The sequence below is a fragment of the Octopus sinensis genome, unplaced genomic scaffold (assembly GCF_006345805.1).
Source record: "Octopus sinensis unplaced genomic scaffold, ASM634580v1 Contig09616, whole genome shotgun sequence".
NCBI classification, from domain to species: domain Eukaryota; kingdom Metazoa; phylum Mollusca; class Cephalopoda; order Octopoda; family Octopodidae; genus Octopus; species Octopus sinensis.
The window spans coordinates 188,847-260,935 of record NW_021831849.1 but is presented as its reverse complement, the minus strand read 5'-3'; the positions used below and the strand labels follow the sequence as shown (position 1 = coordinate 260,935).

General features: G+C 33.6%; 5 protein-coding genes and 3 pseudogenes across 5 annotated transcripts; 3 read left to right on the top strand and 5 right to left on the bottom strand.

Moving 5' to 3' along the window:
* Positions 1-21,571: 21,571 nt before the first annotated feature.
* On the bottom strand, positions 21,572-21,982 carry LOC115228158 (3-hydroxyacyl-CoA dehydrogenase type-2-like). Its single transcript, XM_029798804.1, has one exon. It carries the CDS (start codon positions 21,980-21,982, stop codon positions 21,572-21,574), a length of 411 nt encoding a protein of 136 aa, XP_029654664.1.
* A 286-nt stretch (positions 21,983-22,268) lies between these two features.
* On the top strand, positions 22,269-23,348 carry LOC115228156 (annotated as a pseudogene).
* A 1,251-nt stretch (positions 23,349-24,599) lies between these two features.
* LOC115228155 (tigger transposable element-derived protein 6-like) lies at positions 24,600-25,858 on the bottom strand. Its single transcript, XM_029798803.1, has 3 exons — positions 25,549-25,858; positions 24,856-25,092; positions 24,600-24,646 (listed from the first exon to the last, which is right to left on the bottom strand). Exons 1-3 carry the CDS (start codon positions 25,856-25,858, stop codon positions 24,600-24,602), a joined length of 594 nt encoding a protein of 197 aa, XP_029654663.1.
* Positions 25,859-28,458: 2,600 nt separating this feature from the next.
* LOC115228154 (replication protein A 70 kDa DNA-binding subunit-like) lies at positions 28,459-30,336 on the top strand. Its single transcript, XM_036498852.1, has 3 exons — positions 28,459-28,521; positions 28,555-29,281; positions 29,533-30,336. The coding sequence occupies exons 2-3, from the start codon at positions 29,120-29,122 to the stop codon at positions 30,334-30,336; spliced, it is 966 nt and encodes a 321-aa protein (XP_036354745.1). The 5' UTR covers positions 28,459-28,521; positions 28,555-29,119.
* A 5,253-nt stretch (positions 30,337-35,589) lies between these two features.
* Positions 35,590-36,397, bottom strand: LOC118761144 (probable ATP-dependent RNA helicase DDX49). The gene is made up of 2 exons (XM_036498851.1): positions 36,082-36,397; positions 35,590-36,035 (listed from the first exon to the last, which is right to left on the bottom strand). The coding sequence occupies exons 1-2, from the start codon at positions 36,395-36,397 to the stop codon at positions 35,590-35,592; spliced, it is 762 nt and encodes a 253-aa protein (XP_036354744.1).
* Positions 36,398-39,028: 2,631 nt separating this feature from the next.
* LOC115228136 lies at positions 39,029-40,316 on the bottom strand (annotated as a pseudogene).
* A 4,339-nt stretch (positions 40,317-44,655) lies between these two features.
* LOC115228153 lies at positions 44,656-64,893 on the top strand (annotated as a pseudogene).
* Positions 64,894-70,204: 5,311 nt separating this feature from the next.
* On the bottom strand, positions 70,205-71,184 carry LOC118761143 (threonine aspartase 1-like). Its single transcript, XM_036498850.1, has 2 exons — positions 71,014-71,184; positions 70,205-70,696 (listed from the first exon to the last, which is right to left on the bottom strand). The coding sequence occupies exons 1-2, from the start codon at positions 71,182-71,184 to the stop codon at positions 70,205-70,207; spliced, it is 663 nt and encodes a 220-aa protein (XP_036354743.1).
* Positions 71,185-72,089: the final 905 nt, after the last annotated feature.

Sequence of the window (72,089 nt, the reverse complement as noted above, 5' to 3'; positions counted from 1 at the left end):
CTCATGAAAACCGCCCATCAAAAAATCGTGCTCTGTACTATTGACTTAAAAAAGTTTTTAGTATAAGGAAAATATCTCATTTTAAAGATATTCATAACAAAAATTCCTCCTAATCTCAAGTTGTGGCTATCAGACTTTTTCAATGGTCGAAGAGGACGTATTTCTATAAGACAATCCACTACAAGGTCACGCTGTTTAACCTTGTTATTGCTGATCTCCATCTATTGGATAATGAAAAAGACATCCTGATTTCTTAAGCAAAGAAAATCGTTATTGCTTACAAAGATCGAGACATCTCGGCGCTTCATTAAGACTACAACGATATTTGAATATATTAAACAAATAGATCACTGGTAAGCACCTATCAACTTTTCCAGAAGAGTCGGACACCTCCCTCTTCACCTCGGAAAAAATGCAATGTCTTAATAAATTGTGAGAAGTAGAATAACTTCTCTTAGTCGATCTGGATTTGTTAAAGATTTACATTCATTTTATTGAAATGATGTTTTCACTTTGTAATATTTCATATGATTTTCACACTGCAAACTTGTTTTTTTGTTTATATTGAGACACAGGCTGTTACGATTTACGTTGGAAAGTCGCAACTTTTCGGAAAAATTTAAAAAAGATTTGTGTTATCCTTAAGCTAATTTTTTCTCGAGTTACATCAAAGATGCTGAAAGGATGTCATATCCAAAGATTTTTTATGAAAAAAGTCAGTCACTGTATTTATAAAAGGTTTGTATTATATTTATTGATAGAAAACCCGATCTTTCAAAAATAGCTACAATTAGAAAGCCAATGTAGACGTATCAATTTTATGCGAGCAAATAATCTACCCATTCCCAACATCACCATATTTCTTGCGCTTCTCCCCTTAAGTTACTTTGGATTTGCTCAAGGGGGTTTTTAAATGTTTCACAAAAATTCTGGTTGAAAAAGGAATTCACGCAGAAAACTTCTCAATTGAACGTGGAATCCAGACTAATTGGGGGTTCTATAATGACTGGAGAATAATCTTGTCTAGTTCGCTATTGTGCTACGCGCGTCCAATTTCGTTGCGACATGCGCTTTGGTCTTGTTGGTCTATACCAGTTTAGAGTAGAATCGAGCATTTCCAGAGTGACTGGAGGATAATCAGGTCTAGTTTACTATTGTAGTAGAAGATTTTAATTTCGTTAAGACATGCGAATTTGGTAAGCTCGTATCCCCATAAGTGTCTTATCAATAAGGGTAGATAGACAATAAAGAAAAAAATTATACGAGACTTTTTATAAAATTAAAAACTAAACAACGAAATTTATATTTGTCAATAAATTAAAAATTAATATTTTTAAAAACTTCTACAATCTTAAAATTCTGTTAGAGATTTTTTCAATTGTCTATTGGAGATAAGGTCATTAATTCCAAAGTAGGAAAATAAGTATTTTATGATTAAATGTGGAAAAAATCATTAGGCAAAAAGGATTTCAAATTATATCTAAGTAAAATTGATTCGACTGATCAGAAAATTAATTAATAGGACTGGACACGTATCTCGTAAAGATTCCAATGGAATCTTTTGCTGCTTTCGAATGTTTTGTCTTAAAATTATATAGTAAAGTAAATACAATTTCACGTTAAAAAAAATATTATCATTCTCACGAACTATATTTGTTATTTTATCAATATGTGTCAAATCGATTTCAAAACACTGAAATATAACATAAAATGGAATCTTACATTTGTAGAAGATAAACGCTTTTGATGATTGCTATCCAATTTTTTGATTTTAGAAGTATTTAAATTTAATTTATTTCGGGAATTGAAATTTTGTTTTTTAGTATTATGATTTTTATTTTCAAAATCTCCAATAAGTTCAGAACAGTTCAAATTTGTTACGGGTTCCCATGTATTATCATCACTAAATTTATATAAACAAATTATCAAAAAACATTGAATAATTCTTCCATTTTATAAGATATTCTTTTTGCTTCTTTCTATTTATTCTCACTCCATGAATCGCTTCAACCTCGAATTCACTATTTGTATTTTTTCGATTGATAGCGTGTACCATCAGCGAGTATTTAACGACAAATAAATTTGAATCAATTGTTATTTATAAAAAGAAAAAAATTAAATCAAAAAATATATTAAAACAGAACTTGTTTTTAACTGATCGTAATTTTTTTAATATTTTTAACATATTTTGCAAAAGTTTCAGTTAAACGTGGAATGTAGCTAGTTTTTTACCGGCGACCCGTGTGAGGACCGGTATTTAACCGAACAAATATCTATAGCCATAGTCAGTGGCAATACTCTGTCAATCTGCCAATGACAATTTTTTCCAGTCCTTTCATTAATAAAACTAATTTTAATTAAAAAAAAAGTGTTAAAAGATTAATCGAAAAGGAGGCCATCAGTCTGACGGATCGCCAAACTGTTCCTCCGGATAACGGCAATCGAGAACCGCTGAAAAATTCAATCCACCTCCCGAAGATCATGATTGCGCACTTAGATTTTGACCCTGGGCTTGCGCGTGAAAAACTTCAATTATTAAATGCTAAATTTTAACGGTATTTTTTGGCATATATTGTTCATGCACAAAGCAGATAGAAAAGATAAAGTGCAGCTTTTTGATCGTTCCTTTATAGTTTGGTTTGAATTCTTTTTTTAGTTTTTTTCTGTTTTTGGACAGGGTCAGTATCAAGAGCAAATGGTCATTTTTTAACATTCCGTTTAAAAAGTCGGCAATATGTACATGTAAGTTTTCAATACCGTAATTAAGTAGTTCTGGTCCGATCTTTCGAAAAAACTATAATTGGAGGTCACGGTATTCCAGAGGTATAGACTTCATGGGGACAAATACTCTGCCATTCATGAAATTCCCACATTTCTCACATTTCTTTCACTAGGTTGGTTTGGATGGGCTCAGGGTATTGAATGATTTACTCATATTTAGGTATAATAGGAAATTTCATGCAGGCAACTTCTCAACCCAGATACTTTCCCTATTGAGAAGTAAATGTCGTCATTTATCGGGCCGTCTGACATTTCCAGCAAATATCCCACTCGGTTCCAGTTGAGAATAGAATCAAGCATTTCCAATGTGACTGGCGAATAATCTGGTCTAGTTTGGTATTGTGGTAGGAGCTTCTAATTTCGTTAAGACATGCGAATGTGTAGCAGGCATTTTGCTTCTACAATTTTTAACATCTGTCAAAGATTGTGTCAATCGTCTATTCGAGATTGATCTGGTTGATTAAGTCGACGTTAGAAAGATGAGTATTTTATGATTAAATGTGAAAAAATTATTCATTAGGGAAAAGGATTTCAAATTACATCTAATTAAGATTAATTCGACAAATCAAAAAATTAATCAATAGGACTGGAAATGTGTCTCGTAAAGACTCCAATGTAATCTTTCGTCACTTTCGAATGTTTTGTCTTAAAATTATGTTATAAAGTTAATACAATTTTACATAAACAAATATATTATCATTTTTACGAGTAATATTTTTTTATCAATTTTTGTCAAATTGATTTCAGAACTCTGAAATATAACATGAATTGGAATCTTACATTAGTAAAAGATAAAAGGTTTTGATGATTGTTATCCAATTTGTTGATTTTAGAAGTATTTAATTTTAATTTATTTTGGTAATTCAGATGTTGTTTTTTAGTATCATGATTTTTATTATTTTTTATTTTTTTAAGAGCCTTTTCTGAATTGACTTGGCAATGTTACCATTACCAGGTTTCTCCAATAAGCCGGAAACGCACTTTATTTAGAAAGAGAAAGAGAGTTAACAAATCAAGTGGATCCATCTGTGCAAGTTTTTATTTTCAAAATTTCCAATATGTTCATAACAGTTCAAATTTGTTATGGGTTCTCATATATTTTCCTCACTAAATTTATATAAACAAATTATCAGATAACAGTGAATAATTCTTCCATTTTATAAGATATTCTTTTTGCTTCTATCTATTTTTCTCAATAAATGAATCGTTTCAACCTCGAATTCACTATTTGTATTTTTTCGTTTGATAGGTTGTACCATTTAATTTATTTATTTATTATTAAACACCAAGACCACAGTTAAGACCGAACTAATTAGCGTGTGATCCGACGCATCGACGGAGATCCTCCGAAAGGTTCAATCCTATGCAAAGTGCATCGTCCTGCGACGACGATGTCCAGGGGTAGGAGAGCTATTGGTCCTTTTTCGGTGAGCATTAGGTGCCCCCTCGGCGTTTCTAAATCCAGTCGAAATCTCCAAGTGAAATTGGTGGACCACGAACGCCTTTCTAAGGCCGGATAGGAAGGAGATCCCTTTTTGACATACTGTGTCGTGCCAGATGTACTCGTCACCCACGGGCAAAAGGAACTCGACGACGAGATTAACCCGACTCCAAAGTAGCCTCTTCTGGATTCGAACCACGACGGCTGAATCCAGTATCCAGGGCATACTCTTCAGCAAGACCATCAGAAAGTATCTAACAACATGATAAATGAATCAATTGTTATTAAAATAGAAAAAAATTAAATCTATAATATATTAAAACAGAACTCATTTTTAACTGAACGTAAGTTATTAAAATGCTAAATTTGAACGGTATTTTTAGTTATATCATGCTTCATGTACAGTTTTTCCAAAATATCTGTTACGTCATAGAGATTTATTTTATAATTATTCAAATTAATTTTAATTAAATGTAATTTAAAATTTTTTGCACAAAACTCGTTCGGCCAGATATCTCTCTCTGATAAATCTGCGATCCCTCTTTCCATAAAAACCCGATCTTTCGGAACTGGCTACAATTTGAAGGCCACTACTGTATTTCAGAAATATCAAATTCATGCGAACAAATTCTCTGCCCATTCCCGACATCACCATATTTCTCGCGCTTCTCCGGTTAAGTTTGTTTGGATGTCCTCAAGGAGGTTTTGAATAATTCACAGATATTCTGGTCGAAAAAAGAATTCACGCAGAAAACTTCTCAACCCTGACACTTTCCTTTTTGGTGGGTAAATGTCATCATTTTTTTCGGGTCTTCTGCCATCTCCAGCAAATATCCTCCTAGGTTCCAGTTGAACGTGGAATCCAGACTAACTGGGGGTTCCAAAGTGACAGAAGAATAATCTGGTTTAGTTTGCTATTGTGTTAGTAGCGTCTAATTTCGTTACGACATGCGACTGATTGGCAGGCGAGATCGTCGGTTTGTACCGCGCATCAAAATTAGTGTTTTGTCAATAGGGGTAGTACGGACAATAAAGAAAGCAACTATACGAGGTTTTGACAAAATTGGAAACTAAACAACGAAATTTATATTCGTGCAATAAATTAAGAATTAATATTTTGAACACAGTGATTTTTCTTCTAAATCTTTTAAATACGTGAGAGATTGTGTCAATTCTTATTCAAGATGGGGTCATGTAAACATCTGGTTGATTAATTCAAAGGTAGAAAAATAAGTATTTTATAATTAAATGTGAAAAAGAGAAAATAATTCATTAGCCCAAAAGTTTCAAATTATATCTAATTAAAATTGATTTGACTTATCAGAAAATTAATCAATAGGACCCGATACGTTTCTCGTAGAGAATCTAATGGAATCTTTTTATGGTTTCAAATGTTTTTCTTAAGGTTATATAAAAATATATTTTCATTTTTACAAATAAAATGTATTTTTTTATCAAATTGGTCAAATTGATTTACTAAATATATTTATACAGAATTTATTTCTATCAGTGCTTAATATATGAATATGTAAAATTTGAATGAGATTTTCAGGACCATCTAGCCTCACTACAGTCATCGTTTTACTTTTACAGTGGTTGGACTGTTTTTATTTGCAATTAATAAATTATATTCCCTTCCCTTCTAATCGGGGATAGTTATTCCCGATATGAAGCTAAACCTTCTAATCAGAGAGAGTTATTCCTATACTTCACCTACGTTGATGGAGTCGATACGTCAATCTGCGGGTTGTCTATCCGCCAAAAAGATTTCTATAAAGGACTTTAGAGTTGATCATAATTATGATTCCCTTTGATGTTTGATCAACTTTTCTATATTATCCTGGGAGTCCACAAAAGTTCTAAAATCAAATCTAATTAAAATTGATTTGGAAACGAATCACCAGGTCTAGACAACTTTTTTGGGAGAATATAATAAGATCTTTTGTTGCTTCCAACTATTTTTTCTTTAGGTTTAACATTTTTCGAAGTACAATTTTACAATGAAAAATATTTTCTCATTATCACAAATACTATTCTTCATTTTATCAATATGTGTCAATTTGATTACAGAAAACTAAATATTAACAGAGAATAGCATCTCACATTTGGAAGATAATACTTTTTCACGTTTGTTAGCCATTTTAGCATTTTTAGAAGTTTTTTATTTTAATTTATTTTTTGATTTTTGCTTTTGTTTTTTCTCTGGATTTTTATATTCAAAATATTGGATTACTTCACTGCAGTTCAATTTTGGCTTCCTAGCGAATTTGTGGAATTCTAAATTAATTCCTTATATTTTAAGAAGTTGTTAACCTCTTAAATAAATAAAATTTTAGGTTTTGAATTTGTTACTCCTTTAAATAAAAATTATCTGAATATCCGAAATTTAATCGATAGAACTAGAAAATGGTCGGGTAATCCCCTTGGAATCTGCTGTTGTTTCAGACTATCTATCCATAATTTTTAACTAAAAATAATATCCGTTTGAGAAATATATTTCATTTTAAAATTTCGGATAAATTCTTTCACTTTAAATTCTTTACTGGCTCTTATCATCACTACATTTATATATAACAAATTAATTAATAACATTAAATAATTTTTTCATTTTATGAAACATTCTGTCACGTTTGACGCTAGCCACGACCATAGAATGAGGGGTGTTTAAAATCACTGACATCGAGGACCAATAACTGTTTTTACATCTAAAGGATGAAATAACCGAAGAAAAATAAAGTGTGGAATTAACAGAAAATTCTTTAGCAAAAAGAAAGCGACATGTGACTTTAATTTGTATAGACACGCAGAAAGAATTTAAAGTCTTTCGATTTAGTTTCAAGATCAAAGGCCATACACTTGTATGAGATCGGCGATCCAAGAATAGCCAGATCATCAGAAGGATTGTTTCCGAATTCGACAATCTCTACACACCAAGGACGAAGATTTCTAAGTAGTCTCGGTCAGCAGATAAGCGAATAATCTCGGACTCAGACCTATATTCTTTCCTCCTAGAGTCAATTTGTTTTGCTCTCTTGCCTTTGAGACCAGACGTGGCATTGGGAAGCATACACATGCGCTTCAGTCGGAGATCAAACACAGATCTCCTCCAGGATTAATTAACTTTCACATTTCCAGGAGATAATACAGAAAAGATAATGCTCGATGCCATGAACGTATTCGTCCAAGTAACATCCCAAACAAACTACCGGGCTTGTCGAAATAAGAAGATTGTCGTTCCCTCTGGTCGTTTGCCGTCACCATTGTCGAGTTCGAGTGTTTCGAGAATAAAAGAAAAGTATTATTATGATTTAAAACTTATCAGAATCAATGATATGGTATAAGATAAATTTTTTAAAAAATTCTTCAGATTTTGTTCACGGTAAAAAATATCTTTTTATTTAAAAGTAATAATTTTCATTAAAAATTAATTAATTTAATACTTAAATTAAAATAGGAATAATTAATTTAATTATTAATGCGAAATAAAATTCGAATAAATTAATAATCAAATTCAAAGATTCAGTGATACGGGCTTCGATTGATTGCAGAATTCCAGTAAAATCTGCAACAAACTAAGATGAATGAAAACTTAATACTTTCGGTCAGAATTTTAAAATTAAATTAGGTGGGACCTTTAAAAATAGCCCCCGTCTCTTTTGACGAGGAAATAAAAGAATTATTTTCTTTTGCATTAAAACAATATTACTTAATCTATAAAAAACCAACTTGGCACGAGCCCGTTTCTTCTGAGTTTGAAACATGCGATACTTTATTTTTCCCAAAGTTAAATTAAAAAAAGATGTTATAGAGATGGATCAAACCACACACCACCACACGAATTCAGAGTGTTTAAGTTTATAGCTATCACACCACATGTTTATCGCTTTCTGCGTGGACAATGTCTGATTCCGATAAACCAATATATTGTAACTTTGGCAGGTCTTTAGATTATAGGAGAGTTTAACAGAATATCCACTCAAGACGCTATCTAGTTCAGGGGCCTCCGGGAGTCTTTTCTTTATGTCATACGACGGAAAATTTTTGATAAAAACTGTCACGCCGTCCGAATCACGTTTTATGATGAGTATTCTTCCTCATTATACAAAAGTATTATTTTTATTTAAAATTTGTAGAAATTCGGTGAAAATAGCTGCTCACTGCTGCCCCAATTTTACGGGTTTTACCATTTCATGGTTGACTGTCTCTCGGTTTTTTTTAGAGATTTTCCAATAAAACACGGTTTATAGTCATGAAAAATATTCTTCCTGTCGATGTCGAAATGCATCAGGTTTTTGATTTAAAAGGAAGCAAGTACCTTCGAAAATCCAAAAACCCACAAAAAACTCTTAAAGATCTCGATTTTTACGAACTGCACCCACGGGGGTTTTTTCTTAGCGAAAGAGACCACTCTCGTTTAATCGAAATACTTTCTGAAGATAGTCTGGTTATTTTAATTTACTGATTGAACCAAGTTTCTGGAAAGTCTAGATGTAATCGACTACAGCCTTCTTTTAGGAATCCATTATGTCGACCAAGTTGTTTTCATTCATTATTTTTACTAGGTCAATCATTCTTATTCCGAAAATGATATGTATTTTGATATTTTTAGCTTTTAGATCGACTTCTGCTGAATTGTCCAAATACGGTGTTAAGGCGTACACAGCTACTTTACGACCAGTCATACTATATATGGGTATCATTGACATTCTACAAACATACGGATTAAAGAAAAAATTTGAAAAAACGATTAAGTCTGTTTTAGTTGATTCAGTTTTTATATTTTTATCATGTAGATTTATCTATCTGTTAACTCTCCAAATGATTATCGTGAAAGATTTCTAAATTTCATAAAATCTGCATTTAAAGTAATTCCTGATAAAAGTTCCGATTTTGATTGTATCTACTTACAAACATTATTTCTAGGTCAAAAAATTGATTTGTTTAATTCGCCGAAAATTCAATTTTTCTCTGATTCATCATTTTGTAGAAGGTTTATTTATTTAATTATTTTTAGCTCACTTAACGATATTCCTTCTAGTATTTTTGTCATTAAATTGTAGCATCAATGACACTTAATCGAAATACCCATAGCTATTGTCAAGAAAATTTACAAAATAAATTTGAATCCATTTCGTCTCGTGCGACACTGACTTGTTAATATGATTATTTATTTTTCTGTAGCTCTGGGTCTAAAGATAAGTACGTTTGACGAGGCGGGAAACGTTTCTACCAAAAATTTGTTCACTAACTAATTCTAACGTTTTTATTTCAATAAAAAATATTACAATAACTTGTATAAATGTTTATCAATTCTAATTAAGCATTTCGATAATTTTAAATGTTGGGCGGCCAATTATTTAATATCATTTTGCAACATTGGAAGTTTCTGTTTATTTTTACAATTAATTAAATAACTGGAAATGCAATAATCTCAACTCCTGACGTGTAGTTTTACCGTAGAAAACAATATGAATTTTAAAAATAAAAGATTATGAATTTAATAAATTAACATATCTTATCATTAGATTATCCAAATGATTTTACTTTTGGATTTTGATAAATGATAAAAATCAAAAGCATCCCTCAGACTTCTCTAGACAGAATAATCACTTAATTCAACAGTTATATCATGGAGGCTCGTGCTATGTCACTTCCTAAACATCACAACAACTTCACGAGGGGAGTTGACAAGACACGCTTAGAAAAAAAGGATTCAAAAAGTCGGCCCATCTAAATATGAAGACTGAGCTCCTTCTTAAAGTGTTGAACCAAGAAATAAGAAACAGTGACCTCAAAGGTCAAAGATCCAGATGGTCCCGAATGCTCTTTCCATGAATAAAAATAGTTCGACGGAGTAAATTTGCAAGGCCATTTGGGAGACGGCCTGTGGTGAGAAAAGTCTATTGGAGGGTGACTACACCAAAAAGGAGCTTAACAATTTTAGGAAGTTCTAAGTAAAAATCTCACCCAATGACAATCAAAGGTCTGCTCTCCCCGTATCAGTGTGCAAAAAACCAAAACAAGAACCGAAAACCACAGCCTTTAGGGATAAGGATTTGATAATGACATTAATAACTAGGGCAACATAAGTCAATAAAGTCAACTTCAATCCAGAGTTAGACTTAAGTCTAAAAAAATGATTAAATTAAAATAAAGTCAAAAAAAAGTTTATATAAAAAGTTCTTTAGGTCAATTTGGTCAACTTTTTAGATTTCCAGGTCAATTTTGTTAATTAGGTCAATTTTTAAATAAAAATTTAAATAATATTATTTAAAGCAGTGGTTCTCAACGGTGGGCGATTCGCCCCCTAGGGGCGATTTTTTCTGCCAGGGGGGCGATGGCTGATTGCTAATATTTGAAAAATTAAAATCTTATGTTAGAAGTCGATAATCTTTGAAAAGATATTTTTATTATATTTATTTAAATTTCTAAGCGTGATTTCTAGTTATCTTTATGGGTCGTTTCAAAAAAAAGTCAGAATGTATAAAGATGAATATATTTCTCTTGGATTTTTTAAAGATCCTCAAGATCCTAATAAACCACTTTGTCTTCAATGTGGTACAATTTTTTCGAATGAGGCAATGAAACCGTTCCGTTTGATTGAACATTTAAAGCGAAAACATCATAATTTAATTGGAAAAAAGCCAACTTTTTTCTAGAATTAAAAAAGAATTTTGAAAATAAAAACACCTTACCGTCAATTTTAATAAAAATATATCTCAAAATGTCTCTGGATTATCTTATTCATATAAAGTTGCAGAGATATAAAGTTGAAAATTTGAAGATTTAATAATTTAAACTTTTCTGATTGTGATTAATCCTTGGTTGCCCATTCATTATGATTCTGATGATGAATGTCAAGAAGAATTAATAGAACTAAAAAACGACGAAGAACTGAAAATAAAATTTAAAAATGAAAACCTGACACAATTCTGGGGAATTGTCTTTCAATCCTGCGAGCCAGTTCATAATAGCTAGTTTTTTTTTGTTGTTTTCGTTATTTAAAAAAAAAATTCTGGGGAGAAAAATCTATAAAAATGAAATTCCCGAAATTATGGGAAAAAATGATGCCAATAATATTATGTTTTCCTACGTCATACTGCGTAGAGAGAGATTCAGCCACTCTGAATAGTATGATCGGAAAAAAAGAAACAAACTAAATATGAGAAGAAAGAGGCGACATTAGAATTACACTTCGAAAAGAAGTACAAATTTTGAAAAACTTGTCAACCACAAGGATCTCATTAAAACTCTATTTTTAAATAAAATTTTTTACTATGAAATAAGGGGCGATATAAAAATTGGAGGGGCGAAAAAAATTCCAAGGGGGCGATACAAAATAAAAGGTTGAGAACCACTGATTTAAGCATCAAAATAATTAAAATAGTCGCAGTGACATTTGTCTCTTATTGTAACAATTTTAAACTAAATTATAGTGTACTTATGCCTAAAAATAAACCTTCGGATTTTAAAAAAGCTAAAATATTGTGAAAAATATCCTAAAGAATTTACTTTTACACCAAATGGAATGCTTTTTTGTAAATTATGTGAGTTACATGTGACATGCAAGAAGCATTTTTTGTGAACAAACACAGGGAAACACAGAAACACTCTTCCCGAACAAATAATATATCCACAATAAAAAAAAAACAATGAATATTGTTCCTCCAAATTATGTCTTCAGAAATTTTGCAACAGACGTAACAGAAGCATTTGTATCCGCAAACATTCGCTCTATAAATTGAGAAATCGAGCAATTATCAACTTATTTGGAAGTATCGGGCATCCACTTCCTTCAGAGTTACTTTCCGCAATATGGTAGAAATTTTAGCACACACAAAAGATATCCAAAATAACCAAGGATAGGAATTTAAAGTGGATAATGTAAAATATTACTTAATTGTAAATAACTCGATAAAAACGATGATAAAATACTTTAAATTTTCATAAACGTAGTTTATATATGAAAATAAAGTAGTATTTTTACGGTCAATTATTTGGTCAATTTTAAAATTTTAAGGTCAATTACATTGACTTTTTAAGGGCAATTTTTATTTTTTTAAGTCAATAAATGTTGCTCTATTTAACTAATCAAATCATACTTTCAAACTGACATGACAAAATCTCAATGATTCTACTAAAGAATCTGAAAGATCAAGGGCCATCTCCTCGAAAAGTCCTTCCAACACGGTTTAAAGAAAATAGGTTTACTCTGAAGAAAATAGATTTATTCTGAAACAATTACTCACTTTGACTAACTTTATCAACTTGGATTCTCATGAAAACCGGCCATCAAAAAATCATACTCTGTACTATTGACTTAAAAAATTTTTAGTATCAGGAAAACTCCTCATTTAAAAAATATTCATATCAAAAATTCCTTCCAATCTCAAGTTGTGGCTATCAGACTTTCTCAGTGGTCGAAGAGGACGTGTTTGTATAAGACAATCCACTACAAGGTCAAGCTTTCTCCCAAACGGAGTTCCGCAAGGTTCCCCTCTCTCGCCCGCACTGTTTAACCTCTTCATTGCTGATCTCCATCTACTGAATAATGAAAAAGACATCCTGATTTCCTACGCCAAGATAATCGTTATTGCTTACTAAGATCGAGACATCCTGGCTCCTTCATCAAAGCTACAACGATATTTGAATATATTAAACAACTAGATCACTGCTAACCACCTATCAACTTGTCCAGAAAAGTTGGAGACCTCTCTCTTCACCTCGGAAAAAAGATTTTGGAAAAGTCAGTGAATCCCAAACTGGACAACAACGAATTTTTATTTTGCCGGACTCAGAAAATCTTAGGAATTACGTTTGATACTTACATGTGCTTCTCTTCCCACTTGAACAATGTCTTAACGAAATGTGAGAAGTAGACTAAAGTCTTTCCGGCCTTTAGAAGTTTGAAAAACACCCAGTTCTTTGGTGTTTATACAACCTGCACACCGTGCTTGTTGTTCGTATGAGATAAATCAAATTTTTGACCAACAAAATGAAGATCGAGATGAGCCTGAAAAAAGCCTTCACACTCACGAAGCGCTAAGAAAAGTTCTCAGCTCCTACCAACATGGAAACTCTCTTGCACTTATATACAAAAAGATAGAATGCAATCACGGAGACCAGGCTACACGTCCAAGACCCACTTGCATGGGTTCACGTGAGGAAAATCGGGAAAAGATGAGGACCCTCTTGAAGCTTGTCGGAATCAGTGTTTTTATTTGTTCCTTTTATTGTGTTCCATTTGGGGAATAAGAAACAATAAAGATGCCAAACTGTACTTAGCCAGAAATTTTGGAATCAAAAAAATCAAAAGGCTCAAAGCTTATTCAGGTCAATCTGTTTTGGCTAATGAGTTCGCCAAAATAAGAGCAAATACAACGATCAGATTTATTAGTTTGTTTCAAAATAATTCTGACGCAGATTGTTTGAATGACGATTCCTTTTATAATCAATATCAAAATAAACAATAATTTAACGAACTAGAACCAATTTAATAACTTGAATAACATAACCATAATTAAAAACTTATTTAGTTCATCACTATATGAAATAATTTCATTTTTAATTGATAATTTCAATGACCACGTCATTTTAAATATTTGTCCTCTAAAATAAATTGTTGACTTTATTGATATTTTTGCACTACAGTGGCTTGCGCAAAATATAAAGATTGTTTTTGACTAATAGCGTAATATGTTTTCAGAAGCTGATCTCATGGCCATAAAATTAAAAAATTTGAGAAGAAAAAACGACAAATTAAAACAAATCACAAAATACGTTTTACTTTAAAAGATTATATTTCAGGAAATGGGCCACCATATAATGCCAAGTGAAGATCCATATTTTCCATATCATCGTATATGTAAAGCGGATAATCAAAATTTTGACAACCGACATCTTTTAGAGATTATAGATGACCAAGACAAAATGATTGATGCACTAAAACAATCTTTGGTCCAGTGCCGTGGTAAAAAAAGTATATTAAAATAATCGAAAATATACTAGAACGTGTCTTATATGAAAATTTATGTTTGAAAAATAAGGTTTAAATAAAAAACAATTAATTTAAGACCGAAGAAGATGAGCGATCTTTTAATTTTCAAACACAATTAGATCTTTTAAACCGTTTGAGCATAGCCGAGTCAAAAATATCTCAGTTGTGCAATGAAGTATGGTTTATATTAAAATATTTACAGGTAAAGTGTTATTCATGGAAACTTAACAACCACTTACATTAAAATAAAAAATTACTTATCTAAAACTTGTCTATTAAAATTTTACTGCAAAAACGTCTTTAAAGTAGAAAAATTACTTTATTTCTTATTAAAAATATTGTTTAAGTGCATCTCAATTCGTTGGACTGAGTTTATTGTTATCTAAAAAATTGAATCTCTTTTTTTGGTTATTTATATTTCGAAATATTTTTAATCATTGATTATCAAAGTTTCTTTCAGGCAATAGTAACTAGTCTCTATTGTGGAATTTTTTTAATATTTATTTTTGTATTGACTAATTTAAAATAAATAATAAATTTTATTATTGGTTGATTACAACACAAGTTGATATTTTGTAGTTCATTCTAACTAAAAGATAAAATTACCTATCAATGGACGAATCCTTCATAAATGTTATTGACGACGAACTTGAGTGTAAGTTTTGTGGAAGATTTAGTCAAATATTTTATTGTAAAAAATGTTTTTCCACTGGAAATTTTTGTAATTCTAATAACCAATCGTCAAGGTAGCATATCGTTCATATTTTAGTTTTTCCGATTCTTTTAAGTCTTATTTTTATAACCGAATGAAAAGAAATGCGATATTAACAGAGTTGCATATATAATCATATTTAAATAGATTAGAAAATAACTTTAACAACAAAAATTCACAAAAAATAAAAGAAAGTTTTAAATGTCAAAACAAAATTAATATTCTCAAAAATCGGATCAGTTTAAACCGAGAATTATTGAAAAATGGTTTTCTTGTTATACCATCCAAGATCTAACAACATTGAAAGTTCTGGTCGACACGTTTGATAAGAAAACGTCTCATTTGGTTGAATTAAAAACAAAGTATAAAATTTCTCGACAAATTTTTAAATTGTCATTTAAAAATAATCTCACGAAACAAAATCTGCATGAAACCGAGTTAAATAAATTGCTCTTCCTAAGAAGGGAAATTCTCCATTGCTGGATTCGAGATGTTTTTAACATATACGAAGAAAATCCAAGGTTTTCATTAATAAGATATCCCTTGCAGTTCCCGTTATTGCATCCTGAATAGAATAACATGCAGTTTTCTATTTTTTAAAATTATTTAGGCGAACTGGATTTGTTGAAGATTTACATTCATTTCATTGAAGTGATGTTTTCGCTTTGTAATATTTCAAATGATTTTCATACTCCAAACTTGTTTTTTGTTAATATTAAGAAACAGGCAGTTACGATTTACGTTGGAAAGTCGCAACTTTTCTGCAAAATTTTTAAAAAATTTGTGTTGTCCTTTAGCTAAATCTTTCTCGAGTTACATCACAGATGCTGAAAGCATGTCATATCCAAAGATTTTTATGAAAATTGTCAGTCACTGTCTTTATAAAGGGTCTGTATTTAATTTATTGATAGAATTTTTCCAGTTGATTCTCAGGAACAGATTCAATCTCCTCGGCTGAAAAGCATAATTGAAAGTATTCATGACGAACAATAAAATATATTTTTTCTATTTTATCTTATTAATTAACGAATTTTTTCTTTAAAGCTTCTCCCCCAAAATTCTGGGGGTCACTTTTGACACCCACATGTGTTTTACTGCCCATTTAGAGAAGGCCATCGGATCCAGTCAGAGAAAGATTGGACTAATCAAAACGACATTTAGCGGACTAAAGAAACCGTTCTCTACAAACAATTCATCGAACCGACAATTGGCTATGCCAGCGCTGCATGGGGAATTAATCTCTCATGGTCGAACCGTCTTAAAATTGACTACACTATACCGAGCTGCGGCTAGCATAATGCAAATTTCCAATTTGAACAATATTATTCCAAGTCCGCTTGACCACCTAATTAAGAAAGATGAAAAGGGCTTCTTAGCCATTCAATAAGACCAACTGTCAAAAAATCATCATATGTCAATTAGCAACCAGAAAAACATCACCCCGATTCAATTCCTTACGTTCCTCGTCTGTTCCACAATTTTTTAAACAAAAATTCAATTCCCATTTGTTTTTTTAGAATCACCCAGATTCAATTCCTCACAAAAACTGTTCCCCACCCGTCCCGCACTTGCGTTAGTTTTAGAGTCCAACATCGGGAAAAGCTGAAAAAGCTCTTCAGGATTGTTGAAATCACCTAATTAAGTACTCTAATTAACTGTTGGTGATTCTTGGGTTAAATAATAAAAAAAGAATTCTTAACTCTAAGCAAAAAAATTTCAAAAGCGGGTTAGATTGGGATCCGACATGTTTGACGATATTGAACATAAAAAGGAAAGCAAGACTTAAATAATTAATTTTTAAAAGAGAATTCAATTTTTATACTGAGGATTAAGATTTAAAGTAAATGATTATTTATAAAATCGTCATAAAATTTTATAAAATTAAAAAGATATTATTCTCTCAATGAAAGCGGTAGGATTCCATAAACTTGGTATATTTCTGTATGACCGCAGCCTAAAATTGGAGATAAATCAAAAATAAATCGATATACATATCTTCTACCTATGCATATTTAGGTATATTGTATTTACCGTATGTCTTCACCAAGATATTTTTGTCATAGTAATACCTTAATCCCCTGCTTAATTTTCCGTAATTCATTTTTGGTTTATTTTTCCGAATTCCCCAAAATTTGGCAACTCGATTTGGTTCTAACATTTTGAATTCCCACTCAACTCCGGTCCAGGAAATATAATTATGATAATTATTATCCACCAACAACTCCAGAATAAACTGCCACAGTTGAATTGGTCCACAGCCTATAAAATATCTCATAAAATTGTTAAAAAACATATCAATAAAATAAAAGAGCAGATTAAAGCGCATCGGTCACTTTAAATACTCTTTAATTGAGTTTTACTCTCAAGTCGATTGATATGTCATGCATTACATATATAATTTATGTAATGATGTTTTATTATGTCAATAAACCAACCATTCCAAGACGAATTGATGTCTGGAATCTTGACGGATTTGATGCTTGAATTTGAGTTGAAAACTGGTCATACTAGACATATACTTATTGAGGAATACTTACATTTTTTAGTTTATTCGTTTTTGTGTGAAACTGTTGGTAGTATGAGCTGTTGGTTTCGGAGTCGACTGTTGAAAATAAATTCAGTTTCTCAGAATACAAACTCGAAGAATTGGGGTCAATATAATTGTATTTTTCGGAAGGATCACTACTATTTGTAGAATAATCTAAGTATTTTAAATATGACACACAACAATGGACAACGGGAGAACCCATTTTGGGAATAAATTTAGAAGGATTGATTTGAATAACAACTAAATGAGTGACAAAAACGGATACTGCTTTTTAGCAGTCTAAAATATTCCCAGATTGCTTCGATTCCTTGGTAATTGACCATCAAATTAAGTTGTTCTTTGCTAAGTCTGATCAGAGTTTTCCCGTCAAATTTGAAATTTTCGAAATCTATATTTTCTATTCCTAGTTCTTGGCAAATCCACGATAACCAACATACTACATCTCTAGAATTCCAATTGAGAGGATCTAAGCAGTTATATTCAGCGAGAAACCATATGAAATGTCATAAAAACGAATAAAACTATAAAAAGAGTTGAGGATGTTGTCAGGAATGTAATAATTTTGTTCGTATTCTAAACTTGTCAGACAAGTTGATACCCTGACAATAGAATCCACTGTCATATTGAGAAGCAGCGTTTATTCTTGAATTCATATTTGATTTGAAGTAAATAGTCGTTAGATTCTTAAAACGTATTTTCAACTCGCGCACATTAAGCGCAGAATAATGTCAAGATTCAAGTTAGATTAGTTCTCAAGGATCCATAATGGCAGTTATATTGTTTTCCGAGACATTTCCTTTGTAGTCCCCCCACTTCACTGCAAACTAATAATCTTTATTGCTGACTTTGACAATTTTAATTACCATTCTGTTTTCAAATAATTATTGTTTTGGTTAATGTCTCAGATGGAATTTATGAAAATTCCATCTCCAACATTCGGGTCATCTTTTTTTGATTTATGGGGACATTCTCGAAATTAATAGGCCACATGACCTACTGGTGATTGTCAAATTTACGATAATTTATTTTTGAGTGTTTCAACTCAACTTATATGTGTTGACTATCAAGTAATTGACGATTACTAGTTGAAAGGAATAATGGTAATGGTCTTTAGATATAATCCACTTGCTGTAGATTTCAGGAAGTAATTAAACTGGACAATTATCCAAACGATTTTAGGAAATTTGTTTAGGTTATTTAATTGAAATGTATTTTAAATATCAAGTATTCGACAGAATTATGAGCTTATGAAATAAAACATGTAGAAAAATGATAAATGTTGTTATTTATTGATAAGTTTATTATTCTATTAAAAATAGATTTTAAATATTAACCTAAAATGAGGAAACTTCCAACTTCTCCAATAGAAATATAGAGCCTGAATTTAAACTTGTATACTAAAAAAGATAATGTTCTTTTATAATTCCCTGAATTTTAGCTAAATAATTTATACATTGATTTTTTAGTTGGTTTAATATAAACAATTTTTTGAATCTACAGACCGGGTCGCTTAAAAAATTAAAATTTTGATTGAATAGTGCTGCCAAAGCAATTTTGGTTAAAATTTTACAAAAGACATTAAATAGAAAACACAAATAATTTCAATCCTAAAAATTGATGTTTGATTTTCCGTTAGGGCAAATTACTTGATTGGATCTTTTATCCAGTAATTGGACAGCCCGACTTAGTGGTGATTATGAAAGGGAACTATTTGGCTATGAAAGGGTTTAGAGAAATTAACTTTTCAATGTTAAAGATTGTGTTTCTTTAAGTAATAAAAATTATTTAATAAATTTATTAACTGAATTCTTAGGTTAAAAATCAATTTTTAATTTTGGCTATGTTTATCAAGAAAATTTTCATAATTAAAAATAGAATAAAAATTTTTCTTTAGTGAGCAAATTTTATGATAAATTTCTCTAATTAGATTTTTATACTGATTGTAACCATTATAACTTTCGATTGTTGATAGATACATTATAAAAAACCCGCACTTTCCGCAGAGCCGTAGTATTTTATGACTCCACACAGGCAGGGACACACATTTTATTTTAAATAAAGATTTTTTATTTTTGGCTAATCGTAGGTAGGGCCAGAGGAGGTTCTTTAGTTGTTATTCTTTTTCTTGTTTGTGTGTCCGGAATGGACAATCTAGTTCCGCATGACGGCATAAAAATATGGAAATTTAGGTCAGAAAAATTTATGGTTGCAAGTATTGAATTTCAAAAATGTTTTGCAATTAAAACAAGAAGGTTCAATGTTTTTTCCAAAAATGAGAAAGCAGCGATATTTTTTAAAGATCAATAAATTAAGCGTAGGATTAAAATTAATTAAAGTTCAAGGTTAACAAATGAATTTTAAATACAATTAAATTCACTTAAGTTTATAAGATATCACAGTTTTAGGGCATTGATGAGTAAAAAATTAAGACTAATAATCCATATAAATATATAATGATTCGAAGATGGTATCGAATTTCGATCAATTCTGATATGCTTGGACAATCAATTTAATAATCAAGTGAAACAAAAAGTACCATTAAGAAATAACCCTAGAAAATAGATTATTAAAACCAATTTTAAAATATTTATATATTTGAAATAAATATTATTTTTTAAATTTTTTAAATCAAATATGATTCAATTAATATATTCATAATAATCTACAAATATTAAATGGGTTTTTATTGCATGCGCAGTTAAAATTTTAGAAGCCTTTGTTACCCTCGCCACCAATGATTCATATGCGAAGGGATGCATAGCCCTCGCTCAATCTCTCAGAAACGTTCAGACTCAGAAACAAATAGTCGCAATGATTTCTAACAACGTAACTGAAAATATGACGTAATCCCTAAAGTATTAAAAAATAGTAACAAACTCAAAATACTGTTTGATAAAATTGTCATAATCGAAGAATTCAATAGCGGAGATGAGCAAAACCTGGGATTACTTAATAGACCTGAACTCGGAGTCACATTTTCAAAAATATTTTGTTGGAAATTGACCGAATTCAAAAAATGTGTGTTCATGGATGCAGATACTTTGGTTTTTACACGTTATAAACCGCAAAAATAGATTTTGAAAAATATTGACGATTTATTCGAATATGACGAACTCAGTGCGTGTCCAGATGTGGGGTGGCCTGATTACTTCAACAGCGGAGTCTTTGTTTTTCAACCCTCTTTGGAAACATTTCACAATCTTGTGTCTTTTGCTAACGAATTTGGAAGCTTTGACGGTTTTTTATCAAAAATTAATTTTAGGAGCCGACCAAGGATTACTCAACGCGTTTTTCGCAGATTGGTCCCTTTCAAATAGTCGAAGGATCCCCTTCGTCTACAATACTCCCGCTCTTTCTATTTACAGCTATTCACCCGCTCTCAGACAGTCGAATCAAAATATCTCAAATATTAGAAATCGGAGTTTGGTGAGAGTCGTCCACTTTATTGGTCCTTCCAAGCCTTGGGACATGCATCCCCAGTTTGGCCGGAATGAGGAATTTTTTAAACTATGGGACGATGCTTACTCAGAGGGTCTACGAAAAGGACTCAGTGAGTTTCCCGTATAAGAAATTTATTTAAATTTATTAGGAGCAGTCAAATTTGGACAGTCGTGTGTATTCTTCAGATTTGAGTGGTTGTAATAAGTTCTTTATATTTATAGAAAATGAAACTTGTCGAGAAATGGAATCATCGGATAAAATACTCCAACATTTACAAGAAGGGATTAAAAAAACCAAAATATCTAAAAAGAAAAATAACAGGGATTAACAAGATTAATTAAGGATTTAATTTTTCATTTAAAATGTTAATTTTGGTTCTGTTTCAATTAATATTTTTATATAGCGAAATATTCATCTGAAAAATCCAAAAAAAGACGATAAAACATTTTTCAACTAAATGAAAAACCGAGTTTATAGTTTAAAATAAAAAACTGATTTCCGCATTCAAAAAACCGCAAAAGTCAAAATAAAGTCACACCCTTATCCAAAAATTGTACATTCATTTTCATTTTATAAGTTTGAAACTAAAACTTATTCACAAAAATCGCTAATAAATTCTACAAACACCATTGGAATATCAAAAACGTTTATTTAAGCATTATTAACATTTTCAAGTGTAATTTCAGTAGCATTAATCATACTGTTAGTCAAGATAGAATTAATGCAATTAGCAACATCTTCGTAGTGCACTTTGTTCTGTAGAAAAGACACATTAGACACGACAGAATCGACTGCTCTTAACAGATAATCAGTCTCAGAATCCGTCACTAAATCCCCTACAGAATATTTGACGACTAAACCCAACACAACAGTGACAACTCGGATAGCCATTGGTGCCATTTCCCTAGCCAATGTCAAAGTCATTCCTCTCACAGCACTGCTAAGGCACTGGAAGGAAAGACTGTCCTTCATTCCAAACTTGGACACTCCATTGACAATTACTCCATGTTCCCCGTCGTAGTCTGCCTCTGAATCCTTGGCAGACCGAGCAAAGGAGGACATGAATGAATAAGAACTAGTTATGTTGTTCTGTATGATTATTACGTAATACTATATAGTCTGCGGTAAAATCGATCGGACTTTGATTCTGTTGGATAGTTTTGATGATTTTTACATTTGAATAATTTATTAAATAATTCAAAGGGCCGATATCGTTTTTTATTTTTTCAAATAAATTATCAATTTGTTGTGGACAGGAAATCTACATTTAAGTGAAATAAAACACGTTTAGTGGGTGGTATAGGCAATTTGGGAGACGATACTGGTCAGGTAGGGAAGAAATTTTTTCATGAGAATCTGCAAGAATTACACGGCATTCATTGTTGAGCATTAATTGAGCAGTTGTCAGTCCAATAGTTGCTACATCTCCTACAATTAGGGCTTTTTTACCCTAATATCGAGATTACACAATGTTACCACTAAAGATTTGAAAAAAGACATTAAATATTTTATAATAATTGTTTATAATTTATTAACATTTATTTTTTAACATAATTTAAAACTATTTGATGGAATTTTTTTAAAAGGTAATCCTAAGTATTCTACATTCCCTAACATTCTATTCATGAAACATGACTTTCTGATGAAATAATAGATTTAAATTTTTTGAAATTAAATTTAATTAATGATTTTACAATTAATTTTTAAATAAAATTTTAAAAAATAATAAAGGACCAACAATGGCTGTCGAGGTGGAGTCTACCGAGTGAGTACTTTTTTCATAGAGAAATAGTGTGATCAGATTGATAGAACAATATTTGAAGGAAAATAACTTACTAAAATCTCTCGAAACCCTCAGAGTAATCACATAATGGCATTTTAGGAAGAGTCAGGAGTCTATTTAAACACTGTAGACTCCATAGAGTCCTTCACCTCAGATGTTATAAACGGACACTGGGACAAAGTACTCATGACTGTCCAAACTCTTAAACTACCCGAAAACAAACTTATGGACCTCTACGAACAAATCACCATCGAGCTTATCGAACAGAGAGAATTTGGGGCTGTTCGATCTCTCCTTCGACAGTCCGATCCTCTACTACTCCTAAAAGAAAGAGCAATCGAGAGGTACATTCGCCTGGAAGAAATGTTGGCCCATCCTAAATTCGATCCCCGAGTATACGGAGAGAGTAAGGATAAAAAAAGGACTTTAATCGCTCATTCTTTATCCAAGGAAGTAGAAATTGTCCCCTCTTCTCGTTTGCTGTCTCTGATTGGGCAAGCTTTGAAATGGCAGAGACAGACGGGACTGCTCCCCCCTGGCAATAATATTGATATCTTCAGAGCTAAGGCTGTGGTCTACGCTCAGGGGGAGGACATTATTCCCACACAGAGCGGGAAAACTATCAAAGTGATGATTTTGCTGTAATTTCTAGTTCGGACAGAAAGCACATGTAAAAACTGCTGTTTTCTCACCAAATGGAGAATATTTGGTGACGGGGACAGTCGATGGGTTTGTGGAGGTGTGGAATTTCACTACTGGGAAGCTGAGGAAGGATTTGCCCTACCAAGACAAAGAGGAGTTCATAATGATGAAAGACGCTGTTATATCTCTTTCATTTTCCCGAGATTCTCATTTTCTGGCCACCGGAAGTTTGACGGGGCAAATCGGGATTTGGCGGGTTTCTACAGGGCAGTGTATTCGACGGTTGGAAAATGCCCACAGTCAATCAGTCACGTCCATGGAATTTTCTAAGGATGGGGGACATTTGCTGAGTAGTTCTAACGATAAATCAATCCGAATCCACGGTCTCAAGTCAGGGACATTGCTAAAGGAAATGTTGGGTCACTCTTCCTATGTGAACTGTGCAATGTACTTCTCGGACTGCATAGTCAGTGCATCCTCGGACAGTACTGTCAAAATATGGAATATCCACAGTTGTGAATGTTTAAAGACGTTTTGTTTGTCTGGGGATTCACCTGTGCTGTCGTTATGTCCTCTTTCAGGAGGGCAGTTTGGGGTGTGTAATCATTCCTGTACATTGTTTGTGATGGATATGAGTGGACAAGTCGTCAAAACGTTCAATTCTGGGAAGAAGGGAGTCTTGCTTGTGTCTGCTGTTGTGTCCCCTCGCAGTGAGTTTATATACGCGGTGGGGGAGGACAAGATGCTTTACTGTTTTGTAATGAAGACGGGCAAGTTGGAGAGGACGATAGCGGTTGATTTCATATCTGAGTTGTAGATTCACGATGGAGAAGTACTTGGTTTGTGTCATCACCCTCTTCTTAACATAATTGCCACATATTGTACATTTGGACTTGTTAGGTTGTGGAATGCATGAATTTGTCTATTTTTGAGTAATGTACACACCAGTAGGGAACTGTTGTCAGTAATACAGCTTATAATGTCATTAGTCAGTTATAAAACAGTCTAAATATACTTCAGAGACGAGTACATGGTTTAAATGTTAAACCAGTGTGTTTACTAATTGGTTCCTTAGTACATTAGTGGGCTATTTTAAGCTGAATAAGTAAATAAAACATTTTTGTTCTGGAATATACTTACTTGCCTATCTAGGAAGATATGGTAATTATTTTCACTCCGAAGGCACGAGTTTTTTAATAGTAAGTTGTATACACTAAGGCCTAAATTAGTGAAATATAATACAGTCAACCCTCTCTATAATGAACAAAATGTCCACGTCAAAACATCATGTTCACTATTGTCTATAGTGAACAAAAGGAATCAAAATAACAATAAACAATATTAAAGTATAATTACAAAGATTATTTAGAGATTTTAATCATGTAATCGGTGATTTTTTGAGAATGATTAGTTTGATAATTTCTTAAAATTTTTTGTATTTCGTATACTTTTCCTCTTTGTTCATAATCATTCTCAAGAAACCATAATTCAAGCGCCTTCGCATATTCACTAGCTTCATATAGTGTCGGAACATAAATTTTTTCATCTTCCTCTTCAACTTGGTCTTGCTGTTTTAGTTTTCTCGCAAAGTTTTGTATAAAGTTTTCGTCGTCAATTTGATCATTTTCATAAATCAACAAATTTTCATCATCTATTTCTTCTATTTCTGTCAGGTTCTGTATTAACGCATTTTCAAATGCTTTCTTGAAACAATTTGTAATTGTTAATTCCGACACTTCTAACCAAGCTTGATTTATGAATATCAAACAATTCAATAGAGTGAATTTCTTCAACTTTTCCGTAACTTTTTCGTGATCTACATTGTCATCATTAGTATAAAATTCAATCAAGTGTGCACATAGGAGTTGTCTATACCTGTCTTGATTTTATTATTCCTTGATCAAGGGGTTGTAACTTCGATGTTGTATTTGGAGGGAAAAAAAGAGTTCGATGTTACTGAACTCTAAATCACGTGAGTGTACAGTCGCATTATCAAGTAGAATTAGAATTTTTCTTTTTTGCAAAATCATTTTTTTGTTCAATTCTATGAGCCATTCTGAGAAATAACCATATGTCATCCATGCTTTTTTATTTGATTTGTATTCCACTTGTAAATTATTAATTAAATTTCTTCTTCCTTTAAAGCAGCGTGGATTTTTGGCTTTTCCAATAACAAATGGGTCAAGTTTTTCTCCCATCATACTAACGCAAAACATAACAGTTACTCTTTCTTTTATCGGTTTATTAGACAGATTTTTGTCCGAGTCAACAGCTAATGTTCTGTTCGACAAAAGTTTAAAAAACAATCCAGTTTCGTCCAAATTAAAAATATTTTTTGAACAATATTGTTCTAATTTTCTATTGAGGCTTTCTGTAAAATTTTCAATCACAGAGGTTTCAACAAATTGATTTTCTCCACATAAAGCACGGAAAGCAATGCAATATCGATTTTTTACATTTCCAAGCCATCCATTTGCTGCTTGAAATTCTTGAATATTACAAACTTTCGCCATTTTTAGAGACATGGACTTCAAAAGATATTCATTGATTGTAAATCCAAATGATCGTTTTTTAACGAACCATTCAAATAGATCTCTGTCGAATGGTTGAGACTTGGGCAAGTAATTTTCTTCTTTTTTTGGTCATCTTGAACATTAAGTATTCCTTCAGAATTTTTCAAAATTTTTTTTATGCAGCCCAGAGAAACATTGAAATAAAGGGATAAATCGCGCTGTGTGTAATGTCTATTTTTATGATAAAATTCGATTATTTCCTTCTTTTGAAAAAATGACAGGCGTTTTCGATTTTCCACCATGCTAACAACTGTAGAACGTGTAGTTTATTCGTTTTAAAGAATTTTAAATATATATGTAAAATATTAAATTTAATATTTTTATGTTCACAAAATTTGACGTTCACTATTCTTTAATAGTGAACACAAAATATTTAATAAATGATATTATACATTTTTAAACGTGGTATTCATTTTATAATAATATATTAATGAGAATTACTAATATTTGTTATTGTAGATTGCATTAATATGGCCTGTTCACTATAGAGAGGGTTCACTATAGAGAGGGTTGACTGTAATTTTATATTTTAAATCGGGATGGAAATCTTATTGTTAGTCACAGTGCAATTCCATTGTATCCTATTTTAAGTCATATAACTTGAGAATGAAATATTTAAGAAATTTTTATGAATCATCGAAAATTTCCCGAAAAGACCACAAGAGAAGTTTAAGGTAGAAAGGAATTTCGAAAAAGTCAAGATGAAGAATCAATGAGATTGGCCTTTTCGTGAAAAAGTATATTTTAAACACCGATTTACTTAGAATCATTTTTATGGCTGTTTAAATGTCCTAATATTTTTAAAAAATCAATGGAAAACGCGCATGTCGCATTTCAATACTTTTCATGTCTTGCCATTTTATGAGGCTTGAGGTATGTGGAATCTTGGGGTATAGCAAGTGAATAAAAAATCATTCATCCCATATTTTTAAAAGATTTTTGATAATCGTTCAAAATTGAGTTAGTGGGGTAAAATCATATTGTTTTTTTTGCTTTGCTGTTCGGGAAAAGTATCATTTGTGACCTACAGGGTAATTATCAGATAAATATAATTATTCCAATACCCTTTGTTAATAAATTCGGGGTTATTGTTAATTTGTGTCTATCCAAAATGAAATTATCAGTTTTCGTCGTATTTGCCGTTTTATATAATGTGACTGTATTTTTGAATCATTCTCAAAAACTATTGAAATATTGTTTCCGTGGCTTATAAGAAATTTATAAAATTAGACACAAATTAAAACTTTGTAAGTTTTTAAATGTTTTTGTATTCTTGAAAGCGAATAGAGTTGACCCATCTTTTCATGTTTAACGAAATGCAAATTTTTCTAGAATTCTAAAATCTTAAATAAACAGAAATAACAAAGATGGATCATAAAATCAAATTTTTTACTGACTGATCCCATTTTTAAAATTTTTAATGTAAATTTAAATCACGACAGAATAATTTATTTTACTTTAAATTTGCAAATATAACATAATATAGGCTCAACTCCATAATATTACGAATGACATTTGATCACTGTACGGTAGAAATGATTGCCAGAATAACAAAATCTGCAAAATCGGTGTTTGCAGAACCAGCAAACAACCATTCTTGTACGATCGTCCACAACAACACTGTGATGGCAAAGAGGACACGTTGTATATTTTATCACTTTATTCAGCTCATTTTGAACTTTTTTTGAGAGTATGAAAATAGGTATAATGTTTTCCTTAATGATAATTAGTATTCATAAACATACTTTATTTGTTTCGTTTTCAAATTTTTGATATTTTATCATTATGAAATTAACAAATTCTGTCGTCGAAAGTTATTTTATTACTTTTCTCACAGCGTTTTTTGACTTAAATCAATAGTATTAATATCTCTATTTATCTGATGAACCACATGCAGGGATAAGCTATCAATACGGGTCAACAAGTAGCTACTTTATTTATCAAAAAATTAATTTTAAGTTGAAAAGGACAATTCACTCCAAATAATGTCCTTGATGTTGCTTGATTTTTTTCATTTTTTGATGATCACTTATGTTTATGTGATTTTAAATTACATTTTATAAAATTGTGTGAGATTTTTATTTCTCATGATTTATATTTTTTCAAAAATACTTTTCACATACTCAATTCTTTCAGGCACCCTTAAAAGTTTTAGCGTAATCGGATTTATTTTATTAATTATTGAGTGGTGAGAAAAAGGACGGATTCGTATTTATTCGATATTCTACAAGGCCAATAAGAATTTTCTTAACTGATTTCAGTGGAAAGTAGTATAGGAGCACTAATAGCAGTAGGCATTCTATACATTTAGTAGAAGTTTTAGATTTGTTTGTTTGGGTCATTTTAAATAACATTTTTTTTGATTTTGGCAATTTTAAAAAGTTAATGGACAATCTTCCTCCATATTAAAAAGTAATTTTTTAAATAAACAATTAATTTTATATTAGTTTTTTTAAATGTTGTTTTTATCAAATATAGTAAAAAGATACCAAATAGTTAAATAAATAGCAGACCGCATATATTTGAAAATGTCGTATTCTCTGTCTAGTGGTGCCATAGAAAAAATATTCAGAGGCGAGAAAGTCCAGAATCCAATCTTACAGGTAACTAAACCTATAAAATCTTAATTAAAAAAGGTATTTGGACACAAAAAAATTATATCAACGGAATCTAACTCAGCCGAACGTTACCGTCTGTTAATATCCGACGGAGTGAACCACTTTTCATCAGTAATGCTAAGCACTCAACAAAGCCACCTCATCACCGAAAACAGACTTTCCCCAAATTCTATAATAAAAGTCGAGAACTATCAACTAACAAGTGTCGGAACAGACAAACATATTCTAATTCTATTCGAACTTGCCATTCTAAGTCCACAAGACCAAGTCCTGCAGAGAATCGGGGACCCAACCCCCTTTAAAATATCAGATATCCACCAAAAACGACAACCAACAGTCCCTTCCCCTCAAAAATCAAATCCACCCACAAAAAGACCATGTTTCCCCCAATCCCCCACAGTGGTGGAGAGTAAAGTCCATTCAATCAACAGTCTCAACCCATATCAAACCAAATGGATGATCCGAGCGAGAGTAACTCAAAAAAGTGACATCAAAACGTGGTCTAATTCGAGAGGGGAAGGAAAATTATTCTCAATGACACTCACAGACGAATCTGGGGAGATCAGAGCCACGGCATTCAACGATGAATGTGATCGGTTTCCTCTATTTTTATTATTTCAGTATTTTCCCCCTTTGTGAGACAGGGCAGATTTATTTTATATCAAAGGCTAGTCTAAAAGTGGCCAATAAACAATATTCTTCACTTCCGAATGACTATGAGATGACATTTACACGGGAAACTCAGGTTTGGTTGGAAATTACTCTCATAGTTCACTTTATGTGCAGAAACTGACGTGAATATACCAGAAATTGACTTTAATTTCGTCAGGATAAGCAAACTGGGGGAGATGGCTGTGAATAGAATGGTGGATGTGTTGGGAGTGGTCCACACGTCGAGTCCGATCACGGAAATAATCTCAAAACAGAACAATCGTGAATTAAAAAAACGGAATATTCAGTTGGTGGATGACTCAGGTGGGTGTTTAGTATGAATAGGCAGGTTCTGTGGTGACTGTTACTCTTTGGGGGGAACAGGCTGAGAGGTTTGTGGTCACCGAGGAGGCCCCACACCCCACAGTGGCTATAAAAGGTGCCCGACTGTCCAATTTTAATGGCTGTTCGCTCAATACTAGCACGAATAGTACGGTTATCTTTCACCCGGAGCGTCGGGATGCATATAAGCTGGCGGGGTGGTATTTACGTGGAGGATCAGAAATTGAGTTTTCGAATCTGGCAGGAAAAGAAGACCAAATTGCACCGCGTACTGTGAATTGGAAGACATTTGGGGAATGTGGAGGGGAAAGTGTGGATGGGAATACAGCGGAGTATTACACAGTCAAGGCATCGGTTGTGTTCTTGCGGAAGGAAACGTGTGTTTATTTGGCTTGTCCGTCTGAGGATTGTAACAAGAAATTGGTAGAGCAGGGCAATGGGGTGTATCGATGTGAAAAGTGTCAGAAGGATTGGCCCAAATACAAGCGTCGGTTTATGCTGCAGATTCATCTGGCGGATCACACGGATAGTCAGTGGGTGACATGTTTCCATAGTATGGCCGAAAAGATGTTGGGTTGTAAGATGGAAGAGATTATTGACCCCAATGATCCCACGGGGAGTGGGACACGGGACATAGAAGATGTTATTCAGCAGATTATGTTTAATTCCTATGTCTTCAGAATGAGGTCAAAGATGGAGGTCTTCAATTACGAGAGTAGACTCAAATCGACGATTTTTTCTGTTGATAGTCTCGACTACATTTCGTACACAAAACATCTTATTTCACAGATTCAGGCTTTTAATTAGTTTTGATACTTCTTTTTCACATTTTTACTGTTTTTTGTTGTCGAATGATTTATTTGATCCTTAATTATTATGAGTAATTTGTACAGCCGATTTGACACAGTTGACTCTCATGGCCTTTGATAAATTGAGAGTAAAAATAGGGACTTGGTAGCGTAAAATGATATTGATGAACAAATAAAATATTAGAGACGAGGAAATAATGTTCAGATGATTGTTGTTGAATCTCGTGAGTTAGAATTAGTGGATAAATAGAACGTCAAAAATATGCCTACCTGCAAACATGTAATGATTACATTTAAGCTTGCAATAAAATTCCAGAGTGTATTTTTAGTGACCAGATTTAAGTAAATTTAAATTAATAAAGGAGGCGTCATCAATGTTAGCGACGAGTTTATACAACCTTCAAGTTAAAATGAGTATCCAGATCCCAATTAGTCGACGTAATTTGATATATTATTTCACGAGTTTATAAACTGCAGTTCTTTCCCATAAGCATCCAATTCGATGAATCAACAGATATAACTTCGATTATCAGTTAGTTTCTTTTTTACGTTTTTTCGAGGCAAACAAGATTGTTGAGGATTTTCTTTTTGTATCGAACTTAATGGAAAGTCATGATATTTTTTGCTGTTGTTTACGAATTTGTGGAACTTAATTCTATTGACTGGAATAAAGTCGGATCAATTTGCACTGACGGAGCTCTTTCAATGCTTGGTCAAAATTTATTGCACATGTAAAAAAAGAATCCAAATTTCCATTGTACAATACACAAATATCCTCTTGAATCAAAAACTTTACCATCAGAGATGAAGATTGTCCTCGATCAAATAATAAAAATAATTAATATTATTCGTTCAAGAGCAGTTAATCATAGAATTTTTCAAAAATTGTCAGAAGAATTTGGATCAGAACATTCAATTTTGTTATATCATTCAGAATTTAGATGGCTTTCCCGGGGAAAGGCTTTGACGAGAGTTGTTGAGTTATCTGATGTTATTTCAATGTTTTTGAAAGATAATAATCATTTTGATTTATTTGAATTGATGGAATCCATTAAATTCAATAAAAATTATTTTATCTTGCTGACATTTTTTCTATTTTGAATGATTTTAATTTATCTTTGCAAGGTTAACTATAATTATGAATTTTTAAGCAAATATATGTCTTATTTATTATTTATTTATTTATTAACTCCACTTAAACACTTTTTATTGACCAAAGGACCAGGGTAAGCCAGTTAATTATAATCCCCCGTGATCCCCCGATTCATGCGAGGGAGATCCTTCTGAAAGGTTCGATCCTGCCCACAATGAACGTACTGAGACGACGATGTCCCAGGGTCTGAGATCTAGAAGTCCTTTTTCGGTAGGCATTAAGTGCCTCCTGAGCGTTGCCATATCCGAATGGAATTTTCCAACTGACATGGTGGACCCCATAACGCCACGCTAAGACCGGAAGGAAGGTAAGAGATCCCCATTTCCAACTGTGTTGTGCCAGAAGTACTCGTTGCCTCACGGGCAGGGGAACGATAACGAGAATTGGCCCCAGGATGAAAACTGCCTCCTTCGGAATCGAACTCACGACTGTCCAAATCCATTATCCATAGCTTAGTCTTCAGCCAAGGGGGCTGAAGAAGAATGGACATGGTTTATTAACTCCAAGATCACCGAGAAAGATAGGTCAGAACTAACTAATTAGGTGATCCCTGCCTCCAACAACAGCCGTACTGTCCTTGCATGATCTTCTGATGGCCCGACCGTGATCCGGAAACGCCTTCTCTTCCTTCTGCAGAGGAACTCAATTGGAGTGCATTTCTTTATAACCGACCGAAATTCCTCTGCATGGGCCACCTTTTCCTTGAGTGGGTTCCCACTTCCTTGCAGAAACGTGGGAAACCCTGTCCATTCTTCTGCGTCGCCTCCTCGGAAGCAAGGCTGCCAACTGAGGTGTCAGTGTGGAGCATAATCTTCCTTCTGAGTGAGTTCAAGTGTGTTCAAATATATGTCTTCAATTGAATTAAATGAAAAAAATCATTGCAGTCAAAAATAAATTATATTTGTAGAGAAATTAACTTTTGAAATTAAATATATCAATGTTTCCTCTTTTGAAACTTTTCATTGAAATACAGATCCCGATAGTTCGTTATTGAAAATTATTGATGAACATCTTGCAAATCTTGTTGAGAAATTTGAAAACTATTTTCCTGCACAAAATTCTGTTCCTGATTGGATAGTAAATCCCTTCCTTTCTTCAATGAATGTAGATGACGATCTCAAAATTCAAAAATCCCTCATTGAATTAAAAAGTTCCCAAAGTGCTTTGATATCGTTTAAAAACAGTACATTAATGGAATTCTGGTGTGAACTAAGAACTGTATTTCCATTACTCAGTTCATAGAGAAGTTAATTCCATTTCACACAACATATCTGTGTGAAACGGAAATGTCACATCTTCATATTTAAAGTCAAAGTATCGAAATCGTCTTGCGTATTGCCCTATTTGAGACAAAGCCGAACATTGATATTTTAATCTCTAAAATACAAGAACAAAAGTCCCATTAGGCAGTTTAATTACATTATAAAATTGTATTAATAAGATTTGATTTAATTCTTGATTAAGACAAAATGCATACTAGGGGGTCCCTAAAATTTTTTTAAAGCACTTTGGGGTTCCCTATTAAAAAGGTTGGGAAACGCTGGTCTAGATTAACGTCACTTTTGCAGTTGAAATCGTTTGAATGTATCCATACAATCTTGAGAATAATCATAAGCATCGCTTTCTTGTAAAAAAGAACCGGTGATACCAAATTTAGTATCAAATTGAGTTTTATCTTTTCAAGTAACTGAACAATAATAATAAATTAGCATAGATATGTGAGCGACAGACTTCTCGCAAAACTTTCAGACAGGTTTGTAATTCTAAAAGAAATCATGCTCTTTCGAAGAATGCAAAAATTTAATGCAACATGACCTTATATCTGCAGTTAAAAGTAAAATCATATTTATCAAATCACATTTGTTATTTTTGACCCAACCCAGACAAATGTCAAAAGAATAGTCTGTACAAGAGTCATTGAAGTGAAAGGAGTATTCAAATGGATTGAAATAAATAGTGAAGAAGTATTGTCATTTGTATTCATTTACAGCTACTCTGGGAGCACATTCTCACTCCCAATAGAATTTCACAAGGCTACTGACTGGGTGGCAAATGTTCGAAGATAAATAGTTTTTATATACCGACAGCTATTTCACAGACATGATCACCGAAATATTCCCAACTAACAGTGCTGTATTTTAAAATAGATAATTAGTTTAGATCAAGAAGTACAATGTCTCTCAACATGACAAATAAGTGTATTAATGATTATAACATATTTTAAGAATGATTCTGAAAATAAAAACAATTCCCAGAAACTCAAATCACGTTTGATACATATTATGAATATCCAATTAATTTTTTCTTTTTCAGGCTGCTAATTATTGTATTTATATGTTAGATCAACCATACCCCCCAAGTCTTTTATCATTTTCGAACTGATATTGGGACTAATTATCTACCAAATCAATTTGGGTTGTAAAATGCCATAACATAATAATTTGTCAACACTAATATTGGAAATTAGGATTCGCCAGTGGCCGCACCGCGTAAAGCAAGCAAGTTACCTCACAAGATTGCTATCGATGGGTTGTTGTTCTCCAAATTTGATTACTTTTTATAGCTTCTCTTGGAACCAGTCGAATGTTGTATTTTGACCTAATACACTAAACACTACAACAAATAATTGTGCTACAATAACTCTTCACACTAAAATGATTTTTAATTAAAAAGCAGTACAAGAAAGTGGAGATCAACAAATCAAATCGCAAAACAACAGGACCAGATACACGAACCACAATCTTCACTATAATGCTGTAGTTATTAGCTACTTTGTTTAATATTTTCTTTTCCTTGTTAAAAACAATTTTACTCAATATCAAAATATCAGTAAAGCACCGGTTTCGAAGACCCCCGCTTTTAGGAGCAGTTTTTGATAAGAGTCAATTTTTCATTATATAATATATTTTTATGGATAGTTAAGTTAGTTAATGACACTTAAGCGTTTTCATAAGCACGTTTTGCTCGTGCCTTACTCTCAACTATTTTCCAAGTCAGTTTTTTCCCTGACCAGTCACTCAACTGTCTTCCCAGTGACAAAATCATTCGAATGAAATATTTAATAATAATGCTATTTCCTCAATTTAGTCACTAATTGAGTTGAATCTTCAACTTTTACCGATTAATGTAGTGCTTGTAAAATTTAGGTACTTTTCCATCCCATGTGAGAACGACGTTCACTTTTGAATTAGCTTTAATTCGCTTTCCCAGAGAACATATAATTTCTTTACCTCCATATGGTTTAAAGATTGTTAAAAAGTAATCACAACTTCAATGAGCGTTATAAAGTATGTATTTATAAGGATCACTCAATCTCAAAAAAGAAGATTATTCCACCCATTATTTTACTTTTATTTCTATAAAAATCACAGCGTTACTTCATAATTTTTTCTATAAAAATATAAACTTAATTGCAAGTACTAAAAGTAAATGTATTTCAAAAATCCATTTTGTAAAAATCAATAAAAATTTATTACAAAATAAAATCAAACTGCACCACGTTTATTGCAAGACACATCATTCTAATACAAATAAAAAAAACAAAACCTCAAAAAGCAGTCTCTTCTTCTTATACCACTCCTTCTGAGCACCAAAACTCCTCTCAAGCAAAATCTACATAAATCAGTAACACCAACCCTCTCAGCCTGCAACTTATAAAACAACACTTCGGCATGGACACGAGCCACCTCCTCCCCCTCAATAGAATACTCCCTCATTTTAACACCTACCACCTCACATAAAACAACAACCAGTATGTGACTCAATTGCCTTCAGGAGTGACACATCGAACTGAGTAACCATCGAGACAGCCATTCCAGTTCGACCTGCTCTGGCTGTCCTCCCCACTCTGTGCACATACGTCCGTGCAGCATTGGGGACATTATGACAAATACACAAATCCACAGAAGGCATATCCAATCCCCTCGCCGCCACATCAGTAGCCACCAAAACACGACAATTTGTAGACCGAAATGTATTTAAAGAAGCAAGACGTTTCCTTTGTGGCAAAAAAGAGTGAAGGACCTGCACAGAAATACCCAATTTTTCACAAAGCATACCCAAAACCTGACAATACCTATAAAACTATCACATAATTGTCTACTTGCACTGATTTGTGAATACTATGATTGAACTTGATGGATTTTCACGGAGAAAGGCGTCTAAAAGAACAAGCAGGTACGAATCCTTCTTATCGGCTTCCATCAAAACAAAACGTTGGTCCAACAAATCGACTGTGGTCGTCTCCTCTTTGTATTTAAAGGGATTGGAGGATTCAGTCAGTTTGTTGAGGATTGGACTGTCCGTGGCACTGAACATCAACGTCTGTCGGTTTTTGGTGGGGAGAAATGAAATTATTGAGCTCAGTTGTGTCTCAAAGTCTCCTTCCAATAGACGATCTGCCTCATCCAACACCAGAAAACGTAATTGAGACAAAGATTGGGCCAAATCCCCACTTTTGTACTCCAAAAGATCGGATAGTCTGCCTGGGGTGGCTACAACCACATGGGGGAGCTCAGAAAGGGCAGTCAGTTGTTCGACATAGTCTATAGGCCTTTTAATATGGATATATACCTCTTCCTCCGGTCACACAGACAGTCTTGAGATGGATTGGTCGACCGATTAGACAAAATTGGTCACATATTTGGGAAGCCAGCTCACGTGAGGCGGTAAGGACGAGGGCGAATATTCCATAGGGGTCTTTTTCGAGGATTTGGATTATTGGGAGTGCAAATGCTGCTGTTTTTCCGCTTCCAGTCTTGGCACAGGCAAGAACGTCTTTGCCTGAGAGGATTTCTGGAATGCAGGCTGATTGAACTGGGCTGGGTTTACGAACTCCAATTGAATCACAGTGATTTACAATCCATTCACAAATTCCCAGTTTTTTGAATGATTTTTGTTTATTCATTAATTACCACAAGAGGCAACACGTTATTAAATAAATAATATTTAGTATATTTAATATAATTTATTTATATTTTTAATAAAAAACTAATTTTTTAGTCTCTTAGTTTTTTAATTTAATTAAAAAATGTTTTAGTACACATTGGTTATTGAAGTATTTTTTATTTATTTAAGCAACAAAAAATAAATATATATTTAATTTTATTGTTATTTATTTTATATATGAACAATAGATTTTAATGGACGATCCTAGCTCTAGTAGGATTAGCATAAAATTCCAAGGTACCTCAATTATATTAAGATCACAGACAATGATTCTGCCCGAGTTTCTCAATCTAAAATGGAATTCATTTCAAAACAGATCAACGACTTGGATTGGAATTATGAAGTAAAAAACGTAGCCAAGGCTGGCAATGCTATGATAACGTGTATCCTCTGTCAGCTACCCCTTTTATTTATGGCCAGATTTGTTCGTCCTGTCATTTCTATTTATAGTCATGTCGACACACATTTTGTCTTTCCTGTGCTAATAAGGCTGTCAATTCCCGACGGTCGTGTCCTAAGTATATTTTATATTCCACTTTAGATGTCGAAAGTCGTTAGAATATAAAGTTTATCCTTTCCGATCTCTCTATGTCTGCACTGTCTCGTCTCATTGCTGCATGTCTTACTTGTCCCTCAGAGATATGCAGTCACATCTCTCCCTTAGACATGGCTCTGTTTAATTTGACTTGCTCTTTTCTAAATTATTATTTTTATTCTTTGGTTGCTAAATTTTTTATTGGCAAAAAAATTGTATTTTATGAATAAATGTCAACATTTGAATAAGAAAAGTCAACTTGAAAGTTGATAATTAATTATGGTGAATTTTACTTTTAAAAACATTTTAATGAACTTATAATTCTTTAATTGTTATTAAAGTGTGTTAACAAAAGATTTGACCCCGATTGAACGTCATAAATTGTAATATTCGTCAAATAATATTTTATATAAAGTTAATAAATTCATTCAAACTAAATGTCGCAAAATAGAAATCCTTACGGATTTACCAAAGATCATCTTGTGAGTGGTTTTATTAAAATTTTAGCAAAAAATACCTCCCGGGACATATGAAATTGAATCATTTCTTGATATTTTATTTCGCAAACCTAATACTTATGGATCAAAATCTACTCCAAGAACATTTCCCGTCAAAGTTAATTCTTGTGCTCCTCCACCTGCCACATACAATCCAAAACTGTACATTTTCCGCGTTTATTAAAGCAATGTATTTTCTACTAAGAACTACTCCCTTTCTCGAGCTCCCCGTAGTATGGAATATGGAAGAGAAATATCTCACGTGGCCGCCAACTCCTACAACGCTGGAGAATATTATTCTATCAAATGTGAGAAAAGGGATAAAAGGTTTGGCTTTGATGTTGAATTATTCATAGCAGTGCTGCTTTTGTGTCAAAACTACCGAGGATTGACCCCGAACTTTATAATTTGGTTGGTCAATGTTAATAAACATGTGTTTTAGAAAGATAATCCTGACCCAGGACAGTATAAGACAGTGGAGTTGAATCATTCCAACATAATCCGATCCCCCTTTTTGTCAAAAACTGCTCGTTTCAAAAAATCTAAACAGGTAATGATTAGATAGTCAATTTCTTATAGACCACTCCGGGTCCGGGGGCATACATGACGTACACTTTGCCTAAACCCAAGTATTTGGTTGATCTACAAAGGAATCCCTTATTTTACGTGAGTTCAATGCCTCAACAAAGCTAAATAACTAATTTTGAATAAATAATCCAAATTAATTCTTATTGAGACCTTTAAGAGGTAGTCCATGAGGAAATGCTGTCCTTAGTCAAGACCGTATTTTTTGACCGAAAAGTGAATAATTTACAATCATTGCACTTCTGTAGACAATAAAAGTCAAAAAAAGCTTTAAAAAACCGATTTTGTATAATCTGTAATTACTAACGAATACGTGGGAATATACGTGGACACAAAAATGATTACATTCACCTTTTATTATTATTGAAGATCTAAACGCCAAAAAATACATGTTGAGGTTGTAGAATTACCAATTATGATTGAGTCACATTTCCACGCCGTCTTTAATTTTGCAACAAAATTGACGTCAATTAAAAAATATTGTCTGAAAAATAAGCTATAAGATGGTACGTCTATTTTCTAAATCAAAATGTTCTCAATAAAATGGAAATTACGAACGGTTTCAATTTTATGGGTAATTCATTAGCGAATTGAACTGGAGAATCAAACAACTTTTGTGAAGTTCTAGGCTTTCTAAACGACGGATGACTACAAATCTATATTGATGGTGTATATCCTACAAACGATTTTCAAAATAATTAACGCTCAACAACTCTAATCACCATTGGTTACGGGATTACATTAATTTGAATCACCAACAGAAGAAAATTGAAGAACAGCTTTATATGCAATAGTTAATATCATTCAGTTCCCTACCTTAAAAGGGACCGATTATCTAATTTAAAAAGTGCGACTGAGAATGATCTAAAATTCATGATTTTTTATCCAATTTTTTAGATTTAGGTACAGAAACTAATTAAAACTATGGAAAAAATTGATTTTCCAAAACCAAAATCTGCTAAGTAACCATAGAGAAATTGAACAAATATTATTGATGAAACCAGAAACCAGTAAAGATTAGTTTAATTAAGTTTGAATTATGCCATTTCCTCGTCTTCCTCTTCACCCATTTCGCCCTCATCATCGGCAGCGGCGTCCTGATATTGCTGATATTCTGTGACCAAGTCATGCATGTTGGACTCAGCTTCAGTGAACTCCATCTCATCCATTCCTTCGCCAGTATACCAGTGAAGGAAGGCTTTTCTGCGGAACATGGCAGTAAACTGCTCTGAAACTCGTTTGAACAGTTCCTGGATTGCAGTCGAGTTTCCAACAAATGTGGCAGACATTTTTAATCCACGTGGAGGAATGTCACAAACTGCAGTTTTGACATTATTGGGGATCCACTCCACGAAATAACTGCTGTTCTTGGTCTGAATGTTGAGCATTTGTTCGTCCACTTCCTTCATTGACATTCTTCCTCGGAAAATAGCAGCCACAGTTAAATATCGACCATGTCGAGGGTCACAAGCAGCCATCATGTTTTTGGCATCGAACATTTGCTGAGTGAGTTCAGGCACCGTCAGAGAACGGTATTGTTGAGATCCTCTGGAAGTCAAAGGAGCAAATCCAGGCATAAAAAAGTGAAGTCGGGGGAAGGGGACCATGTTTACTGCCAATTTACGGAGATCAGCATTCAACTAAAAATTATCAATTATTATCCGCTAACTTGTCCTGGGAATCTGAGACAGGTGGTCACTCCTGACATTGTGGCAGACACAAGATGGTTCAAATCTCCATATGTTGGAGTTGTAAGTTTCAATGTTCTGAAACAAATGTCGTAGAGAGCCTCGTTGTCGATACAGTATGTCTGGTCAGTGTATTCTACCAACTGATGGACTGAAAGAGTGGCGTTGTAGGGCTCCACAACTGTGTCAGATACCTCGAAGGATATTTAAAAGTGGTCTACCTTGGGTGAAGGAACAACTGAGAATGTGTTCATAATCCTATCTGGATATTCTTCCCTCACTCTGTGGATGATCAGTGATCCCATTCCTGATCCAGTTCCTCCACCCAATGAGTGAGTCAACTGGAATCCTTGGAGACAATCACAGCTCTCCGCTTCTTTCCGAACGACATCCAAGACTGAGTCAACCAGTTCTGCTCCCTCAGTGTAATGTCCCTTTGCCCAGTTGTTTCCAGCACCAGATTGTCCAAATACAAAGTTATCAGGACGGAAAATCTGTCCGAATGGCCCAGATCTGACAGAATCCATTGTCCCAGGCTCTAGATCGACCAGAATTGCTCTTGGGACATACTTTCCACCTTAAAATCAGACCGGTTCTCCACATTACCTGCAGCTTCGTTATAGTAGACATTGATTCTCTCCAATTGAAGATCAGAGTCTCCATGGTAAGTTCCAGTTGGATCAATCCCATGCTCGTCTGAGATGACTTCCCAAAACTAAATTTAGTATTCGACTTTAAGTTTTGTACTTTGGCTCCGATTTGGTTTCCGCACTGTCCTGCCTGCAAGTGAACGATTTCTCTCATTTTTCTACTTTCACGTTAGAACTGCAATTTAAACACTCATAAAATCGCGTTGCCTAGCCAATAGCCCCATGACTACGCATTTTTTCAATAATTAATAAATCAGTTTAATGGTTTTAGCGAATATTTTTACAGATTTTATTAAACTTTCATGAATATTTTTCTCTGTTTTTATACAAAATTCTTTTTATTTCCACGTTTTTGAGCTCAAAATTGGCGTTGTCAACGAAATGTTGGTCGTCGTAGCAAACAGTTTCCATATGAATGTTTTACATTGAGATTGATTATTCCATGGTAACAATTTGGTGGTTATTTCTATTTATTAAATTTCCATCTTTAGTAATTTCAGTCACTCGGTCAGGTTTAATTGCTGATTTATTATCCATTTAATGTCATAATTGTTTATTTTCTTTAATTTAATATAGCTAGTTCGTTTCTTTTTTACAAGAGCTAAGCAAAACTGTTTGTTTTATTACTCAAATTCTTAAAATAAAGCAGCAAATGACAAATTAATTAAAATACATTTGTCTAGGCATGCCATTTTTCAAGTATTAAACAATAAAAGAATCAATTATTATCGACTCAAATCAAAATTAATCACCATGAATGAGATGATGTTAAATCGAATCTGTCAAATACATTGAATTTGCATTTTTCCCATTTTAAAATATTTCAAAAATGATTTCTAATGCATTTATATGAATGAAAATAACTAATTTAAAGAAAAAAAATTAAAAATGTGGTCTATGACGACTTTTTCATAAACTGAAAAAATATTACAACGCGAAAGAATTTTTGAACAAGAATTTCCTATTAAAATTGTTTTCGTAGCCGCAAGAATATTTAAATTATGAAAATTCACAAATTTGTATCTTTTCTTGCGGAAATATACAAAATTTTACGACATATGGCATTAATTTATTTCAGAACTCTATAAAATGCGTTTCTTGATTTTTCCAAGTGGAAGTGACCCAATGTAATTCAATTATAAGATTAAATAACTAAGACTTTATTTATTGCATTGAAAATTATGAAACAAATCAAAGAATTGTGGTTGTTGGGGAACTATTTGTTGCTAAGTACTTAATAAGTATAATAAAACGTTGGTACAAGTCCATTAAAATAAAAAAGAAAGATATTAATGGAATTCAATCTCTCTTGTAGAAGAGTGCATATAATAAATTTAAAAACATTGCATAAATCAAAATTCCGTAACTAAGGACTTGAATTTACAATTTATAAAAAATATAAATTAATATATCACGATGTTGGACTATTTAATAAAGAATTATAGTAATGGTAATAAGTTCTAAAAAGTTGTATCCTAACCTGTTCCACGTATTATGTATTGCACTGTTGATTTGCAATTTCGCTTTAAGGGTAAAACTACATTCTAAATTGTCTTCATAAATAAACGTTTTTCAAAAACAAGTGTAAGTCAACTATTTAATGACTACTTTCAGAATCTATTGTTACTAGATGGAGAAACTGCCTCCGAGCAACCAAGTACTGCCTGGAACTCAGATTGATTCGGAAACGAAAGGAATCAATAAAAATGAAGGACTTGTTGATTATTTAAAAGAAATATGGAATCAATGTTCTCCACTTGTTAATGTCCTTTGTGAAATTGAGTCCACTGACATTCCTATCAAAAAAGCTTCTATTTTTGATTTTTTGTCAACTTTGTGGTTGCCTTAGTAATAAAATAAACAAACCAACCACACTGATTACAGTCGTTACACTCCAGGCATCCACGAACACAAAAGAACTTGATAAATTTTACTCAAACTTCATAAGTGTCTATAATACACAGATTGGATTATTTTTATGAAATCGTTATGGGCTGGAATACTAAAACAGGAAAATTAAAATCAGAGATAATATCAAACCAGATAAAATTAAAGAAACTCTAAAATAGGCTCAAATATATGTCGTTTGCTTCATTCTGAAAAATTCACTATCAATGAAAAAAATTTGATCATATTAGACAAGTAAAATACAAAAATGATAGACAAATGTATCAACTGTTTGTTACAATTATTAAAGTACTTTAGCAAAACCAGCTGTCTATTATGTTTGTACTAGGGAATAAATTACGCAAAATTTCTAGACCATGAATTAAAACCAAAGAAATATGTAAAAAAAACTGCCTGGGAGAAAGTTAGATATCGATAAAAGAGCAGCTTTTACAGCAAAGACATCAGCAAACCAAAAAAATATATTGTCTAGTAAGTTTCCAAAAATTTCTAATGACACAAAAATACGGCCACAAATTGGAAATATAACAAAGTCTTCAAAACTGCCTATGTCAGGGATCGGCGAAATCTGGGGGATTTGAGAATTTAGTGAATTCGAGAGATTTTTCACCCATTAATAATTTAAAGCAAAAAATTATTTATAACAACAAAATCAGTTATTTTTGATTTGTTTTTTTGAAGTTCGGATCATTGAAGATCCAAGCTTTTGAAGATTTTCGACATCAAAGAATTCTTCTTGATTATAGAATTCTTTTAATTTATTTAAATCTTGAAAAGCCTCGTTAAAAGTTACACCTTTCTGACTTTCCTCTATGGGTTTTTTCACTATCAATTTCTTGTTCTATTGTCTCGGAATCATTCAAATCAAATTCTTTATTTTCATTGTAGTCAATTTCGATGTAAAGTCTTTCTTCTAAAGGATTACTTATGTTTATTTTTTCTAAAATATATTCAAAATTTTCAATGACAGCGTTTTCATAATTTATACTTTCAATGTTTTGAATCCATTTTGCATGCTTGAAGCATTTGAATATTAAGGAACTATAAATCTTGTCCCTTTCATAATGCGTGAATAATATTGCATCTTTTAAGTTTAATTTTTTGTATTTAATTTTTTTTGTAATAGAAATATTTTGACTTTCTCGGTAATGATTTCATCGTTCAAAATGGCTCCTTTAGCATCCACTGAATTAATCCAAGAAATCGTATCATTATCGATTTCACTAAACTTCAAATATTCTTTACGAGAAATGTAAGATCTTAAGCTATTTAACACATTTCCTCTCTTATTTCTCGAACTTTAAAATGGAAATTTTTGGTTTGTTTTTTAATCGTGTACTGGATTCCACTCTGGACGTTTCAAGAATTTGGCGGATTTGATAAACTTTACTGCATTGCAAAACATATAGACGGCAAAAATTCAGCTGAAGTAATTAAGTACTAGATCTTCCTGTAATTATTGAAAATGATTTTTCATTGGGTATTAGTAAGATAATTTCCTTTTATCAAAACAAAGCTTATTCCAAATTGAAATTTTAACTGGTGACATGATTTAGATGCACAGATGAAAAAATTGATTATGCAAAAACTACAATGAGTACTTAGAGGTGCTCGAAATGAATATATCACAACCTTTTGATACGATTTATTTAACTAACTGACTTAGAAATGTACTACTAAACAGGAAAGTTTTAATAATTTTCACAAAACTGGCTAAAATTCGTTATAAATCCAAAATTGTAAAAAAATCGATGCAAGAATTGTATAGGCACATTGTTTGGCCACACTTTCAGCGGGTAGGTATCGGTCATCAAAATCCGTCTTTTGAATTTTAGAATGTATTTCGATAAAAATTCACTTTAATTGTTATTAAATCTAGCCACAAAAAACTGAATAAGTTAAACTAGATAGCCTATTATCCATCAGTTTCTAATAAAATTTGTGAAAATGTTGCCGACTCTAGTATGGTGAGTAATAACTCTCCTTCAACAGGAGAAAGGATTCATTTACTGCGAAATCGCAACATGTTTTTTGCATAGGATTTAATTTCAAAAGTATCCAATCTCGGTTTCTTGATCTTTCTAAGGGGAAAAAAACTAATTTGTAGAACTAATGCTTCTAATAATTTAATTTAACTTTTATAGGTCTGTAACTTATTGGCAAGTGAGCTTTCGCTTCTGCATAGCTGTCAAGTAAAAATAATTCCTGTGGTTATGACATGGGATGGAGTTGTCTCGAAATGCTTCAAAAATTATATGAAGAAACTATCTATTGAAGCAGGAACGAGGACATACATCCAATCCGTTGTACTGAAAGGAACGCTCGAGAGTATGATGATCGAACACAAGCACGGAATGAAGGTATCTGGTGAAGAATACGCTTCTGCTTCCAACCGGTATGTGGAGATGGCATGCAAAAATGAAGACGACCCAATGAATGCTAAAGAAGATGCAATGGTTGAATCAGATGTGGTAGTGGGGAGTAAGAGGCAGCTGGAAGTAGACTCTTCTTCCAAGAGAAGGAGAGTGGATATCAGCGAGCTGGAGTGAGATCTGCTTAGTTTCTGATTAACTATTAATTTATTATTGGTTTAATAAGGAAAATTTAATAGGTCTGTAATAATTTTTGAAATGTGAGCTGATTTAAAAACTACGCCATCGGTAACTCTCTTCAATAAATGAGCCAATCCGCCAAAGCATGTCCTGAGTAAAAGGACACGTTTTCCTGACGATTCGACAGCCAGGGAGACAAACAGTTTGCCATTTTCTAATCAACATGATTCTCTCGTTTCGTTCCTTTGGCCCGTTTAGATTGAACTCCAAAATGTTCGATCAATATTTTATGTTCTGGACCAGGGCTGGCCAACCCAAGGCCCGCGGGCCGCATGCGGCCCGCGAGAGAAATTTTGTATGTAGTTAACCTATAAATACATTCAAGATAAATTTTTCTTAAGTTTAATAAATAAAGATAAATTTTATAAGTTTAATAAATTTTAAAGTTTATCTATTTTTGTAGCTGTTCTCGGAACTAAAAAAATATGAGAAAATGTTTGAAACATTTTCTTCTCCATTTCATGTTGACGTTTCTATTGTTTCAAATACTTTGCAGACGGAAATAATTGACCTACAGTGCAACAGTGAACTAAGACTTGTTTATCCTACTATATCCAAAATTGACTTTTATAACAAATATGTGACTGCAGAAAAATATCCCAACTTAAGAATTTTTGCACAAAGAGTTGTAAGCTCCTTTGGATCTACTTACGTATGTGAATCATTCTTTTCGAAATTAAAGTTTAGTAAAAGTAGATATAGATCTTCTTTAACAGATAAAAACTTAGAAAACCAATTAAGATGTGCAACTAGTAATTGTGAAGTTGATTTGAAAAAATTAAGTGAAGATAAAGAAAAACAGATTTCTCATTGATACGTATAATTGGACTGAATGCTATTTTACTAAATAAAATCTTATCTGTGTTGTTTTGATATCTATCCTTAGTATGTACATGTATATGCGGCCCGCGGAAAGGATTCATTTGGACAAAGTGGCCCGCGATGCGATTTGGGTTGGCCAGGCCTGTTCTGGACGGAACAGTAGTTTACGCACATGAAGTCTTAGACTATACACTTTTTTCTGTAAAAGGAAAAGTCATCATCCCATCGGGTCGTCGGCCGTCCCCCCTAGGTTCCAGTTGAGAGTGGAATCTAGCATTTCGGAAAAAGCAACTGATGATCTAGTTTAGTTTGGGATGTCGTGCAAACTGTTCAATTCCGTTACATGAGAGGGAATAGTAAAATAGCTTTAAATACTCGATAATTCTAATTGACAATATCAATAAGTAAAAGGAATATCAATTATTTCACATGTCTAGTAAGTATGAGAGTGTTACTGGTTTGCCAGCGCATCGGCCTGGCCATCGTTTGCGGCAAAGTACACTGCGTCTTGACCGCTGCCATAAAACTTACTCCTTTTTTTTCTGTCATCTATTAAGTGTTTATGTAAAAAATTATTGAACATTTATGTAAAAAATTATGTTTTAAAAAGCCAATGTTAGAGGCAACTACTAATCTAAAAAAACTCAATCTACAATATTTTAGATTATGATTAAACATTTTTATTAAAATATAATTCAGATGCTTCTGTGAGAATTAGAGTAAAAGTATAAAGACGGACGAGATTTTTTAGCCATGTAAATTCTGATTTTATAGTATATAGTTACGAGACAAAGAGGACTGCATAGCCAAAGCGAGGAGACAATTCCGATGACAAAATTAATCAAAATCTCAATACAAGGGATCAAAAAATAAAATGACCTTTCTTCCAACTGATCGGAATCACTTCCAAAAATAGTTTTTGGGAAAAAGTAAATTATTTTCAAAATAATCGCAAATGCAGACATGGTTGCATAAAAAAAGGTAAACATTGTAAATTTCACAAGAATTCTCGACAAATTGTTAATATTTAAACCACTTCCAAGTAGTTGCTTTTTAGTTTTTTTTAAATCTCTATTTCCCAAAGATAGAAGGAGCACAGTTGCAAAGGAAATCATAAAATAGGGAAGACAAGCATACAAAAATCCGACTTGAGTACCTTCATCAACTTGACACATCCCCGATAGAGAATTTGTAGACAACATTTTTGTGGAAGCCCCAGTCCCGGCGTGAATAGCCGGAATAAACCAACCAGAAAAATGAAATAAATTTGTCCATTTGCTTATGCTTTCCTGTCCCCATTTCTGCGAACATGACAGGAACCAAGACACTGCTAGTACCAGAATCCACATGTGGGAAGCAGCTGCAAAAAACTGCTGAACACCATAAATTACGATGCACTGAGTACTGCTTAAGGAATCATAGTAAAGTCCTTTTTCGTTTAATCTGCAGAACAGGAATCTGTTTGCCATGGACAATATAATAGAAAAAAATAAAGAATATAGCATTGAAGAGGAGATAACGAATATCATCGGCTTTTCTGGATATTCAAGTCGGTTTTGTTTAATGTAGAGTCCAATCAGAGAGAAAAGGCAAAGAATAAAACAACAAAACGAGAATCCAAGCAAAACTCTTCTAGAAATATCAAAATAATAATTTTTTAAAGATGCAGGACATGGATTGAGACACTTCAATCCCCACTCTGTCTGGACTTGTATTGTAGTATTGGGGCAATTGCTTAGATTTGGTGGTTCGGAAATTTTTTTTGTTGAAGTTAGATGATCATTATGAATACAAAGTGCTTCGTTTTGTGTTTTGAACTTTTCACAGCTAAAATATTTGTCCCAGTCAAAATTTAGACGGGAAATAGTTGTAGTACAATCAGAATATACTTTATGACACAAAGACTGGCATGGATAGAGAATAAAGATCTTTCCGTGCTAGAAATATTTTAAGAAAGTATACTTGTTTGCTACAAATTGGCGCAAATGTAGAGCATACAAATTCAATTGTAAAAGGAGAACAATTTGACTGCAAAAGATCAGAAATTGTTGCAATTCTGTCCATAATCTCCTCTTGTGTCGATTGTCCAAAACTGTTTGGAAGATAAGTCAAGTTAAATCCGATTGATTTGCAAATTGGGATCCTCACAGATTCACATTGGTCATCAGATTTAACAAAAAATGAGCAGAACACAAAAACAAACAGCATCCAACGATAATTCCACTAAATTACAGTGAAAAATTATAATATTCGATTGTTTCGACGTCTATCTGCGCAGACTAATGACATTAATGATTTACGATTCTAGTCTATTAAACTATTATAATGGCGCACTTGTCTGATAGTAAATGATTAGTCTGCTCTAGCACACAATGATATTATGGGCACTTAATTACAAACGTGGTTTCTGTTGCTTATTTCAAATTTTTCACTCACGTCGAGTGTGATTTGCTTAAGCTCAGAGTATTTTGTTCCCAGGTTATCACTCGTTAATTCTCATAGGGTGATTTCAGTTTTACAGGGTACTACCTGAACTTGGTAAATATTATTAATATTTGTTGTTGATTAAATAAATCTAAATGTAGTTCGACATCTAACTGATAAGGGAATCGGGTGATTGTTCTCTGTGATCTAGATCAATATATAAAATTCAATTTTTTAATTGTTTTCATCAAAGTAAAATAATTAGATGTCAAGCTGTTCTGTACTTGACTGTCAAGTACGATATTTTATGCTCCAGTAAACTCAACTTTATTTATAGAAGTTATTAGCCTTGTCCCCATCTATACAGTATAGCTTGGTGTATTCCATTTTTAATATCAATCTATAATCGATATTTTTAATACAGTGTCAAAATTCAACAAATACCTAGTAGATAAAATACCATAGAGTTGTTGTTGTTCCATAACCCCGATCTCACATTAAGTTATGAGACCAGCAGCTTGCAGAAACAACAGCGCCCTCCCAGGTTGCTCCTATTGGACCTCCGGGGAGTGAATGACAAATTTTTACGGAGCGAAAGAAGACCAGAACAGCGGAATAGATGGGCAGTTGTGTGCTCGCAAATGGGACAAAAGGGGGAGATCGAATGTCCATTTTGGCAAGGATCCGGGAATATAGATTCGCCGGCGTGTTCTTCATTGAACGAGAATTTCCGTTTAGCACATTTAGAGCAGAACATGGATGATAGGGAATTCGAGATGCAAATAAAAATTGCGTTCCTCTCATATTTAGATGATCATAAATTGGCAAAAGGTTTGTTTCACAGTGGAGGTTATCAATTGGGGTTGATTTCAGACACCCAGATATTGTGCGCATGGCCTTGTTTTGTACTGATTGAAGTGCCATTGTCGAGTTTGTGGATAGGCAGGGCGCCCAGCTTGGACTCGCATAACTTAATAAAGGGCGTAATGATTTCGAGGGCAAAGCCTCAAGTCTGTTTTCAATGAACCAATTCTCAACGGAGTATAATTGTTGCTGGATGTTGAGAGAGCCTGATATGTAATCTGCGTAAGATAATGTCAAGTTGTTTGGATCATTAACCGGAAAGTCATGTAATTATAAGTTGAACAGGAAAGAAGACAACACAGAACCCTGTGGTACTCCATTTGGAAGATATCGTTGTTTTGAACAGTGGTCCATAAGAGAGACGTATCTCATTCGACCCGATAAGAAGTTTGCAAGGATTTGAGGTTTGAGTTTAGGTCTGTCTTTAAAATTTTGTTGATGAGTCCACACCGAGGGACGCCTTTGAGACATCGATCGAAACGTGGCTGTAACTTTGGGAGAAATTTTGTATAATTCCTTGAGGAATGAATTTTTTGGAGGTGGAAATGACATTGAGATAATTGACTGCTGCGTCAGTCGAACGAAAGTTGATAATGTCGAAATCATTCAATTATTTTTCTAGAGCGAGACGGTAGTCGTCCCAGGAAGCTCCTTTGTAATTTGTATAACAACGCAGTTGAATGTCGATGTTGGATTTTAGGGCATTCTCAATAATAATCGGATTGTGATTAAAATTTATGTCGTAAATGACCTTCCAAAAAGTAACAGGGGCCAGAATTGGAGTACACAGCGAGATGTCAGGAGAAGAAATTGCGTCGCCTTTCCTTGACGGTGTTCTGGTGTAAGATGAGGGGTTGTTGAGGATAACTAACCCATCAAATTGGTCGAATAGTAGAGATCCTCTTGAGTTAAGCGATTGATTTTTTAGCCATATCGGGCTCTTTGCGTTCATATCAATGACATTGTTGAGGGACTGGAAATTTTGAATAGAAGAGGTCCATCCATGAGGACATAACGAGTGAGGAGGTATGTATATATCTCCTGGTTGATGACCCTGTAGAAACAGTTATAGCTGTCATTTCAATCACTGGATTGTTGTCAATTAGCGAGTAAGCTTGGGAGGTACAGTTAGTGAACAGGATGGATTTTTTGATAAGAGTTAGTAGGCCACCCCTATTTACAGAGCCTGGTCTGGCAAGCGATTTTTGGTCGAGAGCTTCGTTTCTTGCACCAAAGCAATGTCTACGTCGTGCTTCTCCAAGAAGGAATAAAGTTCAGCAGTCTTCTGAGCAACCCCATTGATGTTGATCTGCAAGATACGAAATAGGTTCTTCTTGCTGGGGCCAGGATTTGGTTCAATGTCTCCGGAAAGAAGAACGGCGAGTTTGATAAGCAAAGAGGTCCTTGGGAGCAACGGCTTCGCGCCTGCTCTGCTGCCACCGACGTTGCGGAATTGATCCGATCCGACATGGGAGTAGTTGTGGGTCTTTTCGTAGTATAAAACTATCATCTGCCACCGCGAGAAGGTGACCCACGTCGACAGACAGAGTGGCATCAGTGTCGTTAATATAATGTGTCTCAACTGATAGTAGTAGATTCTTCATGTAGATCACTAAAATTAACATCAAAATGGTCTCTAAAAAGTTTTTAAAATGAATTAAATAATCTCAAAATTATTCCCGGGACACTGTCTCAAATAGCCACAAAGCAAAAATAAAAATTTCTGAAAGCCTAAATGACTAGCTTTATTCTAAAAGTGAAATTGAAAATATAAGCAATCAAGGCTTTGATTAGTAAGGTTACACAAATGAGGGTTTTAAAACATTTGTAAATTAAGAAAATTGTCGATTTTTTTCGAATTGTCGATTTTAATGATGTTTAACCAAAATCTAATAAACCATTTGTAACATAGCAACTCTAAAATGGAAATTGGCAATAATGAAAGTTTATTTTCAACTTTTAAATTTAGATGATAAAATTCAAAACATGCCAATTGAACAAAGTTCTTTAAAATTTGTCGAGGTAATTTAATTACGTAACTTCGATGCTACACAGGTTCCAAATTTAGAAGAAATCAAACAACTAATAAAAAAACTGCCAGGAGCTCCCCCACTACCAGAAAAAGAGACAAAATTTTCTGAACTATATCTAGTTATTCTCATTTATAATATTTAATAGTCTGTTCTGAAAAACATTCAACATCCTCCAATATTTCGGAACACGTGTTGGACAAAGGCGGCACCACAGAAAGAGGAAAAATACTGCAAAACTCCCAGTGAAACAATTGGAAATAATTTTTCACTCCAAGCTTCTGATTTGACTGTAAAAAGACTTAAACGTGCGGTAATAAGACCATCCAGACTTCGTATACTTATTTTTGATAAATTCCCAAATAGCAAAACTCAAAAATAAAGAAAAAAATGTTTCAAATAAAAAAAAGTTATAACGTCATTAATATCATTTAGAAGACAAGAACTCTGTCTTCCAAGGTCTCCACTCTCTCAGTTGAAGAGTATCGTAAGGACACACCAGACTGATCAAATAAATGAAGAAAAGAATTTGGAAGTATTATATTTGACTCTTAATCAACAAGAGATACAATTATTACATCACAAATGGAATCAGTGATGTAATCCTGACTGATATCACGGAGACTACTAAAAGCAAAATCATCAAACTAATCCCAGCAAAACTATTAAAAAGGGGATTTGATGAGATATGGGAAGAAGTAGTTGAATCTTATTATTCTGGATTGAAAAAATCGATTGGTTCTAAGGAAAATATGTTTTATTTTAGTTGACTATATTCTTATGGATAACCAAGAACGGACAAGACTTTGCATAAGTGGAACGATAGAAAGCTACGATTTAAAGCAAGAATAAATCATTCTACGTTCGTTTAGAATCATTAGAGCTCCAATTCCTTGGCACGACAGTTATCGAATAAATAAAGAAACTTGTACCGCCGAAATATTCACTTCCCATCCAGTCATTTTAGAGATAAAAAATTTATGGCATAAAGAGTTTCCATTTCCATAGCAATCTCTTAGATACAAGAAATTGAGATTTGTGGATATTTCAGAATTTAATTCTCTCAAAGTTAAACCGTCGCCGTTAGAGTTTGTAGCCTTAGTGAAAGAGAAATGTAATACTACTTGGAATCTTTTAAACGAAAAGTAATAATTGATAGAAAATACTTGCTCAGATGGGTTTTGGACTGTGCTAAGATAGTCACCGATCTAAAAAATACTTGGAAATGTCTTGTATCAAAATATAGCAAAACTCGACCCATTTCATTGATCCAACTATTTTTTAATTGCGTAGAAGCGACAATGTCCTTCCAATTGCGAGAAATGGTCATTGAAACGCTGTCAGATTTCAGAAATGTCCTTGACGAGTTTAAAGTTATTTTTACGTCATTCAAAATTATAGAACGGAAACAACTATATTGGGGACTTTGATGAGATTATGTATACTCAAAATTCAATAATAAAGATTGACTTGATTCTTGAACAGAATCAAGTACAATTTCAACCATCTCTCGACCAGACTAGGGAATGTATTTTGAACTGTATTAATGAAATTGTGGAACGTAGTCGAAATGTTAAGAGAGTATTTGTTTTTTTCAAATTCATATTTAAGGTGGAGACTCAGCTTTTTTCTCAACTTGAATCGTGTCCCATGTTTTTAAAACCAGTAAACGTAAATGATGAACAAGTCCTTGGTTATGTCGACGATTGCATGTGTATTTTTGAAAAAAATCTTCCTGGTCTAAAAAAGTTAAGCTCAAATAAATCATATTCCTCAGTTATTTAGTTATTTACAACGAGCTGGGTAGTCTTATTGATGGAACTATGGAAGCAGAGGCAAACTTGTTTATTGAAGGGAAGCATTCTATTGAGACCTTCACTTTGGTAAATAAAAATTGTTTAAATGTTAAGAAATACAACAAATATAAAGATATTTGTGATTCGATATCGCTGATGAGAATAACGGCTCCTCTAAACATGTTTTTCCTCGACGCATCTAAAATGAATGAATCCATGCACGACTCTTCTTTAAATTTGTGTCAAATTCTGATAAACTTTCAACTCGAGAAAAATAGAGTGCATAACAGATCGTATATATCAATTCTAATATATGAAACAGAATATGTCGTCAATTTGACAACATTGCTGAGAGATTATCACAAAATCCCCAAAACAAAAACGAATTGATTGAACAAATCAACTTTCATACAGAGGTTTACTAAATTAAATAATGTCCAGGCACAAGAATCGTTATTATTTGACATTAAACGTGAGATTCAAGAGGCTGCAGAAAGATTAAAATTCCTGCTGGATTTTGCTATATTACAAAGTTTAAACTTGCTTTAAATGTTTAAAAGGGGAGGATATTAAATTGACTAATACTGTTTTTGGATGGCTTGACCGAATTTCACTTTTATTTGATATTTCGGCAACACGATTAAGTGCCGCTCGTAAAAAAGCCGAAGAAGATTTACTCGTAAAAATTAAGGAATTCCAACTGAAATTGCGAGGATTGTTGTCAGAAATTGCAAAATTTAGAAAAAAAGAAGTTTTACTTTTTTCTTCAGATAACAATTAAGATCATGAGTTTTGAAGAAATAAAAAATAATGTCGAGAAACTGATCTCTTTGAAAGAAAGATTGAATCTCGCTAACAAAGAAATGGAAGAACTAAACCAGGAAGAGATCTGCCTGGATTTCGAACCTACTACATTCGAAGTTCTCACCGAGGCAGAAAAAACTCTCGAGCCATTTAATATTTTATGGAATATTGTCTCCAATTTTAACACAAAGAGCAATTCGTGGATGTACGGTATGGATTTCATTTGGAGTCATGCAGATTCTTTCGTTGGACTAAATTCGGAAGACGTGGAAGAACAGGTTGACGAAATGTGGCGTAGCGTTCACAAATTGACTAAAGTATTTGCCGAAATGAAAGGACCTCTTCGTGTTACAGAAAGCATTAAATCTAAAATTGAGAAATTCAAGAATATTTTGCCACTAATGCACGTAATTTGCAATCCAGGTCTCCAAGAAAGACATTGGAATCAAGTTTCATAATCTTGCAAAGATATTTTAAATAGCTTAGTGATGTTGTTGGTACATATTTATCTCCAAAAGAAGGTTCCTCACTAGCCTTAATGCTGGAAAATGATTTAATGAAACACATAACCACATTGGAGGAAATAAGTGGAATTGCCACCAAAGAACACTCTCTAGTCAAAAGTCTCGAAAAAATGAAGTCTGAATGGAACGACGTGGTCTTCAACTTTATCCCATATAGAGATTCGGTTGATTATGAACATGAAAGCAATGTATAGGGCATCAGCATACTAGGAGGCTTCGACGATGTTCAGTCATTACTAGACGACCATATTATGAAGGCCCAGACAATGATGGGATCGTCATATATAAAGCCAATTCAAACAGAAGCCAAAAATTGGGAAACTAAACTCATTTCAATGCAGGATATTATTGATGAATGGACCAAAGTTTGATTTTGTTTAATTATACCTCACAGTGTCAAGCGACCTGGCTTTATCTTGAACCTATTTTTAGCTCCGAGGACATAATGGCCCAGATGCCTAATGAAAGTCAAAAATTTTCTATCGTTGATACAAATTGGCGTCAAATTATGAGAGAAGCCGTGAAAGATGTTCACTGTCTCGCCTCCACAGATCAAGAAGGCATGCTCGATAAACTCAAGGAGTCAAACAATTTGCTTGATGAAATTCACCACGGCCTAAATGCTTATTTGGAAAAGAAACGGCTGTCCTTTCCCAGGTATGATTTAAATTGAGAAAATAGATTTTTTTTCTTGTCAAATGACGAATTGCTGGAGATTTTGTCGGAAACCAAAGACCCTACACGCGTTGAACCACATTTAAAAAAATGTTTCGAAGGCATTAACAAACTGGAATTCAATTCTGAGAATGAAATACTTTCCATACTTTCTAGCGAAAATGAAAAAATTTTACTTACACGAAAAATACAACCCGCAAAAGCAAAAGTTTTGAAACAAACTACAATGTTAGGGGATGGTTGAAAAATGGCTCCTTCAGTTAGAAGATGAAATGATTCGCAGCGTTCGAAATTCAATAATTTGCTCTCTAAAGGCCTATCTGTCGACATCGAGAATAAATTGGGTCGTTTCGTGGCCTGGGCAAGTCATTTTGGCTGTGAGTCAAATTTATTGGGGGCTTGGAGTTGTAGAAGCAATAAAAGAGAACCAAATGAAAGTACATTTTCGAATCATTTCAGGAATTTCTTGAACTAAATAACGCACAAATTGAAGAGATTGTTACTTTGGTACGTGGAAACATAAGCGGGGCTGCAAGAATAGCATTAGGAGCCCTAATAGTCCTCGACGTACATGGCAAGAATTTATTTTAATATAAAAAGGACGTGACATTGTTGATCAATTTGTTAGAGAAAAAGTGTCATCTATATCAGATTTTCAATGGCTGGCTCAACTCCGCTATTATTGGAAGGAAGATAATGTCTTAGTATCGCAAATTACGACTGATATAAACTATGGTTATGAGTACCTTGGAAATAGTCCCCGTCTTGTGATCACGCCTTTGACTGACCGATGTTACAGGTTTAAAGTGACCTTAGTTTCGCAGGACTTTAATGGGAGCTCTAAAACTCAATCTTGGCGGTGCTCCCGAGGGCCCAGCAGGGACTGGTAAGACAGAAACATGTAAAGATTTGGCTAAGGCTGTTGCTAAGCAAGTATATATATACGAATAAATGTAGTGCGTTGTGTTCAACTGTTCTGATGGGCTTGATTACAAAGCAATGGGAAAATTTTTTAAAGGACTTGCTCAATCAGGAGCATGGGCGTGTTTTGACGAATTTAATAGGATTGAAATTGAGGTATTAACCATTTTTTATCCAACAGGTGTTGTCTGTAGTGGCTCAACAAATAATGTGCATTCAGTTGGCGATTGCCGCTGATCAAAGCATATTTATATTCGAAGGGACCGAATTGCATCTTGACCGTACATGCAACATGTTTATTACAATGAATCCTGGGTACGCAGGAAGACAGGAACTTCCAGACAACCTTAAAGTTATAGTAAAAATATTATTCTGTTATAGGTCTTGTTCAGAACTGTAGCAATGATGGTGCCTGACTATGCTCTTATTGCGGAAATCAGTTTATATTCGATGGGGTTCGTTAGAGCCAGAGAGTAAGATTTATTTGGCAATTTTATAGACTCGCTACAAAAATTGTGGCAGTCTACCAACTTTGTTCTGAACAGCTCTCATCCCAACACCACTACGACTATGGAATGAGAGCAGTCAAGTCTGTGTTGACATCTGCTTCCAGTTTAAAAATGAAATACCCAGAAGACGACGAAGCTTTGTTGGTTTTTAAGGCAATTGAAAACGTGAATATGCCCAAATTCTTAAAGCAGGTTGTCAAATTTAAATCATTTTAGGATATTCCACTTTTTGAAGGAATCATGTCAGATTTATTCCCAGGAATCGAATGTCCTCAAATGTCATATCCAAATCTCCAACAGGCTTTAATAGAAAATATAGAAATCAAAAAACTACAGCCTACCGACTCTTTTATCAAAAAAATAATGCAGGTAAAAATATTTTTTAAGGACACAGATCTATGAAATGATTCTCGTTCGTCACGGACTGATGATCATTGGTGAGCCAATGGGAGGCAAGACTCAGGCATATCAAATATTGGCTTCGACTCTGTCAAATTTAAGCTCATCTGGTATAATGGATGAATTCAAGACGATATATACAATTATAAACCCAAAGGCACTTACGATGGGCGAACTATATGGTCAATTTGACCCAGTTTCGCGAGAATGGAACGATGGTGGCGTTTAAACTATGATTTATAGGCGTCTTGGCAAACAAATTTAGAGAATATGCATCTTCGAGAACGAATGAAAGAAAATGGATAATATTCGACGGGCCTGTAGACGCAGTTTGGATTGAGAATATGAACACAGTACTCGACGATAACAAAAAAGTTATTAGCTAGCGTATTCTAATTTTTAGCTTTGTTTAATGAGTGGGGAAATTATTCAAATGAATAACATGATGAATATTATTTTTGAACCTGCTGACCTTGAGCAAGCTTCTCCTGCCACCGTTTCCCGTTGTGGAATGATATATATTGAACCTGTCTTGTTGGGGTGGCGGCCACTTTTGGTTTTGTCTCTGAAATGGATTATATGCCTAGAAAAGTTGGATATGCTATTACCTACCTAAATCAGTGACTGTTGAAATTAAAGAAATGCTTCAAGACATGTTCGAATGGCTGATCGATCCATGCCTACTTTTTATAAAAAAGAATTGTAAACTGGTCTTTCATTTTTCTGAAATGCACCTTGTGTCCACTTTACAACGTCTGATATTATCGATGATGGACGAAATAAATGACGACATTGAAGAAAGTTTAACAAAACAACAGGCTAATAACTTGAATGATAATTTGTAGATTACACTTTGGATTCAAGGAATATTTTTATTTTCTTTTGTTTGGGTTATTGGAAGTATAATTGAAAGCGAAAGTAAAATAAAATTCGACGCTTACTTTCGACAACTAATATCTGGAACGAACTCTCAACATCCAAAACCTAAGAGCAGTAAGCTTACCAAGGTTAGTCTACTGTATTTAAAGACAGAATAACACTTTTCCAATATCGGGAATGATCTATGATTATTATTTTGAGAAAAAGGCAAGTGGCAATTGGGTCGAATGGGAATCTTTGGTTCCACGAAACCAAATATTAGACCCCAAAACAAAAGTAAGACATACTAATTCAACTAGATTAACGACGCAATTATTATCACCGTTGAAACTGTTCGGCAAAACTTTTTTTTGAACACTTTTTTAAAACATAATATTCCAGTGCTGTTTATTGGACCAACTGGGACTGGAAAATCAGCAATAACTATAGACTACATCAGTCATCTCTCGAGTGACAAATATACACAAAATATTATTAATTTTTCTGCCAGAACTTCAGTAAATCAGACTCAGGACATGATAATGTCTAAACTAGAAAGGTTTTTAAATTCTAATTATTTATAACAGACGTCGGAAAGGTCTCTACGGCCCACCAATGGGGAAAAAATGTGTCGTATTCATCGACGATTTAAATATGCCTTCTAAAGAAAAATATGGAGCCCAATCACCGATAGAGTTGATTCGCCAGTGGATCGACCATCAGCACTGGTATGATAGACGTGACACTTCTGTCATCAATTTAACGGACATTGTTAACTATTTTTTTAATAAAATAGAACTTGGTCGCTGCAATGGCGCCCCCTGGTGGAGGACGGAACGACATTAGTCCCCGAATGATGAGACATTTCAATGTTATCGGAATTGATTCGTTTGCAAAAAATACGCTACAAAAAATTTTTACTACCATTTCCGATTTTCATTTCGAAAGTTCATTTGATAAAATTTATTCAAAAATGGGAAAGGTCTGAAAACTTTGATTATTTTTCAGACTTTAGTGCTGGCTACCATGGAGGTATATGATTTTTGCATACAAAATTTTTTGCCAACGCCGAAAAAAAGTCACTACGTGTTTAACTTAAGAGACTTTGCTCGAGTAATGTCAGGAGTCTTACTCCTACCCTCTAAAAATTTGGACTGTTCAGAAAAACTGTTAAAGTTGTGGATACATGAAATATATCGGGTTTTCTATGACAGGCTAATTGACGACGAGGATCGGTAGAGTGACTAGTGTTTAGCCTGATAGGGATAATTTTTTTGGAATAGTCCGTAAAAGCTGTCAATCACACTTCAAGACAAATGTTGATAAGCTTCTTGGACATTTTTCTGCTGACGGTCGTGTGAAAGATCAACATGTTAGAAATTTGATTTTTGGTAATTTTAAAAAAATGGATGAAGAGGGTTCTTATAATGAAATGTCAGATTTAACAGAACTTACTAGAATGATGGAAAAGTGTCATATCTGATTAAATTGTAGTCATTTGCTGGAATATAATCAAATGAGCAAAAATCCTATGAATCTTGTCATGTTTAAATTTGCAATCGAACACATTTCAAGAGTATCTCGCGTATTAAATATTGACAACGGTCATTGTCTATTAGTTGGTTAGTTTCTAGTTTTTTGAATACATTTAGGAGTTGGTGGCAGTGGGAGAAAGTCTGTTGCTAAAATGGCCGCCTATATTGCAGACTATTCTATTTTCCAAGTCGAAATGACGCGATTTTATTCAATAACAGATTGGCGCGAAGATATGAAAAAAGTTTCTATGTGACAACATTTTTAGCTCTTGTTTAAAGCTGGAATCGATGGAAAACCAATCGTATTTTTGTTCAGTGACATTGAAATTAAAGAAGAGAGCTTTATGGAAGATATTGGAATGATACTCAATTCAGGCGATCTTCCAAATCTATTCCAACCTGACGAAAAAGCCGAAATTTTAGAAAAAATGCAATCAATTTTCAAAGCGGAGGTACCTTGACTTCTCTAAAATTTAGAATCGGAAAAATGACCCCACTCCATTAATTTTATACAACTGTTTTATTGATAGAGTGAAGAAAAATCTTCATATAGTTCTGGCAATGAGTCCAATTGGTGCCTCCTTCCGAAATCGATTAAGAATGTTTCCATCTCTTATAAATTGTTGCACTATTGACTGGTTTCAGGTTTATTTTTCCAAAAAGTTATTTCTAGACTTGGCCTGACGATGCATTAGAAATGGTGGCGAATAAATTTTTTGAGGACATTAATTTAGACGAAAGTTATAGACATGGAATTGTTACAACTTGTAAGCAGTTCCACAGTGATATCATAACCTTATCAGCCAGGTAGAGCGAATAAAATAATAAACTAGATATTTTAATGAAATGAAAAGACACTACTATGTTACCCCCACGTCCTATCTAGAGTTAGTATCTACATTCAAATCTTTACTAAAATTCAAACGTAAAGAGATTGAAACCCTCAAAAACCGTTACATGACTGGTTTAGAAAAATTAAGTGATGCTTCATTACAAGTATTGCTTGTCGTCATAATTTCAGGTTGTTCAAATGCAGCAAGAATTGACTGAAATGCAACCTCAGCTTATAGAAACCTCGAAAGAAACCGAATTACTTATTGTCAGGATTGAGGAGGATACTGTAGAAGTTGATGCCAAAAGACAAGTTTTGATCATTTTCCTAAAGTGCAGATTGTTTCCTCTGATAAGGCTATTGCAAATGAGGCAGCAATGGCATCAAAAGCCATCAAAGATGAATGCGAGACAGATTTGGCTGAGGCTCTTCCTCAACTTGAAGCTGCCTTGGCGGCTTTGGATACCTTAAAGCCATCTGATATTACAAACGTTAAATCGATGAAGGAAAAATTCATTTAAAAGTTATATTTAGAATCCACCTCTGATTATAAAAGTTGTAATGGAGGCCATATGTGTGATGCTCAACGTCAAGCCGGAAAGAAAGCCAGACCCCAGTGGTAGTGGAAGAATGATTGACGACTATTGGAGTTCATCACAAAAAGTTCTTAACGACATGAAATTCATCGATCGGCTAAAATCTTTTGACAAGGACGACATAAATCCCAACAGTATTCGAAAAATAAGAGAAAAATATATCCCCGATCCACAATTTGTCCCTGGCATTGTCAAACAAGCCTCAACTGCATGTGAAGGTCTTTGTGCCTGGGTCAGAGCAATGGATTCTTATGATCGAGTCTCAAAAGTCGTGGCCCCCAAAAAAGAAAAATTAGCCATTGCTGAGGCTAAACTTGCTGTCCAGATCAAAACATTGCAGGAAAAAGAACTGCAACTAAAAACAGTCTTATCTAACCCACTTATTGATTAGGTCGAGGATAAATTACAGAAATTAAACGACCAGCTTGAAGAGATGACTATCAAAAAGGAAAACCTTATTGAAAACATTGATCAATGTTCCAAAAAGCTGACAAGAGCAGGGAAGCTGATTGGGGGATTAGGAGGAGAAAGGGAAAGATGGCAAGATATGGTGAAAACATTAAAAAATCTTTATAATGACGTGCCTGGAGATGTTTTGGTCTCTGCTGGGGTCATTTCTTATTTGGGGGCGTTCTCTACTTATTACAGAAAGGTAACAATATATTAAAAATTTTAGACTGTTATAAACGATTGGCACAGTCTGTGTCTTGACAAACAGATTCCTTGTTCACAAAATTTTTCAATGACTAACATACTTGGAGATAATGTCCTTATTCGTAGATGGCAAATATGCGGACTCCCAGTGGACACTTTCAGTACTGATAATGGAATTATAATTAAAAATTCTCTACGTTGGCCATTAATAATCGACCCTCAAGGTTGGGTTTGAAAAAATAACATTTTTTAGGGCAGGCCAATAAATGGATCAAAAATTTCGAGAAAGACAATGGTCTTTGTGTCGTCAAATTAACTGACAAAAAATACCTTCAACATATGGAAAATTGTATTCAATTCGGAAAGCCGATTTTAATTGAAAATGTTGGCGAAGAACTCGATCCTTTGCTGGACCCAATTCTGATGAAGCAAATATTCAGACAACAAGGAGTGGACTATATTAAGCTGGGGGACAAGTCAATAGAATACAATCAGGATTTCCGTCTGTACATTACGACCAACCTCAGAAACCCTCACTATTTGCCGGAAGTATCAGTCAAGATTTGTCTCATCAACTTTATGATCACCGAGCAAGGATTAGAGGATCAGTTATTGGGAATTGTCGCTGCCAAAGAAAAACCTGAATTTGAAGAAAAAAAGAACAGTTTAATCATTGAGGGAGCTGAAAATAAAAAGCAGCTCAAGGAAATAGAGGATAAAATTTTACAGGTTTTGACAACTTCGAAAGTAAATTTTTTGTTTGATATTTTAAGGCCAATATTCTCGAGGATGAAACTGCAATTGAAATACTCTCGTCCTCAAAAATTTTATCTGAAGAAATTGCAGCAAAACAAGAAATTGCTTCAAAAACAGAAGATGAAATTGATAAAACAAGGAATCTCTATGTTCCAGTATCTAAGCATTCAACAGTCCTCTTCTTCTGCATTTCTGATTTGGCCTTTATAGATCCTATGTACCAATATTCCCTTCATTGGTTCATAAATTTTTATATTCAAGTTGTTTTTAAAAATGTATTTCCAGGCTATTGAGACCAGCAAAAAGTCGGATTTCATCGACAAACGAATCGAGCTGATTACTTCTCATTTCACAGAGTCAATATATGCTAATGTGTGCCGATCTCTGTTTGAGAAAGATAAATTGCTTTTCTCTTTTATGCTCTGCATTGGAATCCTCAAAGGACGGTATAATATTATAATTTATCCAAGAAATAAAATTGACGACACTTTGTGGAGATTTTTCCTGACTGGAGGAGTCGCACTTGATAACTTACAAGAGAATCCTGAAAAGGGTTGGCTTTCAGATAAGTCATGGGGAGAAATTGTACGAGCGGGAGATATTGATCAACTAAGTCAGTTTCCTGACTGTATTGATTAAATAAATTACATTTGTAGCTATTCGCCAAGAGGGAGAAAAATGGAAATCATTTTATGAACTGCAAGATCCTCAAAACAGTCCACTGCCAGAGCCATACAAAGATTGCACTGAACTGGAATTTCTTGTTATTCTTCGATGTCTCCGTGGGGACAAGTTGATTCCCGCCATCCAAAAATTTATAATCAATAACCTTGGAAATAAATTTATTGAGTCCGGAACGTTTGATTTGAAGTCAATTTTTGCCGATTCTGCATCCACAACTCCGCTCATATTTATATTGTCGCCTGGAGCAGACCCTCTGCACTCCCTTCTCAAATTTGGAATGGAACTTGGATATAAACAGTCGACAAATATACATAGCATTTCACTTGGACAGGGACAAGTTTATATATTTAAATGATTTATTTTTAGGGAGTTATTGCAGCCAAAATGATTGACGAAGCCATTAAAGTGGGGGATTGGGTTATACTCCAAAATTGTCACTTGGCTACCAGCTGGATGCCAAATTTAGATAGAATATGCCAGGAAGTAATCCATTCTCAGCTCTAATATAATTTAAGGTCATGATTCCCGGACAAATTCACCCTGATTTCCGACTGTGGCTGACAAGTTATCCTTCAGAGCACTTTCCCGTAAGCATCTTACAAAATGGAATTAAAATCACAAACGAACCTCCCAGCGGACTTCGTTCTAATCTCCTCAGATCATATTTAAGTAGTCCCTTCAACGAAGCCGGATTTTATAACGATTGTGACAAAGTTCAACTATTTGAGTATAATTTAGCCTGATAAATTCCATCGGATGTTATTCGGGTTGTGCTTTTTTCACACTGTTGTTCAAGAAAGAAAACAATTTGGCTCGCTTGGATGGAACATTCCTTACGAATTTAACGATTCAGACCTTGTGATAAGCTCACGACAAATGCGGGTTATTAAGAAGTGTTATTTTAGATGCTAATCAACGACTACGATAATGTCCCTCTGGACGCACTTGTGTACCTTACAGGGGAGTGTAACTATGGAGGGAGAGTGACTGATGATAAAGACAGAAGACTACTACTTTCTTTACTAGGCAATTTCTTTAACTACAAACTGATTGAGTCAGAGGAATATTGGTTTATATATAATACATTACTGCAGTCTATCAACAAGCGGGGATTATCACACTCTTGCTGATGGGAACTACGACAACTATATCTCATATATCAAAAACCTTCCGACAACATACAGCACCGATGTATTTGGTCTACATAATAATGCTAACATTACCAAAGATTATCACGAAAGTCAGACTGTAAGGTCGTTAAACCCTTATATGTAGCTTTTGATGAAATTCTTGTCGACACAGCCCGGGGAATCTAGTAATAAGGACAAATCCGCCAATGAGGCTGTGATGGACTTGGCGACAGATATTTTGAGCAAATTGCCAAATGAGTTCAACATTGGAAGAGTCTCATTGACATATCCAGTTCTATACAACGAGTCAATGAACACTGTTCTTCGACAAGAACTGATTCGCTACAACTCTCTCACATCGACTATATCCACATCTCTTGGAATTTTATGCAAGGCAATCAAAGGATTTGTTGTAATGTCTCAAGAATTGGAGGGAATATTTGATTCACTGCTTATTGGAAAAGTCCCTTCAGCCTGGCTATCGAAATCTTATCCTTCACTGAAACCTTTGGGAAGTTATATAAACGACCTTCTTGATCGGTTTGACACATTATCTAACACTCAGACTGCACTTTTTTGAAAATTGGATTGAAAATGGACCGCCAACAATATTTTGGTTGTCTGGATTTTACTTTACACAGTCCTTCCTCACAGGTATGCCTTTACCATGTTCACAAGTTTAGGAGTTAGCCAAAATTATGCCCGAAAATACAGAATATCCATCGATTTGATTAAATACGTGTTCCAGTTCACCTCAGAAAGTCAAGAATGTTTGTCCAAGCCCGAGGACGGAGCTTTGATCAATGTTTGAGAATTTTCTCTAGATTATTCAAGGGGTTGTTTCTAGAAGGTGCTAGATGGGATGCTTCTACTATGACCTTGGCTGAATCACTTCCAAGAGTACTATATGAACAGTTGCCAGTGGTATTATTAATTTGAGAAATATGTTTTAAGATTTGGCTGAAACCGGTGAAAAGTGATTTCGTGGAAAGTAGAATTCAATATTCGTGCCCGATTTACAAAACAACTAGTCGTAGGGGTGTCTTATCTACAACTGGACATTCGACAAATTTTGTAAGATTTCTCGAAATTCCGATTTCTGATGATAAACCAGTCAATCATTGGATTAATCGAAGTGTTGCCGCGATTTGCCAATTAGATGATTAATATTAATAACTCAAATTAACCTAATAATATATTGATTTCTAATTAATTTATGATCAAAATAAACTTTAGAATCGTCATAGAATTAGATTTCTTTGCCTAAATATTAAAATCTACCATATCTTCTAGAAAAATATTTTTCACGAATTTTAACTAAGAGTACTAAAATTAACATTAATGAATTAGACATAGATTTTAGTTTACTATGAGAATTATTATACTGTTAGTTTTTTTAATTTTTAAAAAAAATTCACGAAAATGCATCATGTCAATTCCAAAAAAGAATTATTTGATTATCTTGGAATTTTCTGCGGATCAGAAAAAGACAAATTGAATGCAAGTTATTTGGAGAAATAGAGCTCTTGCCAAAATATGAGAAACGAGGATAGTGAAATCCGCCACGTCTGTTATGCAAAGAACAATATTCTCACCATCACACGTCTTGGATGGAACGACAATCTTGCTTTGGGTATTATTGCTAATTGGTGTTTTTAATTATAGATTGAATACAAAGCGTCAGATTAAGACGTTTCATTTAAAATAGTACCATAAAATAAGGCGTGAATTAAAAGTTAGATTAATTAAATTTTTCAATTTACTGGTCTTGGGCCTTCCTGAACAGCACCATCATCTTTCGTGATCCTCTTGCTATTATTTTGTCCTTCCTCAGAGTATTCGTTTTCTGTCACCTCATCATGTCTCCTCTTCATCGAGTTAGCTCCCCTTTGGTGAGTGTTCCACACTGCATAATCTTTGTTGAGAATCAATGCTTTAGTCATTACGTCTTCGAAACCATGTTTATATTCTACGAACATTCCTTCCAACGTCTTCTTTAATGCAGTCGTTTGGATGTATGCCAGAACACTGCCTTTAATGCCAATCAAATCCATGTATATTTTAAAATACTTGGAGGCGATCGCATCCCAGGTAATGACAATCGGAAGTATTTTGACTTTGGCTTTGTAAATGATTTCTAATTCACTTGCCAGGATATCATATTTATGAAGTTTTTCAACTTCAACTGCTTTTAAATTATCCACACACGTGACTCCAATCTCTATTAGCCATATGTGGTTTAATTTTTTGTCGTATAGGAAAATGTCCGGCTTGTTATATTGAATTTTTGATTCGGTAGGGATAGTAGTGTCAACTCGTAATTCAGCACGATCATTGGTAATTACGCTTTGGATAGAGTGAGTCTTTAACCTTTTTGATTTTTTGAATCCAAATTTTCTGCATAGGTGCATGTGTATGAATTTAACAATTTCGTTATGTCGCCTTGTATAATCGGAATTAAGCATTCTATTGCATCGAGTTGCCAAATGGTCGACTGTCTTATTAGAAGATTTGCAATGTGGGCATTTCGAACCAAGCTCGCGGAAGAAAATATTCCTGTCCTGCAGAAGGAAGAACATGGCTTCAGATAAAGTAGTACAATATTCTATGTCCCGTTAAATCTGCTAAGCTGTATTGATATTGGTGAGTCACAATTTTCTAAATAATTCGTAGTTTTTAGATTCTATTTGCCCAATTATACCACAGCAGAAAATTAAAATTGAAAATAAGCAATAATAGGTCTGGGAAGAATCAGTCCAACCCATTTCTTTCAACTTGGTAAGTTTCAGAAATTAAGGTTCCGATCAAATAATAATTGAAAATTCACAATTCGACCCAAATTACCTCACCTTGGTTTAGTGGTACTGGCTTTACTCTATTCATCCACAAAATATTTTTAGTTCACACATTCTGTCACAAATAAACCACATTTTTGGACAATTTTAAACAGATACGTGTATTTCTCTTAAATTCCAAACAGCCAATATAAACACTAAAACTCTTCTAGAAGGTTCTAATGATTAATTTTGATAGACCAGTGGACAAATCATATAAAAATCTGAGCAATTGATGTAAAATGACAATCTTCCAACAAAGACTGAGCCTCCACAATCTCATAGACTATTCTATCCCTGTAATCCTCACTGATCATGTGCGAAACATTAAATGTTTGTATATAAGGGTCCTGAATACACATTGGGGATAACTATGTGCGTTATTATGCAAGGAAACGGAAAATGATTCGGCAGACTCTGCTCCCAATCTGTCCGTCAAATTTTGCAAAAATTTATGTCTCGGAATAATAGACCCATCAAAGGACACAAACACGTTATTCATGTCCTGTCTTGACCAAAACTGGAAAAATGTAAAAAAGGCACATTCTAAATATAAAAACACAAAAAACCTCGAGAAAGAGTAGGAACTCCTCTCAACTGTCTAACCTTATCGAGAGAAGGAAGTCCACACACCCAATCATCAATAACAATCCTCTCATCTACAATAAAGGGACACCCCACCAGTCATATTCTCCAATTCCGCGGGAGAGGGGACAAACTGAATGGAATCATCACGAAATAATGAAATAAGCATCATTAAATTGATTGTGTAAGAATTGATAGGAATCTCGGACAAGGATGGTCTTTTAAACCACCGTCGAATGAGAAGAGAGGCATCTCTAAAACTCGGAATGTAGTTGACGTACAGAGCGAGCAGTTGTGAGTTAAATAAGCCCATTCTCTATATAAAACCCATTCCCTACCTGTTATTAAAAGACAAGTCTATTTTATGCGACGGAAATGACTTTAAACAAAGACTGATTATGGGATAACGAGACCTCTTGATAGCAACAGTCTGATTTATGTTTAAAAAATACTTTTTTGACGAGATTTGATTTTAGAATGACCTTATGGTACACATCAAATACATCAGCCTCGTCGGATATCTACATTGATTAGATTCAAGTAACCAATGTCATGTCTAAATCACAATTCTTACCGCATAAACCAGTCACGAATGAACCAAAGACGTACAACTGTCGGGAATGGTCGAGAATTTCTCTCAAAACCTCGATAATGTGGACACACTGATCATGCTCTGTAGTGCTCATCACAATTTGATTTATTATATACTCCATTTCGGATTCGGCCTGTTTTAATTAAACAGTTTTGAACAGTTTTTAGTGATTTGGGAAGTGAAATGGCAGTATTCAAATCCGAGTCATTACAACGGAATTTGGCTCGTGTAATTTTAAGGAGCCGACCGTTCAAGTAAATGTCGTGAGGGAATTGAAAAATTTTCTCAACGCTGTTTTTGTTTTTGAAGGTTAGGAAAGCTTCCGTCCCCTGCGTTAGGACATTAAAGCACGTACTCTATGTATTTTACAGGCTTGGATATCTCCGAATGATCTTAATCCATCAATAATTTCTTCGGGTTTTGTTTTTGGTTTAAATCCGACAATATGAATCACTGTTTTATTAGATTTTGGTTTCTCCGACCTCACAGCACGTGATAGCATTAACGAATTATCTTTTTCAAAAATAGTGTTAAATTTTATTATTATTAATAATTATTAGTATTTCTAGTTGGAAATTTATTAGTCGCATAATGTCCCCGTCCCTGAAATGTAAATTATTTAGAAAAAAACCCGGAATTTTGCAAATATAATTTCTTTTTTCTTCGCATAAAACTGCCCTCCAATACCCACATTTCTTAATTTCAACACAATTTAAATTTTTTGGTTCATGTCGTGCCCAATTAAGATATCCCTTCCATAATTAGTATTACACAACCACATTCCTATTATTCAAGTAAGAGACATAGGAATTCCCTCTTTTACTGATCCCCAGCATGACATTATCGCTCGTTTCCACCAAAAACCTGTCTAAAAATAATATTTGTGTATATTACTATAAACAAAGTTGTTTTCTTTTTGGTCGCTTACTATCAATAAACTCGAAGATATTTTTTTGCATTGCTCTATTGCTTCTTTCTGAGTGATTTTGGTGGCAAAGTAAAGATAACAAAAATTTGATTGATTACTATCACAATTACACGCAATATTATTTCCTAAACAAAAATATATTTATATACTTGGAATTTCACATACTACTCCACGCGTTTTTCTACAGTCAATTTTCAGCCATTTGGCACATTCGTTCATGACTATGCACTGTCCGTCGGCTGTGGTGTTCGACTGCCAATTGGAATATGAAGTCTTGTGGTATAAATATTTGAATAAACCTGATTTTGTGAATTTATCCATGCATTTATATTACTATTTTCCACATATTTATCTACTAATATTTGCGACTTTAAAAAACCGTGAATAAAACTGTTTTCTTCTTCGCTAGAAATTATGACGACTTGCATTCCGAAAGCACTGCAGAAGTTTTGTGCGTTTTTGTAAGTCATTTGAGTTCCTGAGTAGTAGTAACACTTGTCGTTTTGACATTGCCAATTTACGACGTCGCTTTGGCCTACAATAAAGGAATACTGGTCACCGGTTATAGCCACTATTGCTGCTATGACAGAAAACATTAAATTATTGCTAAATATGTTGCTTATATGGTAGTGGAGAGAACAGATGTAGTTATATTAGAATTCCATGCACTTGAAAGCTTTGAACTATTTTAAGTAGAACAGTTGTGATAATTGATTGTGATTTATCTGGCTTTTAACAGTTTTTATCCCGGTTTTGTGCAAAACCAGAAATGTTGACAATTTCCTAAAAATGAATTTTACTTGACTACTGTGACAAAACACGTGTTTATAAAACATTTTTTGTTATAGAATTAAGACAAAGATACTTTGTTTGTTTAGTTAGAATAATTTTTTAAATAAATAAATTGTGAAACTTTCGGAGCATCAAACGAAGAAACCCCTTAAATTTCTCAGAAAAAGCATAGTCAAACAAGCCAATTCTCAAATAATTAGACACGAATATTCACTGCAACAAGCCTGACATATTTTTGTACAACAAAATTAAGAATTAAATTACTCTCATTGAAGTGGGAATAACTTCCCAGGACCGCCTGAAGCAGGTCGAGAAATGCCATAAATACGATCTATTGGCAGGGGAGTTGTCCATTCTCTACGACGCTCAAGTGAAAATAATTCCACTGGTTTTGACTTGGGACGGACTCGTTTCCATATTTTTTAAGAACTACATTTAAAAGTTGGCTATTAAAGACGGAACTCTGTCTTATATACAGTCAGTTGTGTTGAAGAAAACACTGGAGAGTAGATTGTTGAGTACATAAATTCACCCAGTAGCCTCTTAAAACAAATCATTCATATGAAGATAATATGAACAATGAGGGAAAAAGAGTCGTAAATATTAACTTAATTAATCTATGTATGCTCTATTTTAATAAACATTTCATATGACAAAAAATATATTTAACACAAAGACGCGTATATTCCATTCGAAATGACCCCCTTTCCTTCCATTTCCATATCAGGCAGATCAGAGAGAGTAACCTTATAAATGTGACCAAAAAACCACCGTCGGTTCAACCATAGAACTCGAAATGTACGCAATCAGCATAGATTTTGTACAATGTCCCCAAACTATTTTCGCGTCATTTTCTTCACTATCTTTCATCAAAACCAAACTCCCGCCAAGTTTATAAGGACACGAATTTGAAAATTTTGACCCAATAAATTCCGAGCAAATAAACTCCGATTCCGCTTCAGCATTAAAATCACGGAATCCTCGCCGAAAACAGAACTCAGCATTCTTCCGGGCTAAAGAGCAAGTGAGCAACTGCTCTCCCATCCCGGAAGTGGACACGGCTACTGTGGCCTGAGGACCTTCCTCCGCCCAGGAACCCGCACCAAAGACACTTGCATGGCTCACTCGGCCAGGGACTCTGTACTCTGGGCCACCAGTACTACATCCGGCTGCTACGTCCCCGTAGGTGTCAAGACATACTGCCCCAACTGTGTCCTCTGGTCGATCACAATTCTTTGTCTTAAATATATATAATATTATAACGTATTTATTAGTTTTATTTCTATTAAATCTGAATATACTTTTTTCTAATATATTTTTAAATAAAATAACCAGTCTTTAGTGAGGCATTTGGTACTGTGGGTATGTTTTGTGTTTTTGCCCAATCAAATGTCCCCCTACCCGCAATGGAGCTTGATATGAACCAAAAAACCTACATTGGGGCAACAATATCTAATGAAATATTCGATTTCTGGAACTTAATAATTGAAGTTGCCAGTCTAATGGGATTATAACAGTCTCCAGTTAATATTAGACTAACTTTGAGCACAGGAAACAGAGCCAAAGTGATGATTTTTGGAATACATGATCGAAGCATCACATTCTACGTCACCTGCACTGTTCAAGGACGAGCCATAGCCCGCATTGGTGGCAGGGGAGTTCTCTAATGTAGAAATGGCCTTTTCTACAGCACTCAGTGCAGTACAGCCACTTGTCAGATCTTGCATGGCCTTGACTGAGAGATTACGTTTACTGCAAGACAGGCTTCTGTGGCCACTTTTTGGTAGGTGGGGATCTTATTGATGTTGAAATAACCAGCTCCTAGCAATGTCAGGTTATAGGAAACCTAGATGCAGTGCTATTATCATTATTGACCCACAAGAAGAGTTTTTTAAATAATTTATTTAAAATTAATTTAAAAATAAATTAAGTTTATTTCTTCTTTATAATCATCCTCAAAAATTTCTCGAATTAAATTATCATGTCGGATATCAAAAGACATGGATTTCAATAATTTTGTTGAGACGTTTATCGTATTCTACATATTAGTAAACACCTTACTTTATTCAAGTGTAAATCCGGTGAAAATGTGTCCTAAAAATGTCTAAAAAAATTACATTAGAAGATTTTTTTCGCAAATTATCGGCCGACTGATTGTAGATAGAAATCCATTTTTGAGTCATCATATTAATCTTGTCGATCGTAGTGGGATTAAATATCAACTTCTTAAATATAAAGAATGAGAATTTACTTTATTTGCAATACAATTATAATCATTTTTTGCATAGTAAATCAGATTTTCATAACCATCCATTAATATTTGTTCGTTTATTAACTTATTATTAACATGCACAATACAGTGGACATTTGTTGGAAATATGTTGAATTTGTTTTCATAATATCTGATCTCAGACAAACTTGATTTTCCATAATTTCATAAACTAGGTTTATAATATGTTCATCTTGTCTCAAAAAATTCTAATTTATAAATATTTTGAGTACATTTAGCATATTTGATAGTTCTAAGTTGTACGAATCAATTTCGAACTTTAATTCTTTGCATTTAAATAAAAATTCGTTCTCTTTTATTGCTTCTGTTGTGACAAAATTCTGTAAATAATTTTTAATTTTA

Bases quoted from the DNA above. Each gene is read 5' to 3' on its own strand.
- LOC115228158 (XM_029798804.1), bottom strand. From the start codon at position 21,982: ATGTCCTCCTTTGCTCGGTCTGCCAAGGATTCAGAGGCAGACTACGAC.
- LOC115228155 (XM_029798803.1), bottom strand. From the start codon at position 25,858: ATGGCGAAAGTTTGTAATATTCAAGAATTTCAAGCAGCAAATGGATGG. The intron at 25,093-25,548 runs GTATGATGGGAG...TCATAAATCAAG, and splicing joins AACTGTTATGTTTTGCGTTA to CTTGGTTAGAAGTGTCGGAA. The intron at 24,647-24,855 runs GTGAATATGCGA...TGTTCACTATAG, and splicing joins TCCGACACTATATGAAGCTA to ACAATAGTGAACATGATGTT.
- LOC115228154 (XM_036498852.1), top strand. From the start codon at position 29,120: ATGAATGTGATCGGTTTCCTCTATTTTTATTATTTCAGTATTTTCCCC. The intron at 29,282-29,532 runs GTTTGGTTGGAA...TAGTATGAATAG, and splicing joins CATTTACACGGGAAACTCAG to GCAGGTTCTGTGGTGACTGT.
- LOC118761144 (XM_036498851.1), bottom strand. From the start codon at position 36,397: ATGAATAAACAAAAATCATTCAAAAAACTGGGAATTTGTGAATGGATT. The intron at 36,036-36,081 runs GTGTGACCGGAG...AAAGGCCTATAG, and splicing joins AATCCATCTCAAGACTGTCT to ACTATGTCGAACAACTGACT.
- LOC118761143 (XM_036498850.1), bottom strand. From the start codon at position 71,184: ATGCAAGATCTGACAAGTGGCTGTACTGCACTGAGTGCTGTAGAAAAG. The intron at 70,697-71,013 runs GTTTCCTGTGCT...TATATATTTAAG, and splicing joins AAAATCATCACTTTGGCTCT to ACAAAGAATTGTGATCGACC.